The sequence below is a fragment of the Nelumbo lutea genome, chromosome 2 (assembly GCF_056320005.1).
Source record: "Nelumbo lutea isolate HS-2025 chromosome 2, American lotus-T2T, whole genome shotgun sequence".
NCBI classification, from domain to species: domain Eukaryota; kingdom Viridiplantae; phylum Streptophyta; class Magnoliopsida; order Proteales; family Nelumbonaceae; genus Nelumbo; species Nelumbo lutea.
Window position 1 is genome coordinate 113,068,481 of NC_142685.1, and position 70,425 is coordinate 113,138,905.

The following is a 70,425-nucleotide window of genomic DNA, read 5'->3' on the forward strand; positions in this document are numbered from 1 at the left end:
TTTATGCAGGCAGTGTCGTGCTAGCTTGCGGGCCATCACGAGTTGTGCCACCCTTCCTGGTGAAAATTTTGGGGGTTGGCCCAGCACGGCCCATGGCCCAAGACCATGTGGGCCCATGTCATGCCACGGGCTAGGCTAGCCCGTGGGCCGAGCCTTGGGCCAGGTCAGGTCATGTATCGAGCCAAAACTATTTATTTAAAAAAATTGACAAAAATACTTAAAATTTTAATTTTATATGAATTTTGTGTATAAAATTGCTTATATATGCAATAATTAAATAAAATAGTATAATAAAATTAAAAATATATATATTTTATTTTATTAATATATTATATACTATATACTATTATATATTATAATATATATAAAATATATATATATATATGGGTCATGCCAAGCCATGCCATAGACCGTGCTGGGCAAGGTTGTGAGTTGGGTCGTGCCAACCTACGGGCCACGGGCGGCACAGCCCACTCGGTCATGCTATGCCATGCCGGCCCATGGACCTAAAATTCCAGGCCTGGGCCGTGCCGAGCTGCAGGCGGCACGACCTGATTTACACTTCTAATAGATTTGTTGCCCACATTTTACTAGAGACAAGAACAACTTTCCCATAATAGTTTGCTATAGATTACGTTTGTTTGAGGGATGTTAAGGCCAAAAGTGTCATTTTTCACTTCCATCTAATGGAATGTGGGTTAAATTGGTTGCAAACTTATGGGATGTTTTAGTATAATACAAACTATAGGATAGGTTTTAGTAAATTCATGAACTATAAGGGCCATTTTAGTAAATTACCCTAAAAATAAACTCAAAATTATGACTTATTGAATAAGTGCTTATTTTAGTTTTTTTTTCTTTTTTTTTTTCTTCATGAGGCGATACGACTAGGGGTGGCAACGAACTGAGTTTTTCACGAGCTGCTCGAGCTCAGCTCGTGAAAAGCTCGGCTCGACTTCAACCGAGCTCGAGCCTAATTCATTGGCTCGATTATTAAATGAGCCAAACTCGAGCATACTAGATCTCCGCTCGTAAAGCTCGTGAGTCGACTCGAATATATATATAATTATAAAAAATAATATACATAATAAAAGTATTGTAATTATTAATTATTATAATTTTTAATTTTTTAATATCAAATAAAAAATATTTATATATATATATAATTTTTTATTTTTATAAAATATTTTTTCTCAAAATCGAGCTCAAGCTTATGAATTTTTTAATCGAGCCAAGCTCAAGCTCAAGGTTTTGGCTCGAACCGAGCTCGAGCTCGAGCTTGGTATTATTCAGCTCGACTTGGCTCAAATCCACCCCTACATACGACCAAGGGGTAATAAATCCCCCAAACCCATAACCTCCACACCTTAGTGTAGGTTGGATTCAATCCCAAGTTTATGCTACAACCATCTAGAGACCTTGCCAACCAGCCAGTAGGCACCTTGCAATTTATGGAAACTATTTGATAACATTGTGGTTTGCATTGGTTGTTTGTAATAAAAAATTGATTAATTAGAAGAGTTTACATCTGCGTCCCACAAGGGGACACCCCACAATATCCCACAGCTCATTCCTGTCGTGTATTGGAAACATCTCCTAATGATGACATCATCGGTTCTAGCACATCATCGGGAGATGTTCTCCAATACACGGCGGGAATGTGATGTGGGAAGTTGTGGGGCACAGATCTGAACTCCAATTAGAAAACTCAAGAGGCCTCCTCTTATTAGAAATTTGACTTCAAAGATTGGCATTGGATTTGGATTTAGGTCGTTTTTGAATGAAAATAAATATCCTTCCCATGCATTAAGCTAGGGCTATTCACGGGTCGGGTTGGGTCGGTTTACTGAGGTTTTTCCAACCGGCCTGACCTAGTCAGGTTACCTTAATTTGAAACCGAAACCGACCCGGTGTTAAGCAAAACCGACCTGGTCGATTTGAGTCGGGTTGGGTCGGTTTGGGCCGGTTTTGGTTCTAAGTTCAACCATGCCCCCCATGTGCCTGTGTGGTGCATGTTTGGGTTGTCAGTTTGAGAATTTATTCTCGCGAGAAGTGAAGACGGAAAAAAGAAGACAAATTGATAAGCATCTGGGATTAGAGATTAGTTTCACCACGAAAACTGAAATCATGAATTTTAAACATTATATCAACTTGTATGCACTGCACAAAGGATTATGAACAACCAAACAAAGTATACAATAACATGCTTCTTTAGTTAGGTCAGTTCGATTGGGTCGATTTCGGTTTTCACATAAGAAAACCGAAACCGACCCGAACCATTGGTTTATAATGTTTTACAACCCAAAACTGACCGATGCTGAAGATAACCCACCCGACTCGGATTGGGTCGGTCCGGATTGGTCGGTTTGGTCTGGTTGGGCCTTCTTATGAACAACCCTACATTAAGCTCGTGAGTGAAGGTTGTCTCTTCTTCATTGGCATATATACACGAGAAGAAAGGTGGGGAGGGGAATTTTATTATGTGAAAGATGTTTTTAGATTTTGAAGAATAATAAAGGGTAAAATAAACATTTCAATCTCTCCATCATACTTGCCGGTGATGTCCTATTGGCAAAAACTTGGAGGTAATTTAAATCATTTTTCAAACTCTAGGTGTACAATTAGTCGATTTCAGAAAAAAAAAAAAAAAAAACTAGGGGTACTTTTAAGTATTTAATCCTAATATTTATGAATGTGAAACCCACCATGAACAAGATGACCATGAGAAATAGGGCAAGCATAAGCAATTACCTTATGGTTAGATTTGTTACAAAAGTATCATAATATTTACTATGTATCATCATATTGTATAACATTTTTATTAGGCCATTTACTAAAACCCCTTTAGTTTTAGAAATTTATTAAGTATATGTTTGGCATGGATGCTGCAGTTGAAGCAGTGCTGCTTAAGTGTGGCTTGGAACACCATTTTCTCAGAAAACGATGCCTTTTTTTTTTGTTTGGAACCGTTGCTGCCAAGTAGGATGTTTCTAGGAGCAACAACCACTTTTTTGTTTGGTACCAATGCTCTAGGAAACGTTTTCTGCACTCGTACCTATTTCATCCTATGGTCCCAATTGTTGAACAAATTAAAAAAAAAAAAAACTCAGGAAATCATGAGGAAAATTACATGGAAAAAAGCCAAAAAAAAATCATACATTAATATAAATATAAATTTTAGACAAATGTAAAAATATAGAACAAAGTATGAAAATCAGCAAAATTGAATGAAATTGCATGAAAAAAAAACAGAATATATATACATATTTATTTATATATAAATATAAATTTATACAATATATATAAACATAAATATAAATATAATATATAGACAAATGTAAAAATATAGAACAAATAATGAAAATCAGCAAAATTGAATGAATTGCATGGAAAAACAGACTATATATATAAATATAAATATATTTATATTATATAAACATAAACATAAACATAAACATAAACATAAATATAAATATAAATATAAATTCTAGACAAATGTAAACATATAGAACAAAGTATGAAAATCAGCAAAATTGAATGAATTGCATGGAAAAAAAATAATATATGTACATATATAAATATATATTTATATTTATATAAAGCATATATAAACGTTAACATAAATATAAATTATAGAAAAATGTAAAAATATAAACCTTGAATTTTTATTTACTTTATCACAGGTAATTAAATTTCAGTATTATTTTCAGACCCAGCTTTATGAATCATGGTAGCTTCTATTTGACATTCTCTCATTAGATTTCAGTCTTTTATAGAGGAAGATAAGTGGGTTTTGACTTGACTCAAGTAAGCTGTTAGGATGGAGAGAGCTAGCCCTCAAACAGGTTGTTGCCTTCTGAAGTTAAAAAGCAACCAACTAAACTAAACGCCCAAACTTGAATTAATTCGTATATACTAGCATTGAAATCAAAGTCATTAAACCATTAATTTGTTGCTTCTTCTCTGCCATCATTTCTTTGTTGGATAAGGTCCATTGCTTAATTGATCAAGAGTATATGAAAGGATGAGAAGAATAGTTATCCTTCCTATCTGTGCACATGGGATTTATGTAGAGGAATCTGAATCAGGTTTTAACCTGGGAGAAGACCAGACCCACTGTTTGGATGAGCATTTGGGGTATGAAGTTTTAACAGGTCCACATCCTCTGTTCAAAACCGAGACTGGTATCTCCACTAAAACAGAGCAAACATCACACTATTCGACGAAAACAAAAAAGAACAGAAACAAAAATAAATAAATAAAACTCAGAATGCTTGAAGAATACAAACCTGGTATCTCCGACGACCCAACATACGGTGACTGAAAAAAGGAGACTACAGGTGACCTCGGTGACTACTTGCACTCGACCTCAACTCCAACGGCTGATTGCTTGCACTTCGGTGACTGGCTGTGCGGATATAAATAAGCAATAACTAAGGAGCTGTTTGATAATGGCTAAAGGTGTTAAACTTAATGACATATTACTTTGTCATTTAATAATTAAATGATTAAATAATAAAATATTCAAAGATTTTAGTAATGTACCCAGCTTCGTCTTCATCCATTGTCAAGCCCATGACCTCCTTAGGTGGCCCAAACCCTGTCGTACATTTAAACATACATTAATATTAATTTTTAGTGTAGGTTAATGAATTAAGCCAAATTCAACCCAAGTGCATCAAATTTTAGTGCAGGTTAAGCTCAAGTTGGACAGTTTGGGGCATTAGGTGAGGAGTGTAAGTGAGCCAAGCCATTAAGCTCAAGTTGGACAGTTTGGGGCATTAGGTGAGGAGTGTAAGTGAGCCAAGCCATACTCAGGAGGAGCTACTTGGGCTCATCTAGCTAAATATTTGAACTCGACTCAAAATAATCGAGTTTAAGTTGAGTAGTTGGTTGAGTCGAATTTGAGATTTACAATACCCAGTTCAAGTGGTTTACAAGCCTAATTGGGCTCGCAATAAAATATTATTTTTAATACTTTTGCATTTATAATATAAATAAACACTTATTATAATATAAATAAGGGTAAATTGTTGAAACTTCTCCTGAAGTTTGGTAATTGCAATCACCTCCAAAATACCCATGTAGTTACTTGTGACCAAAGTGTTTATTTTCCATTCTTTTATCTTCATATCAATCCTTACCCCAAACCATTCCAATCTCTTATCCAATATTGTCCAAATTTGCCTTTCATATCAATTCTTCAAAGGTAAAGCTTCAACTTTAAACACTTATTTTTTCCTTTTTTGTTGTTCATAAAGTTTGTATTGTTTTTTATAGAAACCAGCCTCGATAGTAACTATGTGGGTGTTTTAGGCATTTCATGCTTTATGTTAGAGGATTCTGACAAAGGGGGTCTAGGGGAGGTGATTACAAATACCAAACTTCTGGGAAGGTTTCAACAATTTATCCTATAAATAAATAAATAAATTTATAATTGATTTTTATAATAAATTTTTATTTTTAATATGTTTAATATTAGTTTATTTATTTTTAATAATTGATTCAAGTTGAGTCAAGATCAAGTAGCTCACAAGTATTAACTCAAATCGAGTTTCGAGTTCTAAGTTTTTGAGTGGAGCTTGAGCTTGAGCACCCTACTACTTGGTTCAACTCAACTCAATTACACCCCTACCTTAGACCCAATTCTTAGAGTTGGGCCTAGGTTGAGCCAACCTAGCCCACCCAAATTGCACCCCTAATACTGAAACAAAAAGATTTTGGATATTAAATTTCATCAATCTATTAAGTAAAGATGATTAAAATATTATATATCATGAATAAATAACTTGAAAATAACCCATTCCAAATCTAAGCTCATCACTCCATAATTAGGGTGAACCAATATTTAATCCAACTATAAATGAGTCAAATATGGTTCATTTTAATTGGATTTTGAATTTGGATTAAGGGATACCATTTTACAGCCCTAAGGCCAACTTGGAAGTGCTTATTTGAAAAATAAATGTTTGTTCTAATAAGTACTTATGAACGTTTGGTTAAAAACATTTATTTTAAACAGAGGTGGTATAGGCCTTTTAAAATGACGTGACAGGCCAAGATAGGCCAAAAAAGGAAATAAACACTTAAAATAAGTCCAAATTTTAGATTCTAAAACAAGTGCTTATTCTCATAATAACCACTTATATCAGGTTTATTTTCCAAACATTAATAAGTGTTTATTAGTGTGATCCCGACCCAATAAGCACTTGTCTTTAAGCACACCCAAACTTGGCCTAAAATTTATAAACTGAACTTGGTTTGTTGCGACTGCAATTTGATTTGCGCTGGTGCAAAAGCATATGAGTGCAAATAAGCTGAGTGCAAACTATTTGTTTTAGGTTTCACCATTTCGTATTTTCGTGTTGCTTGTTTGAACTGCAATTGAAGTAAAACTTGAAATAGTAAAATAAAACCCGTAAAAACAAAGCAAAATCTACACTTTTCCTGCACTCTACTAATGTCCATATTAGCCATCAACACAAACACGTACGCATCCACGTCAACACCACTTGTACATAATAATGGGCCTGCCACTAATTCATTCAATGCAGGGTAACTGCAAAGCAAATACTAGGCCCGGCCCGGCCCGGCCCGGCCCAGCCCATCCCATCCCAGCCTCGCGATGTTCTCATAGTCGGATAGTCATTATTACTCCTAAGAGACTAGGGTTTCGGTTAAGCATATCGTGTACATAATAGCTATATCGCATCAAATAGTCCATCAGATTTGAACGGCTTGATCCCTCGGATGAGATTTATTTTAGAACGATTACGATAGCAGATTTTAATCATCAGAGGGCTCGCGATTTCTGGATAGTTAGGAGTACATCATCAGAGGGCTGGCGACATCGCGATATTAGTTTGTCCCTCACAATATAAAAGTCGAGCTTCCGTTTTCCATCGTCTCTACTCTCTAAGCGGGCGTTTTTAGGGTTTTAGAGAACTCAAGACTCGAGAGAAGCTCCGCATCTGCACTCTGCAGCCATGGCGATCGTCGCTCAACCAGAGGTGAAACTCTTCAACAGATGGTCCTTCGATGATGTTCAGGTCTGTTCTTTTATCCTCAAGTTACTACTACTGTTGTTGGGATTGCCGTCAATGTCGCTTGCCTTTTCGTTATTTCAATCGTTGATCTGTTGTCGTGGACGACCTAATGTCTATAAGCGATGCCTACTCTGTCAACGCTAAGATTCGGCTGGATCAGGAGTTGTAGTCGTTGGGGGAAATTGGGTTTATTCCCGGAAGACTGTCTTCCAAGTTTATAGATTTGTTTATCATAAAACTAGTTTAATATTTTCAATATCTATTTCACCTTTTTCTCCAATTGCAGTTATTGATGATGATAATGCATATGTTTCATTAGATAGTATTCTTGAGTTCAGAGTTCTTTAGAAATTATGTAGTAATTATTATGCATGTGTAAGGAGTTCCGCTTTTAATGTCGTCATAAACAATCCAAAAATGTTTGCTTATTTTTTATTTTCAGGAAAGAACAAACGATTTTGTTTTTTTTTTTAACCAGCTCATGTTGTAATAGAGTCAATAAATTGGATTAGATAAAAAACGATCTTGTGATGCGTAGTCTAGGGGTGGTACTAATTTGTTTTTAGTTTTGTGGGAAGTTGGAGAAGGGTTTTACATAGCTTGGTGATAATGTTGTCAGAAGTAGAAGTAGGCTCTGGATGGCTATTTGCTTTTGATGACCCATTGGTTCTTCTTTTTCCATGATTTAATTGGAAGTTATCTTCTTTCAAGAAGACAGATGGTATGTCAATGTTTCCACTTTGATCCTTCAGTGAAGTTTCTTTGTTGGAGTATTTTGAGGGGATGCATTTTCTGTGTAGACTGAAGGGATTTGCGTGTATATGGGGTAGGCGATCCTTAATATACTCCAATGAAAATATATCTTTGTTTATATCGTACTTACCCTACTCACGATTTTACTACAAGTTTCCTAGTTTGGTAATGATCAAACACAATTCCTACAATGAATCTTTGATTGGAAATATGCATTCTTGGCTTGTCCATGCTGTGTGGTTTTGTTGTGTATCATACTATAGTATACTTGGCATATTCTTTTACTGTTCAATATAGAGAATATTGTCATATTTGCGATGACATATTGTGATCTACACCTTCAGTTGTCGCAAGTATTCTTTTCAATTGTTACAGCAATTTGTTTTGAAAAAAATCTTTGCAACAATTATAAACTTGTGGTTTCATGCAGGTTGGTGACATATCTTTGGTGGATTACATTGGTATATCTCCCAATAAGCATGCAACTTATGTCCCACACACAGCAGGGAGGTACTCTGTCAAGAGGTTCAGGAAAGCTCAATGCCCCATTGTAGAGAGATTGACCAATTCCCTGATGATGCACGGGCGGAACAATGGGAAGAAGCTCATGGCTGTCCGCATCGTCAAGCATGCTATGGAAATAATCCATCTCCTCACAGATCAAAACCCTATTCAAGTGATTGTTGATGCTATAATCAACAGGTACACAAGCAAGAAATCTCTTTGTTTCTATTAATATAGTTTTTTTTTGTTACATCTCATTGCTTTTCTTTTGGCTAATAATATAGTGGGCCAAGAGAAGATGCAACTCGTATTGGTTCTGCCGGTGTTGTGAGGCGTCAAGCTGTTGATATCTCTCCTTTGAGGCGTGTTAACCAAGCAATATACCTTCTTACAACTGGTGCCCGAGAGAGTGCTTTCAGGAACATCAAGACCATAGCTGAATGCTTGGCAGATGAACTTATAAATGCTGCCAAGGGGTCATCCAACAGGTATTGATCTTTTTTAAGCCCTGTTTGCACCCCGAACCTTATCTTAACCATACTGTGAAATCCTAGGACAAAAAAGAAACGGTGGATTTTGCTCAAATTACACGGTGTTATGTGGGTGCTCATATTGATATTTGTGATTTAAGGACTTGTTTGCTAATTTCCTTCTTTCCTTCGTAATTGTATTTCTTTTCCCCCCTTTTTGCATAAACTTTTTTTTTGTTGTGTATTGTTAATAACATTAGGCAGACAGGCCAGAAGTATCTTGTTCGTTTTTGCTTTTTTTGTTTACCTTTGTTTTGCCTATGTTTTGCAGCTATGCCATCAAGAAGAAAGATGAGATTGAACGTGTTGCCAAGGCCAACCGTTAGGAGAGAAGTTCAATGGGCGTTAACAAGGATCTATATTGGAAGAGAGTTGCCTTTTGTTTGTTTTCCTCACATCTTTCCTTTTAGCTTTCAAAGGTCAAGTTTGCTCAGTATACAGACAATGGACCATTTCCAGTTTTGTTAATTATTTTTCTTTGGTAAAATGTTGTCCTTTCCCTTTGTTTTTTTTTGGTAGAAACTATTGAACATTTAACAATTAGTTTTATCCCCCTTTGGTAAAATGTTGTCCTTTCCCTTTGTTCTCTCTCTATTATCAACTGCTACAACTACTAGAAAGCTGTAATTGATTTCCGGCGAATCAATTATTTTGATAAGGCTATTTGTTTCAAGACCATCCAAAGTTCCAACTGTCGACCTAAGCGATGCCGCCTCCTGCTTTCTTTTGTATACTGCAGCTAGCCGAAAACTGATAACCAACAGCTAAAGCCATTCTTTTCCCTGCTCAAGTTTTTCTTGGTGAATCAATTGTTCATTTTCCTGCCTATGTAGGTAATTGTTTACTTGTATTTGGTATGCGGTGTGCTTTGTCTTAACTTGTATGGAAAATTTGGGATTCCTTCATCCCTAACCTCTGATGAGGAAAATGGAGGCTTTACCTTGATTCAGCTTCTCCTGAATCATCGGTGGTGCCATAACAGACTAAGAATGAAAGTCACCATTCTAGAGAGTTGTCGGAATACATTTGGAAAACATCAGGGATATCTAACTTGGGGGGGGCGGGGAGTGCGCATAACTTTTGTTTTCACAAAGTGTAATGATAATAGTTTGTATTGTGTCAAATGATACAAAACAAATTGCAGCAACCAACTTATAGTAATGCTTTTAATCGATGTTTCTGCTCCTAGTTGGTTGATTTAATAAAAGATATGTTACTATCTTGTCAATACAAAACCAGTTTATCTATTGTCATTCTTAATTAATCTCATCATTTACCTATTTACTCGTACTCATGTTGGTCGCAAGGCATCCCTTGCAACGAGGAGTCATGGGTTCAAGCTTATATGGTTAATCACGATCCACACCTTCCAACTTAAAAGTCTTTGTAGCTTCAGTATTATGGGTTGATTTCAGCCTATCTAATTGTTATAAGCCTCAATGTTGAAAGCATGGTTTTCAAAACCGGACTGGACCGGATGGTCAGTGAATCGGTTGGGTAATTATTCAAACCATTCGAATGATTTTGACTGTTTTTAAATTTTTATTTTTTTTGTCAGAACGGGTTGGACCGTTCAAACCAGTAATAGGACCCTTATCCAGTTCGGTTTTAAAAGCCATGGTTGAAAGTATCTATGGTAAAGATAAATATCAAGCTTTGCAAGGTGAGGACCAACTTCATGCTTTTTTGAGAACTTTCATTTTTCACAGCAATTTTACATGCAACATCCAGGTGGCAAGTTTTAGAGTCCAAATATCCTACTCAGGCTGTGTTAAGTTGCGCAATAGCAAATGAGATGTCATCAAAATTCTCGAGGGTGGTTTTGATTGGTCCATGGTTTAAAGTATCGCTACTCAATACACAAATTGTGTGTATATGGAAGTTTCAGTTTTATCCAAATTATCATTATTATTTTTCTTTTAACTTTTTAGTCTGGCATTTTTGCGGTCTTACCACATCGTGCTTTAATGCTTTAAAATATTCAAATCCCCCGGTATCATCATATAAATGTATACCATATTGGTGACTCTTAGATAAGGGCAAGATTCAAAGTATCGGAAACGTTAAATGTATTGGAAAGACAATTTTAAGATACATATCAGGATACGCTTTGGATATGCATATGTATCAGAGAAAAACTAAGATATACATAGATACGCTTGAAAATAATATAAATATTTTAATGAATTATAAAAATACATCAATAACACTAAATATAAGACCTCAATTAGGTGTATATACATTAAATTAATATATTTTAACGGTTTTATGAAGAAATATATTATAGCTAATTATAATTTCATTAAAAATTCTATGCTTAACTATAATTTACAAATTATAATTCTTAAGTTTTAATGTTTTATGGGATGAGAAAAACCCAATTCTCTTATCCAACCATAAAACATGTATTGGCACAACTTCTATGTGAAAGTATAATTAATAATTATTTGTTATTTAAATAACTATTATTTATTATTCATTTTCAAAAATTATAAAAAATAAATAAACATTATATGATATATTCAAAAAATAGTTATTAAAAAAGAAATTTCAATTGTGGATATGATAGATCATCTGTAGAATTATAATATATTCAATCATTGTGATCAATGATAAAATATAGTTATTTATTTATTTTTTTTAGTTCTAAAAAAATAAAAAATAATTACTAAAATAAGAAATTTCAATTGGTCTATGGATATGATAGATCATCTGTATAATTATAATCAATTGTTATGATTAAATGATACAATATAATTAAATATTATTAATTTTTTTAATTCTAAAAATATAAAAAATAAAAAATATATATTAAAGAAGAAATTTCAATTGCTCTATGGATATGATAGATAAATCCATAGATCTAAAACATATTTAGTCTTTATAGGCAAAGAAAAAACTTATATTTTCAAATTTTTTATTATTTATATTTTCTCCAAATATCTTCATAAATTTTCCATAAATCTAATGATAACACAAAAAAAAATTGTGATTTTGAATGTAAAAAATGCAAATCAACACAAATTTAAACATTTAAGAAAAACAAAATCACAAGATATTATAAAAGATTGAAAATTTTACCTATTTTTGCCATATTTTTTCAAAATTTGAAAAATCTTTAAAAAAATTAACGATTCACACTTGTTTCTTGCAAAATTTTGCAAATTTATCACTCTATGAATGAAGTTTGGAGTTTTATAATCATTTGGGGGTGAAAGAAGGTTTTTTTTCGAGGAAAAGAAACTTGCTTTCCCCCTTTAATTTTTTTTTTCAATTTTTGATCATATCTTTTTCGTTGATATGCTATCGATACGCCCTGATACACCTCCGATACACCCAAATATGCCTCAATACACTCATGATACACCCCCGATATGCATGAAAAAAAGATGAAATATCCAATTTCCATGCATATCTTATATCGGTTTTTAAAAGCTACGATATAATACACCCCGTATTAGGCATATCATATTGTTACCTTGACCATTGATTGCTTAGACTCTCAAAAGTGAGATTAGTGTATAACATAGCATCTCAGGGTTTTTCTTGGGTCTGTATTTTGTTTTGCGACCCTGTACTATGATTGTTAGCTTTTCGTTAAATTTTACCGTTGAAATATTTTTTAATCCCCAGACTACCCTTCTAAAAAACACAGTTCATCTTCCCCTGCCTCAGATACACAAACAGCAGCGGCGGTAATCCACATTTCTCCCTTTCTTCTTCCTCTCCAAAACCCAAATGTAGCAGATTCCACATAATCTGGTATTTTTCCTATGAGGTTGTTTCGGTTGAGGTAAAGATTTGCTAGTTTTGGGAGATCACCGAGGGAAGCTGGGATTGGACCAAAGAAATGGTTGTAACCCAAATCAAGGTAGTCCAGGTTCTTGAGTTGGCCGAGGAATTAAGGGATGGGGCCGGAGAACGGAATTCGGTTGAGACGAAACAATTTGAGGTTCCGAAGTTTGGTGATGGAGTAGGGGATGGAACCGTTGAGCTGGGTGACTTCATCGAAGGAGAGGGTTTCAAGATAGGGAAGGTCACTGATGGCGGATGGAATTTGACTGGGGATGTAGGCTCGGAAGAAGGCGAGTTGGGTAACTCGGTAGGTTTGAGGGTTGCAGATGACGTAGTCCCAATCACAGCAATCGATTTCGGGATCCCAGGTGACAAGGGCGTTGGAATTGTTTATAGATTTCTTGATCCTCAGAAGGACCTTTTTATCATGCGGATTTCAATTAACAGAAGAGGAGAGGGTGAGAGATGGGAGAGAAGATGAAACTAAGAGGAGATAGAGATGGAAAGAGAGAGTACTGAACAGGTGTTGCTGCGGAGAGACGCCATCTTCAAAACTTGGTGACGATTCAGAACGAGAAATGACAACACAGAGCAAAAGAAGGTTTGAATTTATAGAATGCGTACATATGGTGCATGTGCAGCTTGTATAGAAAGTTACGTTACTGATTTAAAGAAAATGGAATATGGTTTCCCTTGGTTTCTCTGTTTGTGTGCTTGATGTCAAACACAGGATAAAAAATCATGGCTTGTTCTCCTGTGTTTTGACTACAAACTTTCTTCAGGTTCATCGTGCAAATGAAATGGGGTTTTTCTATGTTGACACTACAACATAACAGAACATTGGTTAATTGTAGCAATAAAATGAACATAAAACAATATTTGCTTTGCCTGGCATTAATCCAAGTTCAAATTTAAAAGAATATATGAGAAAAAAATACAAGGTAAATCAATTCAGAGAAAGTACTTTTCCTTTGGAATTAATATATTGTTTTCGTTTAGAGAAAATTTCAGATCAAACAAGTAAATTATTGTTTGAAATATTTTTATACCAATTTCGTTTAGAAAGTACTCTCCCAAAACCAAATCACTGCTGTCCCATCACCTACACCACGGTCTATCTCCCAATTCCAGCGAAAAGAAAAAGGAAAACAAGATGAAGTAAGGGAAAAGAAAGAACAAATGAAAGAGGAAGAAGAGAGATCGGGGGAGAGAGAGAGAAAATTGTGGATTACCGTTGCTGTTGTATCGTAAGGTTGGGAAAGATAAACAGTGTTTTTCTCTCAATTATCTATAAAGTTAAAGTTAATATGGAGATTAAAAAATATTGTAACTGCATGTTTTTATCTCATGGTCATAGTACAGGGACGCCGGACTGGGGGGTTATGATATTGGAGATCAGGACTGTGATAGTGGGTGGTTATGATATTGGAAGATCTTACGTTTTGAGAATCTCTCTAATCAAAACCATCCCATGAATTTTGTTAAATTCTCATTGGTTATTGTACAACTTAGCACGCCTTGGGGATCCAAACTGTGAAGGTCATTTATTTTTCTTGGTTTCACATAAAACCCAAAAAGGAGGCGAGCTGAAAAGAAATATACTCCTAAACTGTTACAATTTTGCCCTTATTCAAAAAGTATAAATGCAAATATGTACAGTGTAAATACATACAAAATATAAGGCTTTACACTCTACATATTTCCATTTGTACTCTTTCCAAACTGAGTCTATGGTTTTAATCAATATTTTGAAAATCGACCCAGAACTGGAACCTTTTGGCCACTGATTTCTGGGTCAGCAGTTTGACCATCTGGTCTGGATCGATAATTCAACCATAGCGGATCACTGACCAAGTCAATAGTTTTTAGCCAAAGAACAAATTAAGGGTGAAAGAGAATTGGTTTGGACGGTTTCCGGTCCGAACGGTCTGACCTTTATTAGCTATCATAATCAGCTACAGGAAAATTTACAGAGGTAGTGTTGATTACTGATACTCTTGGATGCTGGAAGGATGAAGGATCAGGATCCAACTTCACCCCTCTCAACTCTGTTCTTATATGTGCCCTGCCAAGTGCCTCAGTAGAGTTCTGGGGTATGGATCTACCAGATTAGAACACAATTATGACATGGTTGACATATGATCAAGTGTGTTATTACTTACTAGTCGTATATTTTCTACTAGTGCCTATGTTAAATACCCAAAAAACAAAAGCCCGTAGGCTGTAGAAAATGCTTGTTTTTTATGTCATTGAACTTTGAACAGCAAGCATATTTAAGTCTTGAGGGCCCATACGAACCTGACTGTTGAAACCATGAAAAAGACTGAAAAATGATTTTTGTAGGTTAGACCATGGAATGGTAGGTTCCATTCCAACTTGCAATTTCTCAGCTCCAGACCTTCCTTCAAACTGGAGCTAGACATGCATACTTCATGTTTATGTCATTGACTCAACATTTTTAACCATAAATTCAATTGAGGTAGATGGTTTTGTTGCTTCAATGACCCACTAACTAATGCGTCCAAGCATAAACAAACCAACGTTGATCTGTTGTTTGCATTGGGTTTAGGGATTGGATGGTTGCTTACCTAACCTGCCACTACTTGAATTAATGTTTTCTTATTCAGTGATAATTTTCTATGAAAATTATTTCTTGTCCTCCTTGTACAACCAAACACTACAAAGAGAAGAGGAGGAGGAAAAGATTTGATACATCATTCAACAAGTTGAACTAGTGAGATTTATCTAGTAAATGAGAGTTATCTAATGGAATGATCCATCATTCATCATTTGATAGATGGGAAGTTGTTTTAAATTTTGCAGTTAGTTTGGAAGATTTGAAGTTTGTTAATTTTATTAGTCATCAGTGACTGTAAGAGAATAAAAACCTGTTAGGAGACCCCACCTAACTCTTTAAGTTTTTAGGTTTGAACGGTTAATTGAAATGGTATTGTTTGATCAAATGGTCTAGTCTTCCATCTTCATCGCCCCCATTATACTTGATTAAATTTCAGCGCAAGGTATGAGTGGACCTGTGCATGAGGGGTGTGTTAGGAAATAAAAACCTATTTGAAACTTCACCTAATGGCTTAAGGTTTTAGGCTGAATGGTTTCTTGAGATGACATTAGAGCCTATTTGATTATGTGATCCGGTCTTTGATCCTCGTTACCCACATTAATTAAATTATAATGGGGATAACAAAGATCAAACACTAAACCACTTGGTCAAATAGGCTGGCTTGCTGGTAAAGTCTTCTGCTGGTTTTAGTGGGGATCTGGGACCAATCCTGCACTCTTCAGGGTTAGGGGTTTTCATTCGGGAGGGCTGTTAACTTTCTTTAGCTCATTAACCTAGAAATTTTTAATAATATTTTTTTTAAATGGAGGATTTAAAAAATGGATATGGTAGAATGAGTGGCAGAACAGGATTTACATGGTTGACCCCATGCAATTATAATAAGCTCAGAGCATAGGATGATGATGAATTTTTTAAACCGGAAGAGTACCCAATTTAATTTGAAATTGAAAGATGTTATAAATGAGAGAGTGTCACATGCTCTTTGCTTTTGTCCATCCTTTCAACATTGTTACTTAGTTTGTGTTTGAAAACGATGCAAATAAGTGTTAATGCAAATATGTAGAATGTAAAGTGATTCATATAAATTGTAAAATGGGGTTAGTTTTGTCCTGATAAATTTATCTTCTTACCAAACAGATTTTTAGCGATAATGGATGCAACCATGAATTCCAATAAAGCACAAAATAATACAAAATACAAGTATTTATAGTCTACTTTTTTTTTCCTATCCACTGATTGATTTTTCAAGAAGCAATTAATTCGCATTGAATAAAATAATTACAATTTCTACTGATTAGAATGCTTGGTGGATGTATTTTACTGGTTTGACAGAGAGAGAGAAAGAGAGAGGTCAACCATAGTGTACAGTTTACTCTAATCTATGATATAAAATTTCAAAGAATAAAAGGAGAAAAGGGTTCCTCTACATACCTTGTACATGAAGGGATTTACAGTGCTAGGACAAAATGGAATATCAAATTTAGGAGAAGACACTCAAAAATGGTTTCTTTCAATTTTTTTTAAGAAGTTGTGGGCACTCACAACTCACAAGTATTTTAATGCACCCCATTGATAGGTTTCTACTGCAAGGAGGCTACATGTCTTCTTATCATTGATGCAATTACACTTGTGCTGCATTTGGTTGGGGGAGGGGAAGGGAGATCACAAGAAAATCTAAAACCAAAAGATTTTTATTATAGTTTGTCAAGGAGTTGAAGGAAGGGAAGGAAAATAAAAATGAAATTAACTTTCATTACCAACTGAATGGTTGCTCAATTGGTAAGTTCTCTAGCTAGTAGTGTAGCCCTATGAAGCAAAAAATAAACAAAGAAATAAATTTTTTCTTAATTAATTAGGAAATGGGATCTTCTGAAAGCCAAAACCTTGTAATTAAACACTTAACATACATGTTAGAAAAGGTAGGGAAAGGACTTCTTTTGGTAGGGAAGGAGTCAGAGCAAAGTGCAAATGAGGTCAATTGACCTTACCACGAAGAACCTGCAGTTACATGGTCTGATCCCGAGCCTCCATATACAAAGGAATGCCAAGTGACAATCTCAGCTATTGGGTTATCAACAATAGGGGAAAGAGATAAAAAACAACAGAGACTAATGGCATATTTTGAAGTGTGGATGATAAATTGGTGGGTGTAGACTGGTTCACACCACACCACAGTCCACAACTATTTTGAATTGTGGACTGTAACACTTTTTTTATTCTATGTATTTCATATACATTTTATAAATGATATACACAGTTAATCATAAATATCTAATTTTTGCATTTTATATGATAAATATTTAAAAAAAATGCATCAATGAATTAATATTAACCAATAAATATTATTTTTTTATAAAACAAGAGTAAAATAATTAAAAAAATAAAAAATATAATTTAAATATTTAAAAATATTATTTTTTTGATAAAACATTAAAATTTTATAAAAATTAAAAATTAAGTAAAATAATTAATATTTTAGATCACACATTCGAAATGCAACTACAGGAATTTCAGAGATAAGACTGAAGGTATATCTCTATGTATCTATAATCTGTCTTAGATCACACAACCTTTGACCCCTGCTCCTTGAAGCATGGGATCAAAAATAAACCATGGAGGGGACCGGTCCACGAGTTTTTCCTGTTTATGATATATTGGGGTGTGGATGGGACTGGTTCACGCTATATTGGGGTGTGGACAGGACCGGTCCCATCCATGAGATAAACGCGATGCCGAACACTGCCTAAGAGGAAGAGAAACCAACCCCACTCTCCCAATAATAATAATAATAATAAATCCTTTATTTCTTATTTTCATTTTTCCCCTCCCATGTTTTTCGCTACCAAGCTCTGCTATTTTTTTTTTCTTTTTATAGAAAAAACTTCTAGTTTGGAGATGACTGGGTAAACCAGGAGCCCAAATGTGTTGCTTGGCTGTGTTACACTTGTTATGTAACCAATCACAAGTGAGAATGCCACTGTTCTGTACATTGGCATGTAGGTTTCATATTGGGTACGGAACACTGGCGTGTTCACTTGTGTTGGGAGTTCAGGTTGGCTCCCATACCAACCCCACAACACATTGCAACCTCACATACGCCTCACACGCACATCCTATCATGCATTCAGAACATCTCCCGTACTTATTAGTCATTATTCACGGGAGATGTTCTCAATGCATGGCGGATGTGCCTGTGAGGCACCCATTTGTGAGGAGCAGATCCCGTCACATTACAACCATACATCAAAAACATTTCCTATACTTGTATGGAATTCACATCTCTGCCCCACAAGGAGCCGCCCCACAACACATCTCCATCATGTATTGGGAACATCTCCCAATGAAAATACCAGAACTGATGATATTATCATCAGGAGATGTTTCCAATACACGGCCAGAATGTACTGTGGGGCGTTGTGGGGCGGCCCCTTGTGGAGCAGAGATGTAATCTCACTTGTATGTTGGCTCTCAACACCAACCCTTCATGGGGAGATGTTTCCAAAGTAAGACTACAATGTGTTATGGGATTTGGTGTGGGGAGTGCTCAGTGGGGACCCAATCCAAACTCACTGATTGGTTACATAACAAACAATACAAAACCACATAAGTAGTAGATCCCAAGTGGTAGTTGAAATGATCATTCAGCGCCTCCCATTGCCACTTCTATTTATAACATTGGGTCCGTCAAATATAATGCTTTGGGTCGATCAGTACTTGTTGCTTATTCATGAGAAGTCAAATTTCACATTTTCATTTTTTTTCCTTAATACCAAGGTTTTTAAAACCGACCTGGAGAACAAACCGGTCAGGGGTCTGGTTTTCGGGTCGAACGGTCTGACTATTCAATCTGAACAGTCAGCCCGTTTTAACAAAAAATAAAAAATGGTCAAAACCATTCGAATGATTAACCACCCGGGTCAGTGGTTTGCTGACCAAAATCAATGTTTTTTTTTAGCAAAAATTTGAATTTGGAGAAAAACGGAAATGATCACTTGACCGGTTTTCGGTTTTTCCAGTCCAACCATCCTATCCGGTCTGATTTTGAAAACCATGCTTCATACGGATACACAACTAGGGGTAGACCATCTCCTTCCCTTACCCTCAGCAGGACCCTTTTTTTTTGTGTGTGTGTAATGGCAACATTTCCACCTTAAATGCCAACGATCAATAGTATGCATATATTTTCTAGTGGAAGTGGCCATCTTGCATGCATGGTTTAAAGTAATACCTATGTATCAGCACTTTAACTGTATGCTTCTTTTTTTATTTTTTTATAAATTTTAGATTCAACAATAATTATATATAAATTATTTAACATAAAAAGGGTTTTATAAAAACATAGGATTGGAGTCCAAAAATACAATATGATATATCTCATATCACACATATCATGTTTGATACTTTGAACCTTATTGCATGATAAACCCCAAACATGCTATGTAGAAACAAAAATAGTACTAAATGCGGCTCCCCTATGAGAATATTAAGTAGTAATAATGAAAAGACACTTCCAAAATAGTTTGGATCTCCTCCACAGTGGGTCCTGCACAAGTTCATGAACATCTAATGGTAGGATTCCATATAAGCATAAGCATATAATCATGTGCAAATGTTGTATTTGTAAAGAATGTCAATGGACGTCGAACACCCTTTTACATTTTTCCTATTAAATATTAAAAATTAAATAAAGAAGAAAGACAAAACAGTCTGAACAGATTTACCAAAAGAGACGTGAGGGAGAGGGTTCCCGTAAATCCCATCTTTTTCCCAATTCCCTCCCTGCCTCCGGCAATACCACAATCTACTCCACTGTCTTCTACTCTGCCGGTACCACCAATTTTGGTAGTTATTACCTCTCTTCCGCCGTGTAATGCTACCGTAGGAGGAACATTTTATCCTTTGCCAAACAAATGTTGCATTGTCTCACCACCTCCCGACCTCTCCTTTTCTCAGGCCTGGTCCAATTCCGTCTAGTTGAAGACTTCTTTTTATTTTTCTCAACCGGTCTCTCATCTGGCACTAATTTCTTTACGGAGATAGAAACAAAACTCATAAATAATAATTAAATTAGACTTGTAGATCTACAATTTGGCACAATGGAAAAGAACTTGGAAGTATCAAATTGCATGTTTTTGTACAAGCATTTTGATTTGCTAGTGAGATCAATATTAAATTATTTGTTCTTTCCACAGTTACTATTGTTTCCTTTTTTTTATTTTTAAAATGCAAATTAAGATGGTTCTTTTCTCTCTTTTTTTTATGTTTGTTTAGAAATATCAAAAGGTTTATGGTGGTGGAACGGTGGTTCTAGGAAACAAAATAGAATGAGGGTTTGAATATCGTCCAATTCACCAACCATGTGTTATGCGGTTGTGAAAATTAAATGCAGAAAGTCGTAGTGGTGAATAAAACAGTGATTTTGGGAAACAAAAAGAGTTAAAATGTTCCCAATGGCAAATAATGGGAGATGCGGGGGTAATGGCAGTCTAGCAAAACACCCACTTAATAGATCTTTTAAAAGGGACTGGTTTCATGTTTCAATAGATTACATGGAGTGGTTGAATTGGAAACTGAAATCACAACATATCTCATTGGAAAGAATTTCTATGTCATGAAGAAGAGATGACCCCTGTTATCCTCCACCAAATTGGTTTCTCACGGCTGGGCTGGATGGCCAAAACTTCTTTCTTTTATGAATAATTTTCTAAAATAATTAAATAAATAAAACGAACATCTTAAGACATCCGTTAAATTGTTTGCACATGTATAATGCTCATAATGTGTGATGCTGATGTATCATGGTATGTTTGGATGTGATGCTGACATTTACTCCAAAACCAAAATCTTTCCTTCTTCAAAAAGGAAAATAAAAAAAGAAGAGAAAATTCATTGGGAAAATACAGCCTAATTTGGCTATAAAAGTAATTAAACTAGTTTTTATTCTTTTTTATTTCAGTTGAAGATTTTGTAACTACTCAAATTGTTATTTCACAATTTACAGAACTATACTCAAACACCACTATAGTTCTTCATTTGGAAAATATCAATGGCCTTGCCAATTGCCATAACACTCCAATCCAAGTAAGACCAATCTAATGCCTAAGTTATTTTGGTTTGATAGTAAACAAGAGAAAGCAGAAAGTTCAAGAGAAATTTGTAAGGTTTTTAAAACCGAATCAAACAACAAACTGTTCAAGGGTCCGGTTCCTGGGCTGAATGGTTCGATTATTTAAACCAAAAAGACAGCTCATTCTGACAAAAAATAAAAAAAATGGTCAAAACTGTTGGATGGTTCGAATGGTTCAAATGGTTCGACCACCCGGGTCAGTAGCTTGTTAATCAAATCAACATTTTTTGCCAAAAGATGATTCTAGGGTAAAACGAACCGGTTCCCAATTTTTCCAGTCCGGTTTTGAAAACCATGAAAATTTGTTAAACTCCTTAAAATCTTCTTCCTATCAACTCTCTGTTTCTCTTATTTCCTATTAAACCAAACACAACCTCAGTATAGATATTTGGATTGAACCCCATCTCATTCTCCGCAACCTACTTCAGAGGACCCTGAGCCTGAAGTCTGCAGGGTCAAGAGTGAAGACCATGAATGCAACTACCCATCAAAATGACATAAATGACCTTCACCTTATAGCTTATGGGCAGTTGAAACAAGAAGGGCAGAAATTAAAAACGTAGAAAATCAGAAGAGAAAGGTTGGTTTGGTCCGTTAAGCATATCGGACCCTCAAATACTCTACAGGGTTGGAATGTTTGGTTGGGCGGCCCTCTCTCTTGTCATACACTGTTCATCAGACCCATTCTTCTCCAATTTCCCAGGCTCAGAGACCCACACCCCACTAAAGCTACCGGTCAATCCAAACAAACAACTTTACCCGCCTATTTCAGTTGCCCATTCATCTCTTTCTTGCTCTCTCTTCCCCTCTCTCTCTCCCTCTTCCTCTCTCCCTTTCTCACTCCTCAACGTTCATGCACATGCTTCTCTCAATCTCTCATCCCAACGGAGATATTGACAATGCAGAAACCCAGAAGCTAACATTTCTTATATCCTCTTCGTGCATGGACTCTCTGTGAATTTCTTCACCTACTTGTTCTGCTTGCCGAGATGCCCATCATCCCCACCCCACACATAACCAGCATATTTCTTACTGATACTCTTTATCGATGTTCATGACGGGCGTGCTCAACGAATTGGGTTGCGATTGTTCTGGAATTTGGGATGCCGGAGGGGGAGTCTGTTCTCCGGTGAGTCTGTCTCAACTTGTGCTTTGCATTTGCATGAATAATGAATGATGAATGATGAATCCTCTTGTTGGTGTTCTTGTTCGTTTAAAAGGAAATTATTTTGCTGTTCTTCCTCTGTGAATATACAAAAATTGTCTCAAGTGAACTTCTGTAAAATATCCTGCATCAAAACAGAGAGGCTTTCAGTGATGAGAATGTTTATAGGAATTCAGTTCATCGCATCCCCTGTTTGCTAGTTTCATGTTAGTTTGTGGCCTGTTTTGAATGTTTGTTTTATAAGAGGTTAGAAGATTTGCAGAGAAACGTGGATTCATCTGAGCTGTTGTTAATGAATGTTGTATTCTCTCTCTAGATTCATGTGAACTCTTATGACAGAAGCTGAAACTCTCTCTCTCTCTCTCTAACAACTACGAGCAATTTGTCTCAAAGAATATGAAACTCAAAATCACTTTGGAGACTGAAAATGTAGTTTGAAATAGAGGGTAGAACGCTTGGTAAAGGGTGTTTTAGGGAAAATACTATTTAACACAACCAGAGAGATCACTTGCTTTCGTCCTAATTGGTTTATTAATTATAGGGACAGAAACCAAGAGAAAACCATGAGAAAATACTATTTAACACGATGATCATTTCCCCGATTTGCATTGTCCACGTGGCACAATTACATTAGTTCACTACCACCTACTTTCTGGGTCTGGGTCCCACCCTAGTTTAGGGAAAAGCTTGTATTGGGCTATAGGGCATAGGCCCTATAAAATATGCATGCACTCCAAAGAAGAAACCCAAAGCAATTATGGGTCTTCTTGTCCTAGAAACTGTAGATACTTAGGCCACGTTTAGCAGGTTAACAGAATCCATTCCTGGCCATTTCTTGCTGAATTTGGGCAAGAATTGGATGGAATAGCGATTGATTGGACCAAATGGGCCCAAAGTAAGGTCCATTCTGCCCAAAAAGGCATGCCCAAAAGTCATTCCACGCTCTTTTTGGCAAACAAAAGTCATTTCACACTTGGACAAGACTGAGGATCTGTCCTACACAGCACCCATTTGTCATAGTCTTCCAGTGTAGCCAATCATCTAGGACTATCTGGTGGTGGACCTTCATATGGGCTCATTGTTCATTCCTTGAAACCCCAAGATTTATTTGAGTGATCTCTCTCTCTTCTTCCTTTAAGCCATGTTTGTTTTGAAGGAAAATGTAGGAAAAAGAAGGAAAAGGTATGAAAACCTTTACAATCCTTATATTGGTTTCTTTGTTTTTTCCATCATTTCCCTACCTTTTCCTTCAAACCAAGCATGGCCTTAGGGGACTGATAATCCGAGGAAGAAGAAGAATACTAGAGAAGTGTTGATTTGATTGGACGCCATGGTAGTAGATATCTTCAGACCTCAGTTACAGAAAGGCCAAATGTTTTTAAAGAGTTGAGCAGGAATAGAGAAACCATTCAGCGTAGGTATCAGTGGTCCTATTCATGGTGGGCAGTAAATCTTTAGTGCAAAAGTCAGTTGCTAACTGGACAAACGGCTGTACCCAGTAACCAATGGCTTTCTAACTTCATGTGGCCACCCCGGTTTGCCGGTTTGCAGGTGGAGCGAGCCATCCAACGGTCATTTATCAGATGCTTATTGCTTGAAATCTAACAGTCAGACTGAACCGTTGACCATTGGCTATTCAAAAAATGCGGCTACCAATTTGATTTGGTGTAGATTCTATGTATCTCACTTCTGTACTTTGTACTCGTCCCCGCCATACACCCAGTATCAACCTTTAGGCACGGGCCTACCGAGGAAATTCTTTTATTTTTGTAAAAATAAGGTTTAGGTCAATCAAGTTGGCGTTCCACCTACTTCACTATCCACCACTCAAACACTCGTGCACAAGCAACCACCATCTGCCGGTCACAAGTAAATAAGACTGTTAGTTTCAAAAGGGTCAACTCTGAATCAGGTCACGCATTTCATAAATGCTCCAAAAACTTTTTTCTGTTTCCTATTGGAATTGGGTTCTGCATCTCAACCCGGTTTGAGTTGGGACCGGGTTTTTTTTGCTTACCGACCGATCCAGTTGTCCCTCCCATTACCAGTTTGCCACCTCCCCCACGGCCCCGCTTTGTTGTATATATGCTTTTATTCATGGGATTTTATTTAGGTTCAGTTTGGAAGGAGTACAAATACAAATATGTAGAGCGGAAAACCCTGTAATTTATATTATTTTGTATGTATTTGTATTGTATACATTTGTATTTGTGTTCCTTCCAAACTGAGCCTTATGGGTAAAGCAAATCTCTTATTTTCTTCATTTTGATGCAAATAGCATAATCGAAGCATTAACCAAGCTAAGGCTTTAAAGTATTGATATGATATACCCCATACCTCATATCATATCAGGTGTATTATAAACGAATCGAGGGGTGACTTATTGGTATGTTAGCTGGTTTGTTCTAGTATTGATACGAAATCGATTCTTGCAATTACCGATTTGAAAAGGGGGATTATTAGTAGTGTGTGACACTAAATACCAAAAAAAAATTCTGGTGTATTATATCATATTGGTAGGTCTCAGATACTCTAAATAAAGGGTGTTTCAGGGGTAGACATACATAAAACTGACCCCTTTGATTAATTAAAAACAAAAAAAACAAAAAAAAGTTATTAAGCATTGAAACACCTGATATGCCTAATCATACGTATCGGATTTATCAATACTTTAAACCATGATAACATTCAAGAAAAATGTTGATTTAGTAATTGTTTGTGAACGCCTGTAAAATGTTTAATACAATGCTACCATCCACCTGGTCTCAACTTTGCTTGTTTTATTTTTTAGTACAGGGTGTTAAACCCAAATTTAGAAGTCCAATATAGTTCCTAGAACTCGATGATAGCACCCCAATTTCATATATAAATTGATACAAACATTAGGGACCGCAATGACATAGGTGAAAACAAATCACACATCACATGACATGTGCTAGGATTTTTCTTTAATCTATATACAAAATTAGATTGGAGAACTGAAATAAGTTATGATATTTGTCAAAAACAACTAGCTAGGTTTTTCGTTTAGTTACTTTTCCATGCTATTTAGTATTTATATCTCAATTTAGTTATAAAATTTTTTATTTAGTTTAATTATACAACAAGTAGTGTAATACCAATCAGTTGGGATCCTGTTGTGACCGGTATCCCTCCTTGAGTTAATAAAGAGGATCAAGACTGTTTTATGGAATATTTGGAAAATGAGTGTGACAGAAATGCAAATGCTTAGAAGGATGAGTGGCAAAACTAGAAATGATAGTGTTACAAATAAAGTCATAAGAAGGAACCTAAGAATAGCTCTAATAGGTGATAAAATGAGAGAAGGTAGATTAAGATGTAGGTTATGTGCATAGATAACAACCTACACCTAGGGGTGAAATTGAGCTAAGTCAAACTGAACTTTAATTTACATGTCTTGGCTCGATTCAACTAGAATACTATTAGGCTTGAGCTTGAGTTTGATTCAAACTCTATTTCATGGTCCGATATTGGTTCGACTAAATATTTGATGAGCTTGAGTTCGGCTCCAAAGCTCAAAAATAAATATATTTTTGTATTTTTATAAATAAATATATATATATATATATATATACATGATAGATTCTTTCATCAAAAGATGATATATTTTTATAATATATAGTATACTCTTATATTTTATATAGAATATAAGAAAATGTTTTACATAAAATAATATTTTTTCATACTATTATAAATTATATATATATATATATGTTAATCAAGCCAGGCTCGTGAGCTGCTGAGCCAAACTTTTTATTGGTCAAGCTCAAGTCTGAATAACTAATTGAGATTACCTTGAATTTGAACTTGATTAGAGTCAAACTTGAATTGAGCCCAATCGAACTCAAGCACAAACTATTCAATTAGAGCTCCACTCAGTTGCAACCCTACCTACAACACTTATTAGGAGAAGTGATTTTTTATAAGTTGAATGGGTTAAAAGAGATAGGGGCAGACTGAAAAGGATTTGAGTTGAAGTAAAAAGAAATAATTTAAGCTCCATAATTTAATTGTGGATGGCAAATGAACAAGATGGGATGATGAACAGGATTCATATAGTTAGACTCCATATAGTTGGGATACGGTTTAGATGATGATGATTAGGGAGAGACCTCTTTGTACACTCAAAAAACGGTGCCTTTTTTCTGTTTGGAAACGTTCCTGCCAAGTAGTATGTTTTGTGGAGCAATAACAACGTTTTCTGTTTGGTACCAATGCTCTAGGAAGCGTTTCCAGCACTGGTACCCATTATCTAGTGCCACGTCACTGCCACCTCACGTCGATATTGGCAGCAATGAGTTGCAGCTTCAAAAACAGTTCCAAACAAACACCCATTTCCTAAAACACCATTTTTTCTGACGTGATGCTGATGTGGTGCAGTTTTCTAGAGCAACAGCAATGATGCAAAACAGACGCTTAATCCTCCCATGCATTCAAGGAGAGGATAGGCATGCCTTCATCTTCTAGATGGTATTAGAATAGTGAGGATTCCAATTCAACATCTTCCCATGTCTTCATCTTCTAAAGTAGTAGGAAAAGGGCTATATATGGTCAATGTAATTAAGAAAGCAAATTACTTCAAGCTGTAACAACTCATTCTTAATTTGTCTAATGTAGTTCTATTAGGATGTGTTCTTACTCAATCCCCTGGCTCAAAAAATAATGCTTAGAAATAATTGTAAGTTCATATCCTATCTCTAACATTCATTATTTTCTTATAGTTTTTGAAACTCAGCTATATTACTTACATGTAGGACATAATCCACATTATTTCCAAAACCACCATCCACTACTTTTTGCAGCTAGTGTTTGTTGTTCTAGTAGGCAGGTGCACTTCTTATTGAATATGTCGCCCCACCCACACACAAGAAACAAAAAAGGAACGCCCTCCAAAGTAACCATAACCTATCATTAACCCTCCCAACTTTTCTAGTCTCCAGCATATGTAGAGAACTTTGTTTTATCTCTTCTCTTAGGTTTAAGAAATTAGCATACAGATGATAGTGAGTAGTTGGCTCTCATTCCAAAATGATAACTTCATCATGTCATTCATCCATAGTTTACTTAATACAATGAATGATGTTTGAAGGTGTGGAAGTTAACTAACATTTGTTTCTCATCATAAAGGATTTAGTAAACATAATTACAATTAACAACAGCTAAATAAAAAATTTCAAATAGTTCTTAATCAAACTACAAATACTTTAGCCATATGATGAACAGATACCCTGAAACGATTTGAAACAGTACCCTTCTTTGATTGATGTGACCAAATTATAAAGGCTAGCTAGAATGCATACTTTGTCCATGTAGGAAAGTTATGGATCTCTTCTATTTCAAATTTTCTATATGCATAAAAGTGAAAATAAAATCATAAACCATAGTATTTTATTTTTTAGTCAAAATGGTAATGTTATCCTCTTAGTTAATAAACATCATTAGTTGCTTTGATTATGAATGAATTGATACATATTCAAGAGGACATTTCATGGTGTATGTTTTTTGTTGATGATATCATATTAATTGATGAAACCCGACCGAGATGGATTGGATGCAAAATAAGATTTGTGGACAAATGAGCTAGAAAGAAGAGGTTTTTAAATAAGTAGGACAAGTGTAATGTAAATTTAATATTAATAGCATTGGCCATTGTTTAATTAGTATGATGGTAAAATCTTGGGCTGATAGGTGCAAGAATGCAAGTTATAGTTTGTATGAGATGGCGATTTTGTGCCAAAATAATGTCCTAGGTTAGGTTCATATCCACTCTACCCCTTCCAAGACCCCAAATAGCTAGGACCAACATAGGGTAATGGCTCTATAGGAGTGGAAATTAGAGTCTATTAGTATTAGAGACAATTAAGGTGGAAGTTTCCTATAGCATGAGAGCAACATGGACAAAATGGAGTTGGCCCTATGTAATAGGAGAAAACCTACTCAGTCTTAAAGAAAATTTCTATAAAATTGTTATATTTTAAAAATAGAGCTTTGTTTGGAGTAAAGCATATCAGACAATCAAAAAACATGTCCAAGAAAACGATTTTAGCAAAAATGTGCAAATGTTGAGATGGAATAGTGAGAATCAAAGATAAACCCGCTTCTAGGAACTTAGGAATAGCTCTAATAAGTAAAAAAATGAGAAAAAATAGACTAAAATTGCATTCGTCATTCCTTATTTTAAGGACTTATCTCCTTTTTGCAGTTAAGATGCCCCTATGAACAAGCAAAAAGGAGATAACTCCATAAAATAAGGAATGCCAAATGCAGCCTAAGATGATTTAGTCAAGTTCAGATAAAATCTCTATAGCATCACTAAGAAGTGATATATGAGTTTTGAGAATGGGAAGAGTTGGGACATGGGATGAAAGATTTGGCAGCCCATAATTTAAAATTTTAAATGGCAGTTAACAAGTGGAGCCATGGATCATGATTCATGTAACCAATCCCATATAGCCTGGCCCATCCCCCATCGCCTTAACCCCCAACCTTGGTGGCAGCGGGATTTGATCCCAGGTCTCTGCAGCAAACAAATCAGAGATCCTACCAACTAACCCACCATCAGTTGGTTACTTAGCTGAGTTTGAGTTGAGTTGTGTAAGAGACAATTATAGAATTGTAATATATGCTTTCTAGTTTAAAATAGATTAGCTTTCCTTTTAATTTATACCCCACTTACTAGGTTTAACGGCTCCTTAATCTTATAGCTCCTCCCCTTATCATCACCCCATCTACCCTAAGTCATTATTGTTCAACCGAAGTATACAAATCTCAACATCTTGTTGTTGCATGTGACTTGAAAAAAAGTCCAATCATCTGTTCATGTTTTTGTAGAGAATCATGAAGAATTCAACTACATGACAATTATAAACGTATATAGATCTACCACCAAGTGATATCATGTCAGTTTTGTAGAAACTAGCTAGGGTGTTATTAAACTATCAAACCCTCCAATTTATTTTCATGCTAGCTCTTCCTAGTCATCAGTTACTTCTGAGTTCTGACTGATGTATATGCAGTTCTGAGTGTTATAAAGCTTTAGCATAGAATAACCCATTGGCTTGGACAATCAGTGCATACATTTGCAATATATCTGAGGTGTATTATTTGACATTTCAACTCAACGCGTCACAAGACAGACTTACTTCAACTATTTTGGGCCGGTTATACAAACCTTCACCTTTCTGCTCTATCTAGGCCTTCATATCAATCCTCACCTTCTTTTCGGCCTTCTCATTGTCCTTTTATAGCGTTTAGCTCATAAACTGGTCTTTACGTTACGACCCATTAATTAATTGTTACTACAAAATCCTAGATAATAGCCCCCAGGCCATCTATAGGCTCAAAATCCTCATGGATGAAGAGAACAACCACAATGATGATACTAAATGTGCTGATTGGTAGCATTAATTTTCGATTTCTTTTATGGGTATTTTTTCCATGGTTAATAGATTTGAAGCACAAATTCTTAGGGCTTAACTTCATTTCTTGGTTGATAAAGATCACTGGGCATGAACAAAAATTGCATGGAAAATCAAGAATTCTCCGCATGAATGGTCAAGAACAATTAATACCTTTTTTTTTGTTCCCATAACGTGGTTTCTATCTTTGGATGTATAATATTGATGCATCAAAGCTGTGCTCTTTAACTGTCAATAATCGAGTTAACCTTCTTTAATTGCTCAGTGAATATAGATCCCAGCATCAAAAGTAGTCGGCTATGTATTTCACCAAGAATAGTCTTTTTTGCTTGTTTTGAAGACTCATGCATGTAGACAGGTTCTAGAGAGCTTGGGAGGATGTTCATCTTTTTTTTTTCCCTGAAGCACAACAAAGAAATATAGCTATAAGGATAGCCATTAATTGCACTTCATAGGGTGATAGGAAATTAAAGTTATGGACCCATATATATTGCAAATTCGAAGGGGAATACTGTCTCTTTAAACCACATAATAGAAAAACAAAACTAAAGAGATACATCATACATATCATGGTAGCAAATGAATGGGAAGATACAAAATAATCATATTTGTACTTGAAAACATAATGCAACCTAAAGTTGCAAAAATGGAATACGTGGAATTTCTTTTGGATCAAACAATAACTTCATTAATGGAGGTAATACTTGCACCCAATACTCTTCTCTGAATCTAAATTATCCTGTTCTTACTATTAGTATGTTTTTTTTTCTTTGAAGGCACTATTAGTACGTTATTTTGCTTGATGAAAGCATCTATGTGCATGACATATCTATAGTAGTAGATCATCGAAATTCATTTAAATAGATCTTCTATGAACAGGGTCTTCTACCACTTAGCCAGTATCGCATTAATTGAAGTCAAAGTCACTCTGAACGTAAAATCACCAAATGATCTTCATCCTTATCCATATTGATTGGAATGAATAATCTGGTAGTGGATTAATTGATAGAACTGTATTTGCATTAGAGCTGCATAAGGTAATATCTCTACGATGCCTTGAGCTTTGTATCATTAATCATTTCATAAGATCACTCACTGAACCAGGCGATGTATTTAGATCATAAGTTGATAAAGTTGAAAAATTATCAAGCTGTTCTTCATCTCTTCGTTTCTGTGTTATTTATTGTCAAGCTGTTACCAAATCTCTGCAACTATATATGATTTGAATCCTCACAGCGAAAAAATTGTAGTTTATTTGCAAACAAGTAGATGCATTCATTCATCCAAATTTCAAAGCAGTTGTTCAATCTTCAGCTTCTTAGAAACAACAATAACAGATACAACAACATTAATACATATAATATACATAAAATAGCAATCATCAAACAGTTTGATTTGATCTTGATCTGTTCACTCTCAGAGCAGGTTCTTGCTGAGTGTAGACAACTGATTCATAGCCGCTTATCGACGTGATCTACAAACCGCTTATGCTCGTCTTGGCTAAAAGCAGCTGTGGAGGATGTGAGTGGAGATTCCCAGATTGCACCATAGCCGAAAGCCTGTGCAGAAGAGACTAGATGATCAGGAGGTGCAATCAGATGATGGTTAGGTTGCTGCTGCTGATGCTGCTGGTGTTGTTGTTGGTTCCCGAACATGTCCTCGTTTATTAATGAATTCAAGAAGGAAGAGAAGACTTCATCAGTGCAGCAATCGATATTATCCTCTCCGTGGTTGCTGCCGATTATGAAGCCATCAGAATTCTGCCAGTTTTCTTCGTCTTTGCCCACTTCCCGACTTTGGTCCTGATCCAGACTCATCTCTCTGAAGCATTCCTTACCCTTGTAAGGCGTGGTTGCACCACTGCAGAGCCGTGGTACGGGATTAGGGTTAGGGTGAGGTTGAAGTTTTGGTGCAGGAGGAGCAGCGTGGACATTCTCCTCCGAGGAATTAGGGTTAGGGTTCAATGGCTTGTGCGTCCTGGGATCTATTCCTTGGTTGATCAACTTCTTACTGAGATGAGTATTCCAGTAGTTCTTGATCTCGTTGTCCGTTCTTCCTGGGATCCTCCCAGCAATCAAAGACCATCTGCAGAGAACACCCAGAAAATTGAAACAGAGAGAACGTCAGAAGATTTACTAACTATGTGGTATATCATCATACGAAGCAAGGGAATGAGAGTGCAACGACGAAACCCTAAAACGAAGGTGGAGGTGAATACGCAAAAATTGAAAACCCTAAGAGCTGTTCTATTGGGAAAACAACTGTTACTGGAGGAATGAGACGAGATTGATCTAAAAGGGTGGTGCAAAGTGAAGTGCATAGAGAGAGAAAAGAAGAAGAAGGTGCAGGTGTAGGTGTAGGTGTAGGTAGGTCGTCGACTCGTCGTAGTACCTGTTGCCAAGGAGACGGTGCAGACGCAGGATGAGATCTTCCTCGTCAGGTGCGATCTGGCCTCGCTTAACGGAGGGTCGGAGATAATTCATCCACCGGAGCCGGCAGCTTTTGCCACAACGAAGCAGCCCCGCCCGCTTCGGCAGCGTCCTCCACCGCCCCTCGCCTTCTCTCTTTATGTAACTGGCCAAAAGCTCGTCCTCCTCCGGCGTCCACGGCCCTCTCTTCAGACCCACCTTGCTGCAACACGGCGTCTTACTCGTGCTCGACGATGCCGCCGCCGCCGCCGCCGCTGACGAACTCGGATTCCTCATCTCTTCTCTTATCTCTCTACTCTCTGTATGCCTCTTCCCTTTTTCTCATGTGGATTTGGTTTCCTTCCTTTTTATACGGCTTTCGCGAGTGCAGGTGGACGTAAATGGATGAGGAAGTGAGGTGGAGAAAACGGAGAGAAACCAGAAATGTGGGACCCACCATACGATACAGACAGTGAGTCGGTACTAGTTTACAGCGCAGAAATACAATGTTATTTCTCTCTGCACGTGCCTCTTCTTTGTGCCAAACCTGAACGATAAAAAAGGAAGGAATCACTGGAAGAAATGATAATCTGCTTTGCATCCCATCAAACTAAATAACTAATTGTGGGTTCTTCGGGTCCTACGAGAGATTCCCATCATCCAAGGGTAATGGGTTGTTCTCCCGATCCCCTCCCAGTTCAGTATCAGGATTTGATTACAAGAGATCAGCTGGACCTTTTTCGCCACTTGATTCCTGTAAAAGCCGTTGGATTGAGATCCCAACTCGATTTTGTAAGATGTGGGAGCCTGAATAGTGTTTTATGGTCGATCTGTCGTACTTAACCACGTGAGCAGCTGATCTGTCGATCGTGGTTTAGAGACAGCACGAAAGTTGTCAAAAGACAATCTGTGCTGTGAGTCAACAGCCTCCTTTCCCAGGCCATCCGATCTGTGGACTCCTGCTGACCGTTGACCAGATCTTCTCTCAGTGACTTTCAAGCAAATAGAGAATCGTTAATGGCATCAAGATCCGATCTGTGAAGACCAGCTTGCTGTATGTATGGACTATGGAGCCCAATACACAGCTTGCTGTATGTATGGACTATGGAGCCCAATACAATGTTATTTATCAAAATTATAGATGAATTTTAATTGGTCAAAACTCTTCCCATACCATATCTATTTCCCCCAAACTAATCCCTTATGCTATCCTTCCTTATCCGGAAATGTGACTGGGACCCGTTCGTAAAATGCCTGAGTAACGAGCGGTAATGATGATAATTTGACCCATCTTGGGTCGATAATAAAACAATGAACCAAAACGAAAATATGGACCTGAACCATCACTTGCCAGATGGCCCACATCCCATTTTCAGACAAGTGGGATCCACCAGTCAATAAGCCTCACAATCAAGAACTAATGGCTTTTCTGCACTTCCAAGCGCCAATTCCGTTCAACATGTGCACTTCTCCTGTAAATAATCTGGATCTGGATCCCCCGAATTTTGACGAAAACCCACCTGGTATTTAAAGGGGTAAATTGGTCAACCGGTGTTTATTTTGATACATTTAGTTGCAAATTCTTTTTTTTTTAAATAAAATTCTCAGTTTTCCTTCTCAATCAACACAACATGAGTTCGGCTGTGGTACTGGAGACACAATATCGGAAATATTAACCAATCAGGTGGTATTAATAAAAAAATAAAATGGATTTCGATATGAAAGCTGTTGGGGATATTTTTTAAATGAAAAACCCCGAAGTCATTTTTTTTGCTCATTTTAATTTTTAAGAGATCACAAGACCATTTTCCAAAAGGAAAATACAAACAGTTCATAACTTCGTATCACAAGATCAATTATAATTAATTGCAAACAAGGGGTGTTCTTTTAATATGCAAATAAATACATGAACCATCATGGCATCACTGCTCAATAAATTGGATTCATTGGCCAAGTAATTGTGCTGCACATTCCATAGCTAAACATGTTTTACAAATCTCACAAGTTGTCACAACAGGATGTTTGATTTTGTGGTAAACACTGCCACATAAGCATCACTTCGGCAGTTCTTTCATACACATGAAGAATGGCAAAAGTAGACTTTGGTTTTTACGCATGTTCATCATTTAAAGAAGTTATTTTTTAAAGCTTGCATAAACAGTTAGGCATTTTTTACTGTTACACTGATATGGTGACTAATGGGGCCTAATTGTCATAAGTGGTTATAATTATTACCTTTCTTGGTTTTACAAGCAAATAAAGTACAAACGCTGAATGAAAGAATGAAAAAACTTAAACGGAACCAAACACATACTTGGTCTTTAACCCCTTCCTTTTTAAACTCTATCCTTCATTCTGATTGTAATTCTGACCATTTTTAAAGTGAATGAATTGGATTTGTTTGGCACACTGCCAACACCCTTTTTATGAGAGAAAGAGAGAGGTCTTACTTTCTTGCATCACCATTCACCAATCATAAACCTTACTTTCTTGAACCTTACACGCATATCCTCCATTCCTTGCATCACCATTCGCCAATCATAAACTCATCCATTGAGTAAGCAATTGAAAACAAGGGAGGAAAGCCTCATACAAAACTATATATAACGAGTAATAACACAGCAAGAAGTTTCGTCAAATGGGAATGCCATAACATCTCGCCTTCTCCTTTTAAATATTCCTTCCCAGTTGCTTTGTATATGGTTTCTCATTTCTGCCTCAAATGTCATGAGCATTTCCTACCACAATGCCTCACTTCAGCTCAATAATCTTGGGCCGCTTTTTTGGCTGATCACTACCCAGAGAATCAGCCCCATCCAAATTTGGATTTTGAGAGTTGCTCGAGTATATGTTATCCTCATCATCGTTGTGGTTACCGTCAGTAGAAGGATCACTGCTATCATCTGAACCTGATTCAGATTCACTACTGCTAGCAGCTAAGTTGCATATCGACTGAGAACCACCAGCCATTGCACATTCAGCAGCTGCCACTGATTCTGGAGTTTGAAGATCAGCAACGCCAAGCATCAAATCCTGTTCAGAAGATGACACCATGACAGTCCATATAAATTAATGAACCAGTGAGGCTATCAAGCACTCAAAAAAAAAATCATTTACCATTTCAATGTATTGAGGTTCGTTCCCCGTGAGCACTTCAATATCATAGTTCGTACAGGATTTCTCCTGAAACTCAAGTAATATTTACACATGATCAGAAACTAGAGTAGAGGGATGTAATTCAGATGGGGATACTCTCCTATTATAAAATCTGTGTCTACCTGTACATCAAGCTGCAGCCTTCTATTAGCTTCTGCCATAACTCCTAAGAAATCCTTCACTTTTCCAAACACTGGAAAAAAAGAAAGGCATGTTATTACTTTGAACGGATTGCCATCACTTCCTTAAGAAAGTGGAAACACCATTATAGCATTGTAAGATCTAATATTAAGCACGATATCACTGGAGAGCAAAATCTATAATATTTAATTTAGGGGATGTTTTCCAGCATGAATCTTTTTTTTTTCCTTTTGGCTTCTAGAAACACCACAAAAAAAAAAACGAAAAATGTTTTATTGGATGCATGTTTTCATAAAACTAAGCGGAACATTGTTAGTTTGATTAAAAAAAAAAAAAAAAAGAAAAACTTCTTTTGAGAACTTTTTTGGAAAAGGAGAAAAGAATTGAATTACTATAGCTGAACAGAAACTACAATCTAAAGTAGAGATGATTGCAGCCGGGACTTGTGTTCCATATGATCCTTCCATTCTTGCTTAATCCACTCAGTGCCAGCCTAAAAACACCTTCTCCAAAGAGGCAAAGATGCTGAAGAACACCTTTTGACCCCCTCAGAGCCCAAAAATTTAGCCCACATAGAATATGAGAAGCAGCAGTTGATGAAAAGATGATAATGCGAACTCCTCAGCTGAATTACACAAGACACATTGAACAGAATCCAATGACACCCTTTTCTTCTGAGACTGGCTCTGGTTAGACACTTACCTAACACAGAACCACATCATGAATGCCACCGGTTAAAAGGCTGTTTTATGCCAGTGTTTATAAAACCACTCCCAAATAGAGTTAGCAAAAGGACAAGGGATAAAGAGGTGAAGAGCAGTCTCACCATTCAGCTTACATAAGGAGCACCAGTTTGGGGACAAGCACCACTTTGGTCTTTTTCTCTGAAGCAAGTCACAAGTGTTGATGGAACCATGGAATACTTCCCAACAGAACACACTGACTTTTGGAGAAATGGGCTGAGACCAAACCTCCTTAACAGGGAAAGAAGGAGAGGAGGAGGTGGCAACAAGAGAGTTCAAGAAGGATTTGCAAGAAAAAGAACATGATTGATTGAGGGCCCAGATTCTAGAATCTGAAACACTATCCCCCAAAACTACTGAATTCAACAAGTTAACCAAGGTAGAGACACTAGAGATTTCAGATTCTCTTAGATTTCTAATAAAACCCAAATTCCAACTCAATTTTGAAAAGGAAGAAGAAGAGCTGATAAAATCACTAATAGGTTTACCCTTGAGTCTGGAGAGAGCAAAGAGGAAAGGGAAGACCTCTGACAAGGGGGAGTCCCCAATCCAGATGTCCTCCCAGAATCTGATTTTCTGACCCAAAGCCAAATCATACCTTATATGGGGAAGAAACGAAGGAAGAATGTCGTGAATGGCCTTCCAGGGTGCAGCCAAGGTAGCTCTCTGCAGGCAGCCACATCCCAACCGTTACCTGATTGCCCATGGATACTCGAAATAACTCTAGTCCACAATTTCTCGTTTTCTCTATGGAACCTCTAAAGCTACTTACTCAACAGAGCCATTCTTCAATTTTACATTTCCGGTTCTAAAACCCCCTTCTCCTTTCAATTGCTTCACCTTCTCCCACCTAATCAGATGATCTTTTTTTCCTTTCCCCAGGCTCCCACAAAAAGTCCCTCGTTATTTTCTCAATTCTTCTTATCACAGCTTGAGGCATTCTAAAGATCGACATGTAGTAGACTGGAAGATTTGCCAAGGTGGATTTGATCAAAGTGATTCTCCCTCCCAAAGAGATATGATTCATCTTCCAACTTGCCAATCTTTTTTCACACCTTTCAAGTTCTGGGTTCCAAAACTGACCGATCAAGGGTTTCCACCAAGGGGCAATCCCAGATAACACAAAGGCAATCTCTAGTCTCACACCCCAACAATGCAGCCAAATCTCTCAACTCACTCTCTTCCAAATTGATGCCAACCACTAGACTCTTTGACCAGTTAATTCTCAAGTTGGAAATCCTTTCAAACAAATTCCAACTAATTTTAGGTTTTCCACATCTTCACTGCTCTCCCCTTCACAGAAAATCAAGGTATCATCTGCAAATTACAAATGTGAAACCAAAACTCTATCTCTCCCAACTGACCAGCCTTTGATCAATTGCGTAGAGTTAGCCTTTGAAATCAGTTTACTCAATACCTCAGCTACCAAAGTAAAAAGAAAGGGAGAGAGTGGGTCTCCTTGTCTAAGGCCTCTAGTCCCTTCAATGAAATCAACTGTAGTGCCATTCACTAAAACAGAAAAATCACTTGTTTGTAGGCATCCTTTGATCCATCTACACCATAAGTCCCCAAAGCCACACCTTCCCATTATAGTGATCAAAAAATCCCAGTCCACAAGATCATATGCTTTTTCCAGGTCCAACTTGATTGCCACTCATTTCATCTTTAACCTTTTTTGAGCCTCCACACACTCATTTGCAATTAGAATTTGATCAATGATTTGTCTATCTTGGACAAAGGCCCCTTGGTATTGGAAAATGAGAGAGGGGAGCACCTTTTTAAGCCTCAGAGAAAGGACCTTAGCAATTACCTTATAAATATTGGTCACTAAACTTATAGGTCTGAAGTATCCTAGCTGAGTGGTATCTTACTTCTTTGGGATCAAAGCTAAGAAAGTTGAGTTCAACCCTGGACTTATTACTCCCCTTCTACGGAATTCCCTGAACACTTTCATCAAGTCATTCTTAATGATCTCCTAGCAATCTTGATAGAATGACATAGTGAAACCATCAAGCCCAGGAGCCTTAGATCTGTCCATAGATAAAATGGCTTCCATAACTTCACTTTCCTCAAACCTCTTCTACAAAACAAAGTTTCCACTTGATTTTCTTCCAAGCGCCCCCCCCCCCCCTTCCAAACCTCCCAAACCTCATCTCTCAATGATTGGCCTACCAAATGATGATCTGAAATGATCAGCAAAGGTTTTAGCAATTTCTTCTTGATTTGTAATCTCAATCCCCTCCACTACTAAAGAAGAGATTGAGTTCTTCCTTTTTCTGCCATTTGCTAAAGCATGAAAGAACTTAGTATTTCCATTACCTTCTTCAATCCATCTCTCTCCTGATTTTTGCTTCCAACTAATCTCCTCTCTCAACAAGGTATCCTCTAAATCCTTTTTCAGGGTCCAACTTCTTTCTCTATCTTGACCTTCTAACATACCTTGGAGCTCTTTCCTATCAATCTCCTCAATTTTTTCTCTTAGTCTTCCGAAATTCACCCTGTTCCATTCTTTAATTTCCCCTTTCAATCTTTGCAACTTTTTCAAAAGCTTTTGCCCTTCCCATATAATTTGTGGCACTTGGGGATCCCATCATTCCTTCACCTTTGTCTTAAAATCCGGATGGGTAAGCCATATGTTCTCAAACATAAATGGAGAAGGGCCTCCTTCAATGGTTTTTTGAAACAAACAGATTGGCCAATGACCTGATGTGACTCTGGGTAATGACTTTCCCCTCAAATGCTCCAAATGTTCTTCCCAATCTGGAGATATTAGAAACTTATCCAATCTTCTCATTCTCCTAACTCTCCTTGGATAATTGATTCTGGAACGTCAAACCATGTGACTGGGAAGTCAAATTATTTTCAATCATGTCATCTTCTCTCTAGGAGGGATAAAGTGAGACTAGTTGATGGCTCATTCTCCACCATTGCTGGTCAAGGAACCATTTCCCTTCCCTTTGTCTTACTTTTGATGTTTTGCATGTTGCAAAATTACCTATCAGTTTGTTTTCTATTAGTAATATCACCTAGGGGTGAGCATAATTCAGTTAAAACCGAAAAACTGAACCGAAATTTCGGTTTCAATCTAATTGGTTCGGTTTATTCAATTTTCGATCGGGTTCGGTTTTGAAATTCGGTTATTAGATATTTCAGTTTCAGTCCTCATAGTTAATAAATTGGTTAACCGAAAAAACTGATTTATTTTTAATATTATATATTTTTATAATTTATAAATATATAAATTGCGAACCTTACGGTCCCTCCCTGTTGCATATCAGAATATATCATGTTTGCCAAGTTTCCAAAATAAGTAAGGCTCAAAAGGCAAGTAAAATAAAAAAGCCATCTCATATACTCTATTAGTGTTGGTGTGAGCTATGGAGTGTGGAATACGAATAGCCGAACGAATAGGCTAGGGCGTTGGGATGTTGACTGCAAACTGCTATCCTCTCTCTACACTATAGGCTGAGGCTACAACTCTACTGAGTACTGCATGCACTCCTTTTTCGTAAAAGACTAGTACTCTACCGGCGTTTTGGACTCTTGGGTGGGTCTTGGCTTCTTCGGTTCTTCCTCTCCTAGTCTCCTCCCATTTTGAGTCAAGAAGACTCAAAACTCAAAAGGCTTTCAAGTTTCAATTGTACTCTCTCAGAGATACAATCAAACAAAGACCCTGTTGAGTTATTGGGCCGATGTTAAGATATTAGGCCCAGCTTTGTTTTATTTTTATTTACTTTATTTAGTTAGGAAGTTATTGGGCCTTAGACCCATCAGTTTATGTTAGTTTAAGTTATGTTTTTCCATATACTTACTAGTAGCCGACCTATTGAGGATATTCTTGTATTTGTACATTCTTTTTGTAAAGCATATAAATCAAAGGAAGGGGGCGGCCAGAACTAATTTTCTTTTTGGCTATCTCTCATTCTCTTCTTCTCTTTCTTTCTAGCTGAAAACTTTCAGCATCTTCTTCTTTTCTTCACAAAGTTTATATTAAAAACAACTATCAACTTTTCTACTTGGTGTCAGAGCAAACCAAAGGTTACTTGAACTGCTCCATCATGTAGCCCTAGATCGGCCGACTGCAGGGTGAGGTGAGAGGCTGATCAAAGACCTCAGGTAAGCCCAGCTTTTGGAATTTTTTGGTGGATCTGCATTGCCTTGTAGCTGGTCTAGGGTTTTTCACCAAAATCAAGAACTAGAGAAAGGGAGAGAGTCTTGTTTTTGTAGGACTCTTCATTTTTGACCTATGAAGTGAAGCCCTAGTTTTTTAGGGTTCCTTGAAATTTTCTAAAGGGGGCGGTTCAAGTCCCACCTGTTTTGTAGGCCCCTGGAGGGAGCGCTGCTTCTTCTCTCTCTTCTCCTGCTCCCGCGAAAAGGGAATCTTGGGAGGGAGGAGCTTCTAGGGTACCAAAAGGGTGTTTGTTGTGCTTGAAGGAGATAAATACCTATTATTTCATCTCAAAGTGATTTTTTCTAACCCTCTTTTGGGAATAATGAGGGCCACGGAGTTGAAAACAAACTGGAGAGTGAGATGGGACAAGGGGGAAGAGGTGTTGGAGACCTTTTTGGGGCTGGGACCATCACTACAGTTGAGTTAGATAGTACAAACTATTTAGAATGGTCACAATCTGCAAAGATGGCCATTGGTGCTCATGGGAATTTGGGGTATGTCACTGGTGAGCTAGCTTAACTTTCTTCTATCTGCAACATGTTACTTAGCTAATTGAGACCACTCCATGAAATTGAACACACTCAACTTCTTTGTAATTGCAATGTTTTAAAATCCAGATTGGTGGCTGACCAGGTTTTCTTCCCAAGAAGAAGTGGCAACAGCAGATGAGAAAGAAGAATCTCATAATAACTTATTCAAAAAAAGATAACTATAGTTTCACCCATTAAGGTGAATAACCTATTCATTAAAAGACAAAGCAATAATCGGCTACTTCATCTGTTATTAAACAACGCCAAAGTCAGTTGAATTGATGGAAAACAGAGAATTGACTTCATGAAAGAAAAACCATCGTTGTAAATACATTGTAGTCTAGTTGGTTAGAATCTATCGAAAAAAAAGAAAGAAAAACCATTGTTAATTCTTATTAAACCTGAATGAAAATTTTTAGATAGAAAAACAAACCAGACAGCCTGACCACCTATATAATGTGTGTGCAAGTATATACTCACTTTGTGAGATAGCCATCCATATGACACCCATAAAAGCCTACATAAGAAACTAGGAAATCTTTATGCTAGGCTGAATTTATTTATTTATTTATTTATTTATTTTTGCTTTAGTTTCCATGAAGATGAAGACTTTGTAATTTCCTGTGACGTACTTTGGCATGTCCAGAGTTTCATTTATTGGAAGCTGCAGTGGTTTTCTGGGGGGGGGGAATACAACGAAGATGAGACGTTATGTTCATTTTGTTGGGTTGTTTTCATGGTTTGGGGTGCTTTATTTTCTTCTCTTGGGTGAATTCCTGTCACCTTTCTTGTATTCTCAGTTTTCTTTAAATAAAAATTTTATTTTACTTACAGAAGAAATCTTAACGCCATATCAAAGTTTGCATAGCTTATATGATTCTCTTGCTTTTACAAGTAAAAGTTCAGCAACCTGTGAGAAGGCCTGTGCTTAGATTAGTAGTTTTACTCAGAAGTACAGAAAAGTAAAACATAAGGACCTCATGCTTATCAAATGCAGGACCACAATTAATACACTTGTACACCTAAAAGAAACAAAAGTGAAAAATCCATACAATGGCAGTAGCAATCAAAGCTTACTTTGACTTTTAGGAACTGGAGCCGTCACAAGCTTCTCGCTGGTGTGTGGTTTATTGAATTTTGACAGTGAATTCTTTTTGCAAACAAGAAGTGTAGCTTCTGCAAAATCCAATCAAATACATATCAACAATTCAACTTTACTAGAGGGAAAAATAGTGAAGTCAGTGACTGGTCAAGGAAAAACAAAATGGCCACTAATTCCCACTTCTTTAATTGATAAATAATCCATCACAAATAACAGCCGACAAAAAATGGAAATTTATGAAAAATTATGTAAAAGAGAAACAGAATCAACTTGCATTGGTAAATGAAGGCAAAGAAGGTGATCACTGGCCTAAAAACTTAAAACCAGAAACCAGAGATGAGAGAGACACCTAAGGAGGAAGATTTGTTTTGCTCCAACTCTAAAAGATCTTTGCTGTTAGGCCCCATTTTATCCTTTAGCATCCCAGGCTGCTCCATCTGCAACTTATTGAATTTTGTTGCTCAATCGTTTGGCAATCAATTATGTTTCTTTGTTCCTAACTGCGATCCTTGCTGCTGCAATAACCAAAAACAGAAAACTTCATTATTAATCTTGTTTCCAAGACTTGATAAATTATACTAGACTAGGAAATGGTAATGTTGCTTTCAACATCAGCAACTACTTGTTAGAATTCAGAAGTTCCTGAAGCACTCCTTTATTACTTAGCAATGGTGTTCCAACTGGATTAAATTAAGAAATAGGCATCCGTGAAGTGTATTGCAGTATAGCAATTCAAGAAATGAAAATGCTGTAACAGGCCTCCTCATTCTTCATTTATGTGCACTGTTCTTTGAGTTGAAGCCTAATTCTAAGTGTGGATCATAGTTGTCAAGGTGACTAGGCAAGGCTAGGCGACCATGGGGCGCCCAGGCGCCTAGGCGATGGAATCTGACTTAAACTATTTTATAAGTTTAGGAACTAGGAAGGGAGTAGGTTCGGGTGTTAAAAATAATAAGTGCAGGAAGAAGAAGAAGGAGGAGGAGGGAGGAGGAGAATAGGGGCGGAGCCCCTGTTTTTTCAAAAAAAAAAAAGGCATTGAATCTGAGCTGGAAGGAGGAGGAGAAAGAGGAGTATAGGGGCCGAGCCCCTGTTTTTTCGAAGAAAAAAAGAACTGAAGCTGGGCTGGAAGAGAAGAAACCCCTGTTTTTTCGTGAAATAAAAAGAGCACTGAAGCTGGATTTAGGCGCCCACCTTGTGCTTAGCCGCCTGCCTAGTCGCCTAGGCGCCCGCCTAAGTCTCTGGGTGGTTGCCTAGTATACAAAACTATAGGTGTTTGGGCGAGGCAACACTGTAAAACCGCCTAGTCACCTTGACAACTATGGTGTGGATGCATATTTTTTGCTGGTTTGTGCAAGTACAACCTAAACTAAGCTAACATCCAACAAAAGAGATGATCCATCATCGACCATACACTTTCTTTGAGCTCTCTCTTGGAGGATAATGATACGTGCATGCATGCACTAGGCGGCAATAGCAGCAGGAGACTCGTTCAAAGTAGTTTGCAGCAGGAGACTCGGTCACGGCAGTTTAGTTAAAGTATTTTGGATAAGCCTTAGCCATTTCTGTTTCAGTAGAAAAGTCTTCATTTCTGTTTTAGTAGACAAGTCATTTCTGTTTTTTGTTGATAAGCTCCTAAGATCATGGGGCGGTAGTTCCTATCTTAATTCCTAGTTTGTAGCACAACAAGGCTATAAATATAGCCTGAAGAAAGGAATAAATTCATTAGCCTTCCTACAATCGGATTCCCTCTCTCTCTTCTCCTTATCCTACTCTGAATCTCTCTCTCCCCTTCCTGAGAACTTAAGCATATCAGTTGGTATCAGAGCCGGTTCCGACCATGGACACTCGCGGCAAAACCAATGCGGAATTCCGCAATGAGGTCAACGAAACCTTAGCCCGGCATGAGTCAAGCTTCGACCAGGTGAACATTGTCTTACAAGCAGTGTTAACCGAACTCCAAGCCTTCCGAGCCTCACAAACCACTCCCAAGACCAACCCTTTCGCTCATGAAGAGGGCTCACACCCACATACTTCCCGTTCCAGCTCTGTCCATGATCACCCTCATCAGCACGTCAAATTGTCATTCCCGAAATTTAATGGGGATGACCCAAGCAGCTGGATTTACAAGGCAGAGCAATATTTTGATTTCCAAAATATTGTATCAGACCAACAAGTGCAATTAGCTTCCTTCCATTTGGAAGGCATTGCCTTGCAATGGCACCGGTAGCTGACAAAACATCGTGGACCACTTACATGGGAAGAATTCTCCAAGGCTGTGCTACAACGATTTGGTCCAACCGACTATGAGGATCCGTCAAAAGCTTTAACTCGCCTCAAGCAAACTACAACGGTGGCAGCTTACCAAGAAGCCTTTGAACGGCTCTCCCATCGAGTTGACGGCCTACCCGAGAGTTTTCTCATTGGCTGTTTTATTGCAGGACTTCGCGATGACATTCGTATAAACATGAAGATTAAGCAGCCAAGAACCTTGATAGACACGATCGGAGTTGCTCGACTAATTGAGGAGCGGAACCAACTACAACGGAAATCGAACCAGCAAGTTCGATCCCAACCAGCCGTAGTATCCCAGAGGGGGTCACCTAACCCAATGGCAGGTGTGCTCGGGCCTCCACCAACCCAGCGCACGAACCAGGCTCCCAGCGCTCCACCAGCAACATTCCGGCGACTCACCAACCAGGAGGCGCGAGAACGTCGCGAGAAGGGATTATGTTACTACTATGATGGGAGGTTCACCGCTGGCCACCGTTGCAAACGACCGCAATTATTCATGATCGAGGATCCCGTACAGGCGGACACGGAGAATGACGAGCCAGAGGCAGCAACATTCCGGCGACTCACCAACCAGAAGGCGTGAGAACGTCACGAGAAGGGATTATGTTACTACTGTGATGAGAGGTTCACCGTTGGCCACCGTTGCGAACGACCACAATCATTCATGATCGAGGATCCCGTACAGGCGGACACGGAGAATGACGAGCCAGAGGCAGAGAACCAAGAAGCGATTCCTGAGATCTCCTTCCATGCAATTGCAGGAGCTGAGCACCCGCAAACCATACGCGTTCTAGGTAAGCTGAAAAACAAGAACGTGATGGTGCTTATTGATGGCGGCAGCACCCACAACTTCATTGATCAAGCCATAGTCTCTAAGTTCGGGTTACCAGTGAACCGAGACAGAAAATTCCAAGCTATGGTCGCCAACCGGGAAAAGATAGAATGTGTGGGGCAGTGTCGGGCTCGTACTCTCGCCATCCAAGGGCATCCCATTACTGCTGACTACTACGTTCTCCCAGTTGCGGCATGCTAGCTGGTATTAGGAGTACAATGGCTAGAAACTCTTGGACCCATTGAGATGGATTACAAACAGCTGACCTTGACGTTTAAGAAGGGAGGAGTCTCTTGCACCTTCCTGGGAGTGGGACGAGCCAGCATCGAAGCCTTGACCGACAAGGAGTGCAATGGATTACAAGGTACGGGGTTCCTTTTCCAAATAGTTCCTTCAAACTGCAGCAGCCAACCCAGTTGCTATCCACCTGAGATGGACCACATTCTAACCGAGTTTTCTCATGTACTTGAGCCGCCCACCAACCTGCCTCCTAAACGACCACATGACCATCAAATTCCGCTCCTTCCCGACAAGGGACCAGTTAGTGTGAGGCCATATCGGTACCCATATTACCAGAAGACGGAAATAGAAGAAATGGTGAAGGAGCTTCTGCAATCGGGATTGATAAGGCCAAGCAACAGCCCATTTTCATCACCGGTTTTGTTAGTGAAGAAGGCTGATGGAGCTTGGCGATTTTGCGTGGATTACCGAGCACTGAACGACATCACGGTTAAAAACAAGTACCCCATTCCTATGATTGATGAACTGTTAGATGAGCTCCATGGGACCAAATTCTACTCCAAACTAGATCTATGGTCTAGGTACCGTCAGATTAGGGTGCGAGAAGAAGACATTTCGAAAACAGCCTTCCGGATGCATGAAGGGCATTACGAGTTCTTAGTGATGCCGTTTGGCTTGGCGAATGCACCGGCAACCTTTCAAAGCCTCATGAATGACCTCTTCCGTCCATACCTCCGGAAATTTATTTTGGTCTTCTTCGACGACATTTTGGTTTATTCGAAATCATGAGAAGATCATATATCTCATCTGCGAATCGTTCTAAAAATATTGTCCTCTAACCAATTATTTGCAAAAATGTCAAAATGTCGATTTGGTGTTTCGCAGGTCGAGTACTTGGGTCATATAATTTAGGAGCAAGGCGTGTAGATTGATCCAACCAAAATACAAGCTGTTATCGAATGACCTACACCGACATCGGCAAAGGGGGTCCGTGGCTTTCTCGGTTTAGCAGGTTACTACCGGAAGTTCATCCGTAACTTCAGAAGCATAGTAGATCCCTTGACCCAACTATTGACCAAGGGGGGATTTCAATAGAACGAGACAGCAGAGCTGGCCTTCCAGCAGTTGAAGAAAGCACTCACTTCACCACCAATCCTATGTCTTACGGATTTTTCCCAACGATTTGTGATTGAATGCGATGCGAATGGAACTGGGATTGGTGCAATCCTTACCCAGTAAAACCGACCGGTGGCCTATTTTAGTGAAGCACTGAAGGGTTCGACCTTGGAACTATCCACCTATGAGAAGATGTTAGCTATTGTCAAAACCATTAAGAAATGGCGCCCATATCTGCTTGGGAAACCTTTTACAGTCTGCACCGACCAAAAAAGTCTTAAGTATTTACTCGAGCAACGGATAACTACACCAGCACAAACGCGGTGGTTGCCAAAGATACTTGGTTATGACTACGAGATCGAGTATAAGAAAGGGGTTGAATCAAGGCCAAAGATACTTGTCGCATATGGCCGAATTTCAATTTTTGTCCATCTCTATACCACATGCAGATTGGTGGCCGACGCTACAAAAAGAGGTTGAACAAGACACATTTTATGAAGAATTGATGAAGAAGCGACCCTCCCACAAGTTGCTTCAACGAGATGGAGTGTGGTTCAAGGGGGACAAAATTTATTTGAGCCCCGCCTCCACCTTGATTTCAAAGGTAATGGCGGATTGCCACTCATCCCCAGTAGGAGGACACTTTGGGTTCCATAAAACTTCCTCTCGTATCAAGCACAGTTTCCTTTGGCCTAACATGCGTCGGGCGGTGAAGGAATTCTTGCAACAGCGTGACGTGTGTCAATGCTTCAAAACAAATTGCATGAGGCCAACGGGATTGCTTCAACCGCTACCGATTCCCACTCAAATGTGGACAGATATTTCGATGGACTTTATCGAAGGGTTACCTCCTTCCAATGGGTATACGGTTATCATGGTAATTGTGGATCGGTTGACCAAATATGCCCACTTTATCCCCTTAAAACACCCATTCACCGCCACGACAGTCGCTAAGGCATTTGTCGCCAACGTTGTCCGCCTACACGAAATTCCGACATCCATTGTTAGCAACCGCGACAAGGTGTTTATCAGCTCATTTTGGCAAACACTTTTCCAAATGCATGGGACGAAGTTGTGTATGAGCTCAAGTTACCACCCCCAAACCGACGGGCAAACCAAAGTTGTTAACCGAACGTTGGAGCAATACTTACGATGCTTAGCAGGTGACCAGTCGCGGAAATGGTTAGAGTGGATTCCTTGGGCAGAGTACAGCTACAACACATCCACTCACTCTTCCACCAAGATGACACCCTTCGAAGCAGTCTACGGTATCCCACCCCCAAGTCTGCTGACCTATGTACCAGGCACTGCTCGAGTAGGGGCAGTTGATGAATACCTACGTGACTGAGACATCATCCTATGCGAGTTGCAACACAACCTTCAGGTAGCTCGAAATCGGATGAAATGTCAAGCAGACCAACACCGACGTGAAGCTTCATTCGTCGAAGGCGACTATGTGTATGTGAAGTTGCAGCCTTACCGGCAGACTTCTGTGGCGTTTTGGTGTTCTATGAAGCTCGCCCCACGGTACTTTGGGCCATACCCAATCATGGAGAAGATCGGTTCGGTGGCCTATCGATTAGCCTTAACTCCTGGCTCTCAGATCCATAATGTGCTCCATGTCAGTTTACTACGGAAGCATTTGAGACCAATCACCCCAACTTCCACCCAGCTACCCCCAATCTCAAATACTTCGGCCATCCTTCCACAACCAGAAGCTATCTTAGATCGTCGTATTATTTGCAAGGGCAAATACCGTCCAAAATCTGAAATTTTGGTCAAATGGGTAGGGGCACCAGCCAAGGACGCAACCTGGGAAAAGGAATGGCGCTTCACCAAATCATATCCTGACTTCCTTGTGGACAAGGAACCTTCAGGGGGGGAGAAAATGATACGTGCATGCATGCACTAGGCGGCAATAGCAGCAGGAGACTCAGTCACAGTAGCTTAGTTAAAGTATTTTGGATAAGCCTTAGCCATTTCTGTTTCAGTAGATAAGTCTTCATTTCTGTTTTAGTAGATAAGTCATTTCTGTTTTTTGTTGATAAGCTCCTAAGATCATGGGGCGGTAGTTCCTATCTTAATTCCTAGTTTGTAGCACAATAAGGCTATAAATATAGCCTGAAGAAAGGAATAAATTCATTAGCCTTCCTACAATCGCATTCCCTCTCTCTCTTCTCCTTATCCTACTCTGAATCTCTCTCTCCCCTTCCTGAGAACTTAAGCATATCAGATAAGTTGCTGCAATGGTATGGGAGACACTTCCATGTATTTAATAATTAATTTAAATTGTATACAGTTCGAATGAGAACAAACTTTTTTTGGGCAGAGCACACCAGTGATCTAAAGGATAACAACATCACAACATTGTAGGCCCTCATATCACTTCTTGATATATTCAAGCCCTCATGATGTATTCAACAACTTATTTAAGCTACATAACTTTTGAAGGAGAACAAAAATTTTGTGAACAGTGTACCAACGATTTAAAGGATAACAAACATTACAACATTATAAGCCATCATATCACTTCTTGGTGGATACAAGTCTTCATATAATATACAACGTAATGAAATTTGTTAGATGTTGGCACCACTGAAGTCGGACCATCCCCAATCAGCCTACTTCTAAGAATAATTATACGTGCAGCAAGCTTAGACTTAGGCATCCTCTGAGATTTAATTTCAACAAACCATGAATCTCATAACATCTAAGGAAGACTTGATGCCAGAGTACAAAAAGTAATAAACAACAGAATAATCAAAAAACTGAGAAAACATTAAGGCTTAAGCAGAAAAATCTCACAAGAAGGAAAATTTGTTAGTTCGCCATCTTCCTTCTATCATTAGTACAACATTTTATAAGCATTAATATCAGGGCCTAAACTTGTAACTCTTTTTTTACCAAATCAAGATACCCTGACCAGAGTAGGGATCTGCCAGACAGCCACACCAAAATTCTCCCAACACTGTTCAAACAGCCCACTGCAGCCACACATTGGGAACATCTGCCTTGTCATTCATGGGGAGATGTTCCTGATGTGTGACCAAATTGGCTCGTTGGGACAATGTTGGAGCGTTTGTCGGGAGCAGATCTGAACTCCCCTGACCATTATTTATTGCTTAATGCCTCACTCAACATGAAAGAGAAAGTCGTTCCATGAGAAACACCATAAAATAAACACGTCAGTGCTCCCCTGTGCTGATCTGTGAAACATCTGAGAAAAATATTATGAAATCTTGTGTTCTTGCATGGTTCGCAGTTTGGAGAGATTCCAACACTCTAGAGATAGTATCCTTTTTTCTTAGATCAATTATAGTTTACTTCATTAGATAGAAAAAATATTTAAAAATTATACAATCATAGGTCAGAGAGCATGGAAGAACCATCTCCCTCCCATACATTTTTATAAACTTCTTACTACTGTGCCCATAAAAATGTTCCCAACCCACTCCCTATCTAGCTAATCCATCAGCCATTTCATTTACAGATCTTTTCACACAATGAACCTGCAGCTGCATATTCCTTGCCAGTCACTTAAATTTCTTGATCTCATTTCCGTATCTCCATGGAACTGCATCATTGCTACATGGCCAACTAGTTATCACCTTGAATCCCCTTCAATAATTAGCTTTTGCAATTGCACCTCATTTGACATTAGTGTAAAAAAACCTGTCACTGCTTATTCTAGTAAGGCTTATCCAGTTATCCCACTAGAAAATAGAAGGGAAGGGGTTATGAGATAACACACCAACTAGAAACAAACATCAGGAGAAGCAAAAAAGATAAAATACCAGGAATTGTATATTCAAAATCCAAAGATTCCAACGTCTGCTGCCACATACAAAGTAGACCAAAATCTAGACCTCAAAGAAAATCAATGAACACTCAAAATTCAAAATTCAATGATTCCAACATCTGCTGCTGCATACAAAGTAGATCAAAACCTAGACCTGAAAGAAGATCAATGAACATTCAAAATTTATAATGAACTAAAATCCAGCCTATGATCATATTCCCCATGTCTATGCATAACCATTCAGTCTTTCTTCTTTCCTTTAAAGATTCTTCTATTTCTGTCTTCATAGATGCTCACGAACGGGAAAAGGATGCATTTGCAAACCCTTTTACCACTTATCCTTCATTCACATAACTAACCTATAAATTAATCCAGTAAACAGCCCAATATTTTCCCTGGTACCAGACAAGGAATCCACCTTTTTCTTTACAGTGCATATAATAGGACCATAGTTGTCAAGGCGGGCACCTAGGCAACAAGGTGCCCATTGAGACTCGACTTACCTAATTGCCAAGCAGTTTTGTACTTTCTATTATAAAATGCCTTATTTTTTGGCACTATAATTATAAAATAGACATTATTGAACCCTCAAAGACTTCAAAACCTGAACCAATAAGGAAAGAACTTAAAATTCTGTCTAAGGGTTCAGCCCCTGTATTTTTTGAATTTTCTTTTCCCTCTTCTTTTTCTTCTCATGAATATGTTGATTCTCTATAGGTCTGTACACAGGTCGGGTCGGTTCGATTGCATACAATTTTGCCAACCAAACCAAATATATCGGGTTGATTGTTACATCAACCGAAAGAGAACAAGAACTGAAATATAATATGATGTCTCGGTTTGTTGGTTTGATCAGTTTATACCGAACCAAGTAACTGTTTACCTTAGTCTTGATTTGATTTGGGCCCACAACCCAAGGAAATTGATCTGTTCAGACTTCAAATGTCTTCTTTAGAGTAAATAACTAAATATTTTATTCTATTTTTAATAGTTTAGACAATGAGTAGAGAGTACAGCCTATACACCCCTAAAAAACCTAATATTATTGCTTTATAATTAATTATTGTTTAATTATTAATCGCTATCTCTCTCTCTCAAAACAATATACTATTATTATTATCATTTTTAAAAGTAAATCAAGAATAAATATGAGATATAAGAGAAAACAACTAATAGGTTAGAATTTTGATAGAGAGAATAATTATGCCTAGGGACTAGGGGTCAAGTAGCTTCTCACTTTCACATTAAACAATGTGTAGGGGCCATGCCTAAGGGTCAGGCCTGCACTTGCCTCTTGCGAATTGGGAAATGGGAATTGAGACATGGGAATGGTTAAGCTAAGGTCACATGCATTATTAACATATACTCGGTTCAATTCGATTTTACTTCAGTTTACAAATTTATAAACTGCAACCGAACCACTCAGTCGGATTTTTCTTATTTCTAAACCAAAACCGGCCAGCTTATTTGAGAACCGACCACATCGGTTCAAGTTGGATTGGTTTGGGTCGGTTTGGTCGATTTTTACACTAGTGTGAACAGCCCTAATTTTCTAGATTTACATGAACTTTATACTTTTCTTATGAATAATTATTAAAGAAATATGGTTATGGTACCTAGGGAACTACCCTAGGACCTATGTTTTTTACATAAAAAATCCATCACCTAAACAACTAGGCGAAAAGGCACCCCCTGTCACCTGGCCTCACCTTGGCGCCTTGAAAACTATGAATAGGACCCAAGGTTTCTTGTTCAAAACATAATAGGAATACAACTCTTGAATTCCACTTAGGATGGGGTGCTCCACCAATATGATGATATTAAGTGGCACTGTCCAAAATAAGGATCTATAAGTTTTACCATGGTACATGGAATGATTACCAAGTATTCAAGTATCTCCATGTTTTGAGCACATCAACCTCTAGAAATCATGGCAGGGGTACACAGCCATAAATACGGTACATAGATGGTATAAAGATATGGTAAAAATAGAAGAAAAAAAAAAAGAATGAAAGAAAAAACTGAACTTTGTCTAAAAGTGCAAAATGTCAGTACTCTCTGTTTGACTTCAGCTAAGAGAATCAACACGACATTGAAATTGCCATGCAAAATACCAAGTATTGGCAAGGCTAAGATCCCGGTAGCAATTGACTCCATCATAAAGATGGCAATCTTTCTCAAGAAATGCTTTCAACACATTACAGAAAGAACAGAATCAGGAAAAAATAATAGCATCAGAAAATCCTATTGGCGCAACAACGTCTCAATTTTGAATTTGGTTCTTTCCCCATGACCAGAAGGTTCCCAAACATTAATGGGAAAGGGAGAAAAATATCCAAACAAAGGAAAGCACACAACATCCCCATCTTTGAGAAACAATCAAAAAAAATCCTCATATGTAGTATTTCAAAGGAACAGGATAAAGAAACGGGCTTCTACTTGTAGAAAACAGGAGGCAAAAAAAAAACAAATTATCAAGATCAATATAAACACTTTTTATTGGAAATAGTTACTTGAATTCAATAATAAAAAAAAGATACAAATGTCAAGCACCCCAATGATAAGGGATGCTCACCACAACAAGAAATAGCTCTTATAATGCAGCCCAAATAACTGCCCCATATTTGTCCCCCGTTTAGCTAAAGTGTCAGCCAAACCATTATTATCAATCTCCCTTGCTAAACATCTAACTTTGATGACCTATTTGCAGGTCCAAATCCTTAAGCTGCTTGTTGGCATCCACCATACCACCAAATAGAATAAATAATTTACAACAATAAAACAAACCAAAGCCTTTTTTGTAAATAATGAAATTCTACAAAGCTAGGTCGAGTGTTGCAGAAAAGTATTAAAATAAAGCAACCCAACAGCGAGATGCAGCCCCCATTACAGATAAAGAACTACAACTGAGCCAGAAACAGTTCAGACTTATGCACCCCCATTTTTGCAAAATAACCAGCCATCCCATTTGCTGGCTCCTTTCCCACTGGATATTAACTGTCATGTCTCTAATAACCATTTAATCTCTTCATTGATTCCCCACAATTCCAAATCACAGATTCCAGTTCCTTTAGCCACCCTACTACCAATTTAGAGTCACCTTCAATTAGCAATCTGTCATAGTTTAGGTCTTTAGCAATTTGTAAATTTCAAACCCTGTAAGACTGCTTGGAACTCAGCAAACAACACATCTCCAACTTCCACAGGACCTGAAAAAACAGCAAGAATGTGTCCTTCAGAGTTTCTAAAAACTCTTATACCAGCTGGCCCTAGGTTTCCTACACTGCTACCATTGAAATTTAGCTTGATAAAACCTTCTTCCTGTTAAGGTCCCGCGCGTAGGATCCCGTCACGGGTCGGTCCACGGTGTGAAAGCCCTGCTTCCCCTTGCGCCTTCCCTTGCGTGCAGACCCTATTGCGGAAACCCAATGGGTGATTTGTCCAAGAGACCACCCGAACTCTCCTTTGGGGTGATTTGTCCAAGAGACCACCCGAACTCTCCTCACTCTTTTCTTCACTGGAAAACTGAATGCTTTATTTCAATTCGTAGCTTCTTAAATAGGAGATTACAAAAGGAAATTCCTAATTAAACTCAAACTCCTAGTTACCTACTCCTAATCGTAACTCACTCTTACTTAAGATAAGATAAAGATAAGATAAGATAAAGATAAGGTAAGCTGGCGGCAAGTTGGCTTGACGTGTCCAGATAAGGGTGGGCCCATCCCTATGAGCTGTCGTGTGGGCCCCGCTCTGCTACTGTTGTCGGGAGCGTGTGCGCAGCTCATGGTGCCGCTGCCGTGCGGTGCCGGGGGTGTGCGCGGTGCGTGCTGCCGTGCAGTGCGCGCTGCTGCCTCTGCTGCTGCCGTGTGGTGCGGTGCATGCTGCGTGCTGCCAGGCGGTGTGTGCTGCTGCCTATGACAGCGCCGCAGTGTCCTGCAGGGTGGTGTGTCCATAACACTTTCAAAGGTTTCCAAGCTGCAACAGGTCTGCCCCTCACATTAGAACTTCTTGCCACAGCTTCCCAATTCCTCCAAAAATCATCAAAGGGGAATTCCGAGAATAGGGCTAGAGATTTAGGCCAATATATAACCCTATTTACTATGCATTCCAACACAACCTCCTCACTCTCTCCTTATCATTGAAAATTTTGCTAACTCTCTCTTCCCATATCATCCAGATCATAACAGCCCGAACACATCTTCACATGACTTTACCACTCCTCCTCGGCCAACTGAAGATCATTGGGTCAAAAAGGTTTCCAATCTTTAGGGGCACACTCTACTTATTACCAAAAAGACAAAATCTTTTCCCAAATACCTACAACAAAGGGGCAGGCGATTAGAAGGCGGTAACTTGCTTTGCAAATGGTACACCAATTTGGGGAGATACACAAATAAGGTCTTCTTTTTTGAAAAGCAACTAAAGTATTAGTTTTTCCATGAAAGACTTCCTAACACAAAGCCCCAACCTTGGGAGGAATGGGTTTAGACCAAATTTCTTTCACAGGACAAGGTTGAGGGTTGGGGGTTGAACATAAAGAAGAGAAGAAAGAGGCGCAAGAAAACACTCCCTTAGGATGAGGAGTCCAAATACAACCATATGGCAAAGAAAAGTCCAGAAAAAACAGAATCAAGAACTTATAGAAGTGAGGCTGCCCTATCAAACTCATAGTCTCTCAGATCTTTCCTTGGGCCCAAATTCCAACTGAAATTGACCAACAAGGAATAGGACACAAAACGACATATCGGTTCCTTTTTTAACAAAGAAAGGGAGTACAAGGAAGGAAGGAGATCTTTAAGGGAAAAGTTGCCAATTCAAAGATCCTCCCAAAAAAGAACCTTATCTCCAAAACAAACATCATTCCTAATAAGGCCTAGAAACTGAGGAAGCACTCCACGAATGGACTTCCAAAGAGAAGCCATAGTAGCCCTCGAAGATACCCCAACATCTCAAAGCCTAAAATTATGAGCAACAATTAACCAATTATAATTTTATTATATGCAAAAAGGGGTTGGAAAAAATGACCATTTATCTTTTTTCTTAAAAACTAAGGTTCACTTATATGGATCCACCACATGGAAATCTTTCTTGTTAGATGGTGCTCCCATAGTTGGGGAAGTTTTTGCATGGCTAGTGGCTGGTATTAAGAAATAGGATAATATCATATCAAATTTTCTAGTCATTATCTAGTCAGCCTTTGCATCAAGAATTTGACAGCCTAAAGACCATTTGCTTAAGGTGTGTCTTTCCGCGCGAAGATAAGTTGGAAAAAACAAAAAACAAAAAGCTCCTCCATTTGGAGCAATGGAGCTTCCCGAAGATAGCCCAAAACGGGCTTCGCACATCTTTTTGGCGCAATGTCTTTTAGCGGCTAGATCTCTTGCGAACCAAACAGAAAAAGACCACAACTCAGTCTGCCAGGCTTCTAAATAGCTGACAGACTGTGTGGAAAGACACACCAAATGGGGCCTAAACAATTTGGGCTTAAACCAAATTCAGGAATTTTTTCTATGCATGCTTCTCCATTGCTTAGTATGATGATTAAATCTCTAGATGACAAGCATCAAATCACAGATTCAAGTCTGAGAGCCTCCAGCACATGAGAAAACGTCATATGTTACGTCCATTACCAGTCCAGCCCTCCCAACACCAGAGAAGGTTAGGACCGGCATTGATAATTGAATTCATTTTATAGTTATCTCAAAGCTAAGGTGTTCCAGGGATTGATAGACCAGGCATATTCTTGGCTGACCATTCATAAGGAATTCAGGGAAGTTAGCGAGATACCAGCATAAATTTATCTTACCATAAAACAATGCTTGAAAATCAAGTCAAGTAACAAAAATTTACAAAAACAAAAAATTATATTCGTATTTCGTATCTAACCTAATATAGTTCAGTGACTCAAGCTTTTTGACTCAGTTTAGAAAGCCTTGCAGGGAGTCAACTCAATGACTAACCACGCTCATAAGCATGGCATTATTGGTTGGCCACCGGCTAGTTCAATTGGCCCTTAGTCTCATGGTTTCCTGAAACACTTTCACTTCCCTGGCAACCGAAGCAAAACTGACTCGGTTAGAACTTAGGTTAAACTTCCAGAATATTACAATCATGTCAGAAAATAACAATGAAAAAGAAGCTCTCGACTATTTCTTTCTTCTGCACCCCTTGCTCAATGCTCTAATCCCGTTCTTTTTGAAATCCTTCTCAGTCGTCCGGTATGTAACACCTCAGCAATTTTGGATTGTATGTACGAAAGGTAGGACCCATATTTTTTCAATGCTTCCAGTTTAGTTTCTTATTCTTACTCTTAGGTTGTGGTTTGAAATCTTTCAAATACAATAACACAACACAGCAGAAACTCCAAATTTAGAAGACCAGAGCATAGTGCATCGAGAACGGATCGTTTACCATGTGAATAAATGAATTAAAAAAGGGAAATGAAAAGAACATTGCTTCGTTACCTGTAGCTGTGTTAGTTGGCCGGTCTGCTACGCCGGTGGTGAACAAGAATAGGTACGCGTTGGTATTTGGTTGGAACAGCGATGGGGTGAGAGCCACTGAAAGGGAGAAGGGTGTAAGGGTGATGCTTTTATCTATGGCTGTCAACGGGTCGGGTGTGGGTCGGAACCGGCTGGAAGCGAAACCGACGCAACATTAAATGTTGAGGACCCGGACCGGAACCGGGTCCGATATGGTCTGCAATTTTGGACCCCGATCCCGAACCAATCGGTTCTCATGACAATCAGGTCTGTCGGGTCAGACCCGATTATAATAAACAAAAAAAAAATTGTTAATATATATTAAATATTCTATGTATATATAATTTATTTAATATATTAATCATTATATATATCGGGTCATATCTGAACCGGTTCAGGACTATGTAGAACCGATTCCGAATTGATAGTAATCGGGACCCTATATCAGGACTCGAAACCGACCTGTCAGTTCCAGCTCCCGATATCAGAACCGGCCCAATCGGTTTGGGCCCATCGGGCCGGGCTTGACCCATTGATAGCCCTACTACTTTATCGGATGTTTTTAGTTAGGTTGAGGCTTAGTTTCAAGGAGTAGAAATACAAAGACAAGCATAGAGTGTTAGCAGTCGAAAAATTGACAATCAATCACAACAAATAAACAATAATCTAGGGCTAGAAGTGTGATGGTCTGAATATCCAGACAAACTACAAACCTGCAAGAAACTATTAACCGCAGATTGTAGAATTTTTGCAAAATCTTCATTCTCCTTCTCGGTGCGCTTCAACAAGTCTTCCAATGTAAAAAAAAAAAAAAAAAGAAAAACCTAATTTTCTATTAATTACATCATAATAAATCCTAATACATTTTTTCTAAAAAGAAAAATAATATTTATAGACCAATAATCAAATAAATAATTTATTGGGTGCGCATATCTCGGCGCTAATAAATAATTTGATCTCCATCACACAGACAGCCCAAGAACCAAAGAAAATACAATAGAACAATTCTAAAATTATACTAGAATATAATAAAATTAATTTCAAATCAAATCACCCAAAACCTAAGAATCGATTTCTCAGAGAATTGCAAACTGCACAAATCGACCATAATAGTTTAACCGATTTCAGTCTTGTTTTAGATCTGGTTTATTTCGGTTCAAGATTAAACCTTTGGCTTTGATACCACTGAAGGAAGGTGAAATCCATCATATGGATGTCCAAACCATGCCAGATGGTCGGGCAAAATTTCAAAAATTTCTTGCAACTTTTTAAGAATTGTATTCCTAGTTTTAGAAAAAATGGCATTTTTCAATGATCGTTCTTGCACCAAAACCGGACCAGATCTGAAACCCAAAAGGAAGGGAGAAGTATACTTGACACAAATTCCACAAATGTAGCTCCCAAAGTGGTAGTTCACGCCCAAGCTGAATCCCATAACCAGCTTCCACTGAATATGGCGCAGCTTGAATTGAAGCTAGTTCAGAAACGCACTTTTCAGCAAAATTACAATCCAACACCTTGGGTCGTACAAGGGAGGTGAGCATGAATTTTCTTTGTATTTTTCTTGCAAAAAGCAGAGGTGGAACTGATCAAGATCAATCCAACAAGGGGAGATCAAACTAGGGTTTATGGGGCGGCAAGAACAGAGATAATGGTAAATTGGAGCAAATTCAATCTGCTCTTTTCTTAGCCTTAATGATCACCACTCTCCTAATCAAATTGGAGGTTCATAATCCAAATTTTTATTTGGATTTTGACTATCTAAGTGGATAAGACTTATCCTCTCATCCTAATGGCTGCTTTCGACCCATATCCAAACCATATTTGCCCAAATCACATGACTCTTTAAGTTGTCATGTGACACTCTAATTAATTCAATTAATCTTGGGCTTTATGCCCAATAAGCAAGTGACTCACGTCCCTAGGTAGTTACTTGCCCATTTAGGTTCATTTTATATGGCGTGGGACCCCAACAATGGCATCACATATGCCCACATGGGTTCGGCTCCAGCCTATGTGAAAAGGCTTGGCCGAATTCATTATCAAGCACAATGAACCCCTAAGTACATTAGTATGGACTCTTAATGAACCCAATATTTACAGTAAATGATCATTGAGTCCAGCCATCATATAAAGGCCCAAGGAGAATAGACTTAAGTGAGATATAGCCCATCAGGTAAAACAACCTTTAATGGTCTCTTACACTTAAACCTCTCAACCCATATGACCAAACACTGCCCGACAGGGAAAGACCTCTCCCCTGGCTGCAAGGTGCAGTGTTGCACTCTCTACTCGAATAGGTCATGGGAATTAAAACCTTTTTGCAAATACTTTTCTCAAAACATCATAAACATACACACACACACATATATATATATATATATAATCATATAGATATGTTTTGCAAAATAAATCTCAAACACGGTTGAAATCAATTGCTAACAGTTTTTGTTTTCAGCTGTTATTTGTGATATAAATTTCCTTACTCTTCTTCCTTTTATTCCTCTTTTCCTATGTTTGTGCTTGTATCACATGGTGTGAAGTCCTTGAATTTGTCCAATTCATTTATTCATCATCACCCTTGTAGTGTTTTGTTCATTATTCTTCTTCACCATCATGCTCATACTTTTTCGCTCATTTATGATAACGTTGTAGTAGTTGAAGTAGTGCTTCTTCTTTCTTATAAATAACTAATAAAGAATAATAATATAAAAAATATAAAATTTGCAAAAAAAAACATTTAGGCACATGTATAATATCATATATTTATCATATTAAACAATATGTAATTGTAACATATTAGATTTACTTATAGACACAAAAATACAAAAGAAAATATAAAAAAATTGAACACATCTATAATTCTACACTTATACTACTATTAAAAATATAGTTTATATTGTGGAACTTTCTTTTCACAAAAATACACATTTTGAATTTAATCCCTACCTAATTATAAGGTTTAAATTGTAAATTGAATTACTACTTTTCACTTCATTCAATTCCCTCTATTTAAATCTTCCATTTTTTAATAAATGAAGAAACTAAAAAATGATACACCAAAAAATAAAAATCCCTACAAAAAGAAGTTTGCCAAGCAGGAAGGCCTGCCAATGATACTTAAAACTTTATAGCTCAACCCAATTATCACATATTTGCATGAGGTGTTTTTTGTAATCAAATTTAGATTTTGCAATTTGCATCCGATTAATAATAAAAACAAAAAAATAAAAAATACATAAAGTTTATAAAAAAATTTAGATGTATTATTATCATCATCTAGAACTGCTACGTACAAAGCAATGGTGGAAATAAGTTTATTTCTTATATTTATTATGATAGGTTTTGGGGACAATGGTGAAAGTAAGGAAACTGTAGGGGAATTTATTTATTTATTTTTAAAATAAAACCTTATGGGAGGTTTTATGATAAATAGAACTGTAAGCCCAGTCAATGAAATATGAGGACACAGAGAAAGATTTAACAAATTGAACTTTAGTTGCAAAGTGGCAAGTAAAAAACATTAACAATATATGAGTCAAAAAGCGTTTGAAAAATTAGAAATATAGTGAGATGGTTTCGAGAGTTAGACAACTATTATAATAGAAACTCTATTTGAATTATCAAAAAACAAAAGTAAAAACTTTAATCAGAAGAGAAAATGACCATGATATTATCTAGGCATCACGAAATATACATCATCTTTCTAATAAATAAAATAAAGAAAAGTGAAAAGATGGAGAAAACAAAAAATTTTCACCATAAATGGATTTGTTTATTAAAAGCAAGACAGATGAAGATCAATTCTACTTACAGATGCCTATTGGTTTTCTTAGATTGGAACTAGATGCACTTAACAATGGAATTGGAGAAGATGGTGAAATAGAGAATAAATAATAAAATAGTACTAACGTCGTAACATCTACCACCACAACATCGTTAGAAATGAATGAAAAAACTACGAGCATGATGATGATGAAGAAGAAGAAAAAGCAATAAAACTAGATGCATTTATTAATGGAATTGGAGAAGATGGTGAGATAGAGAGAAAAAATAAAATAGTATTAGCATTGTGACCTCTACCACCACAACGTCGTTAGAAAGGAATGAAAAACTGCGAGCATGATGATGAGGAAGAAGAAGAAACAACAAAATGCTACAAGGATGATGATGATTATGAACTAGACAGATTTAGGGACTTCACAAGGACATAAGCACAAATATACGAAATGATGAATGAAAGGAAGGAGAGTAATGAAACTTATGTCGCAAATAGCAATGAGAAGGAAGACCTCCACAATTTAAATGCTTTGATCATAAGAATTAGGTTTATTAGAACATTAGGATATTACTTCTTTATAGTGGAAGACCCTTGGTCTAAATTCATTCTACATTGTTTTTTATATTATGAGTTCCTTATTAAGGTTTTATAGGTTTGCAATGCAAATCTGAACTAGATACACATATTTTGCACCTGGTCCAATTTTGCATCAGTGTGTTTGTGATCATGATTTTCCCTTTTATTTAATATAAAATCCATAATTTTTCTCATTTTTATATTTTTTAACATTGCAAAATTTGTTCCCTATATTTTGCAATGTATGTTGTAGAGTATAAAACCTTATATTTTGTATGTATTTGCATTGTACATATTTGTATTTGTACCGTTTTCAAATTGGAAGAGTTCAAATGCAAATATTTGCATCAGAACCCACCTACCTTACATTCTTTTACATATAGAGTGTCGACAAAGGTAATGTTTGGAACTAATGTTGTTTCTCCAATGCTAAGCTATTTTATGAGAAAACAATGTTGCATTGGTATGTTGGTTTTTAAAAAATGGCATTTTTTCTTTGTTTGGGATTGTTGTTGGGTCATAGATGTTTTTCAATGTCACATCAACAACCTACTATTGTTAGCACTTGTAAAAAATGAGAAAGGGCATTTTCTCACACCACACCTTTCTTCATTTATAAGGTAGGCATAGAGTAAAAATAACGTTTTATTGTTTTTTGAAAAACACATAATCAAATAGTGCACATTTCTTCAAAAAATAGATTTAATACGTGATACTTTTATTCAAAACAACACCAATTTGTCTTAATTTTGTTTTCACTTCTCATAACCAAATAAAACAAAATCAAATTTAAATCAATATACTAGAAATTACAGTATGCCTATTTATACTCCCATAAATTTACACTAATGCAAAAAAAAAATTGCATTACACTACAACCAAGTTGAGGCTAAGGTGAAATTATCATGCATGGGCTTTTCCTTGCCCACCCATAAAAGTAAAAGTAGTCACACCCTACCTTGTTACCATTAGATTATTTGAACATAGGTGGTTTCAATTTTCAAACATGTTTGCTTTATTAGTAATGTAGTAATGTTTGATCCTGATATATCCTTTTGTTATAGGTTTTGTTAGATCCAAGGTCCCAACCCATGAACAATAGTTACAACCGGCTCCTAAATCAATTAATTATTTTTTATTGGTCTTATTTTAACCACTTTTAAATAGTCTGGAAGGAGTTTATTCTAGATTCTTTAACCTTATAATAATTGTTTTATTTAGAATTTTGAAACATGAAAAACTTTGAGGGGAAGAAAAAGAAAGAAGGCATTTGAAAAAAAAAAGTGTTAAAACATTTTTTTTTTGAAGCTTTTCAAGAAAATAAAAGAAATAATTGTGAAATAAAAGCATGCCATTTTAAGTTGACTCACTAGTGGATTTTTCTACCGTACTCCCATCCACAATTTGTGGGCATGGAATGTCATTTTTCTACTACTACCCAATTCTCATAATCTAAAGAGATGATTAAACTTTCATTATAGCCTTTCAATAGTTGTAGTTAATTCTATTGAAAAAAACGAGGTATGGAGATAAGCTAGCCTTCGAAGTAAGGAGTTGAAACTTAAGAGTTATCATTGTCTTTGCCTCAGATTCATCGAGCTAATGTTTGAAGAATTTGCTTTGATACCACTTGTTGTTTGATTTATTTAACTCAAGAGGGGAGTGAATTGGGTTAAACATTTGCTGTTTTTTTTTTTTTCCTCAAGCATTAGCCCACAATGTTACAAGTCATTTCTTTTAAGCTACCTAGTCCCTAGGGTGATGTCCCTTGTAACCATACATTAATTAATGAAGTGGATGCCCCCCTTGTTACATCCATACACTATAACTCTTTTGAATGTAGATTTAATGATACAAGTACTTATCCAACATATCAATATACTAATACAATAGTTTTTGTACAAACTTAATGGACAAGTTAATGAATCCACAACACACTAAAATTATTTAAATGATTATGCACATCAATAAATAATAACAACTCTCAATATTCAATTTGTGTTGAACTAGCTAATTATAAAATGAATCTAAGTGTCAAGTGTGTTTCCAATGAATGTATTCAAGTAAAAATACGATAAATAAATATAGAAAGAATAGAGCACACAATACACCATCATTTATAGTAGTTTGGCTACATCCGCTCTACAAGCAAAAGCTTATAAATTTTAATCTAATAACCCAACTAAATTAAGGGCCCGATTGGTGCATCTTTACGTGTGGTCGTTCGGTTGTTTATAAGCTGGGAAGACCGATTTTCGGTCTATTCCCATTTGACTCACAGAAGATCTAGCTGCCAAAAGACGGAGCATCGAAATGACGCAAAAAGCTCATTTTGGGCTGATTTTGGGAAACTTCAAATGAAGCTTTCCGCATCTTTTGCGTTTTATTCTCGTGCGTAAAGACATGCATCTACCAAACGCGCTTCGCGCTGCTCAAACCTTCATGCAAAAGCCCAATGCGTCTTTTGCATGTTAGAGCTACCAAAAGATCTTCCAAAAAATATGCACCAAACGGGCCCAAAATGTGCCAATCCAACCCTTAGAGTGATTAGTTGTTATAGTGCTAGTTACACTCATCTAGTTGAAGCAATGCCAACCACACTCTCACGAATTGATACAATGTCAATCACATTCAACAAGTTGATATGGTGTTAACCACACCCCATTTGGTTAATATGGTGCTAGACACACCCCTAGTTCGTTGATATAGTGCTAATCACATATAGGCTAGTTGATGTTGTGCCAAGCCATTGGATGAGCTAACAACTCAAGGGTTAGAGGATTAGTTCCAAATATGAACGCTTACAACAAATTTGTTAATACAAACACAAACCAAAACAATTTTTTTTCACAAGAACAAGGCTTCAACAAAATTAACCAATATGGTTTCATTATTGTCATGGTTTAAAGTAACGATACTTTGAGCCTTGCTTAAAACATGTTTTTTATTATTAAAAAAAGTTGGGGGTCCGAAACACCTAGAAACAGGCATCTCGGACCGTATCATTTTCAAAAGATACGATACGATACGATACGCCCGATACGAGGCATATCATATTGATACTTTAAACCATGATTTTAAGATTCCCAAAAAACCAAAATTTGAAAAAAACAACTAAAAAAAAGGTGTTACGACCGTTTTAAGTACCGATATGCGTATCATACCGATACTTTGAAGCTTGATTATTGTATTATGATTTGTTTCAAACTTTGAGGGAACATATTCTAATTAAATTGCAAGTTTAAGAACAATATATCAAGGTTCACTTAGGTCTTTTTAAAATAAATTACCAATATGATGCATGAAATATTTTTAAATTGAGATTTTTTTTCACTATTCTCCAATGAAAAGTTCAAAAGTAATTTTTGTAAAATATTTCAACAAAGTTCAACAAACTTTTCAAGGATTTTACCAATAAAGCTCAACAATGATTTTTTTTTTTTACAAAGCTCATTTGAAAAATGTTACAAAGATTTTGCAAATCTAAGCTTTGCAATTTTTCTCAAGACTTAAAAGCTTTCTTAGGCAACAATTAAATAAATAAATATTAGGACCAAATACATACAACCTAGAAAAAAGTTCTAAATTTATTAAAAATAAAATTGCATTTAATTATACATTGAAACCCATTCAAAATGTATTTATAATGAATAGATAAGTAAATAATTTATACAAAATATAATATTTAGGACCTCTCAAAAAAAAGTAAAGCTTGAGTTGGACTTGGACTAGCAAGAATGTTAAAAGGGTTCTTTCTTCTACATTTTGTTTAACAAATCTCGTGCAATGAATATGCCCCAATCAATTCAAACAATAAAAAAGCAAAATTTAAAAAACAAGAATAAATCAAAATTTGCATTTGATTTATTTACACTCTTAGTCTCTCGCACTTTTAATACTTTTATATAAGCATTAAGGTTTAATACTTTTAGTCATTTACTTCTATTTTATTTTTCTCATAGTTTATAGAAAGAGAAACTATAATTTCTTTTACTTTAATTATATATATATATATATATATATATATATATATATATATATATATATATATATATATATATTGTATAGTTCAAGTGCTACAATGTCGTCCTAAAACTTCAGGTAGTTAAGTATTAGCAATCAAAAGTTCAGGTACCTATGTGTAATTTTCCCTGATGCTCATTTTGGAAGGAGTACAAATACAAATATGTACAATGTGCACACAAAATACAAGACTTTACACTCTACGTATTTGTATTTATACTCCTTCAAACCGAGTTTAAATAAAAATCTCTGATAAAAGCATCACCCGTTCACCACATTCTTCATAAAATTTTCCTACAGCAATAACTCTCACTCCATTGTTGTTCCAACCAAACACCAATGTGTATTTATTCTTGTTCCTCGCTGGCGTAGCAGACCGACTAACCAACACAACTGCAACTAGTGAAGCTATGTTCTTTTCATTTCCTTTTTAATTATTTTCTTCACATGGAAAACTATTATAGAAGATTTTGCAACAAAGCTCAACTAGGATTTCTTAAAAGGCTCAATTTGGAAGCAGTACAAATGCAAATATGTACAACATAAATACATACAAAATAAAACAAAATATAAGGTTTTGCACTCTACATATTTGCATTTGTACTCCTTTCAAACTCAGCCTAAAATACTTTTTTTTTTACAAGGCTTGTTTGAAAAACTTTTCAAACATTTTGCAAATCTAAGCTCAACAACTTTTCTCGTGACTTGAAAGCCTTGTTAAGCAACGGATAAATAAATAAATATTAGGACCAAATAGATGCAACATATAATTAAAAAAAGTTTTAAATTTACTAAAAAATTTAGAATTGCATTTAATTGTATCTTGAAATCCATTCAAAATCTATTTAGAATTAATAAGTAAAGAATATATAAATATATAATATTAAGATGCATTACTATAAAAATCTTATTAGGAACTCTCAAAAAATAGTAATGCTTGAGTAGTTGGACTTAGACTAGCAAGAATGTTAAAATGGCTCTTTCTGCCAAGGTTTTAAAAATTGGATTGAACACTTAACCATTTTGGGGGGCCGGTCAAATGGACAACTCATTAGGATTAAAAATAAATAATTAAAAAATGATCGAAAACCATTGTCTACGTTGACTGTTTGACAACTCAGGTTAGCAGTTCGTTGACCAAATCAATGTTTTTTTACCAAATAGCGGTTTTAGGGTGAAACAAAACTAATTTACTTGACTAGTTCATGGGTCAAAACCATGACCATGCTTTCTGCTACACTTTTTTAACAAATCTGGTGTGATGGATGGGGCCTAACCACTACAAATAATAAAAAACAAAAACAAATCAGAATTTTCACTTGATTCATTTACTCCCACACGTCTGCACCAAAGCAAATAAAATTGCATTGCAAACAAGCTAAACTTTTTAAGGTTTAATACTTTTAGTCACTTACTTCTATCTTAATTTTTTCATAAGTTCCCAACAGGCAAAACCCAAATTTCTTTTACTTTAATTAGAAAATATGTTTGGGTTTCATTCATGGGTGCTTTTAGGGTTTTGAAAACATGTTGTGGATCCACAAATAAAAATGAAATGAAAAGAAAATACGACACGAAATGAAAATAAAATATGTCACGGGTATTGAGCACGACAACTTCAACAAGAGACCCCAACTCGGGCTCACTACGAGAAGAGGAAATAGAGGAAGAAGCGGAAGGAGAAGAAGAATAGGAAGAGTCAGATGACGAGGAAGACATCTTACTGAACTCCAAAGTTTTTGACCAAGGAATTGAAGCAACATCGAGCCGAAGTCTACCTCTTGCCAAGCTCTAAGCGCGCTTCCTTCACAAACGACAAAGTAAGAATGCTCTACACCCCCTTTAATAGGGCTCCCAGTGGTCCAAATCAACGACATAGATCAAACGCCGCCTTTTAACAGCTCGGGAATATGAAATGATGCCACTGCCCTTCACATGTATGTAGCCTTGGGAAGCGAAGTGATGCTTCTACTGACCCGTATTGAAAATGGTACGAGCCTCGAGTCGACCTGTTCGCCCAGTAAACCAGTTCAACCTCGAGTTGGTTAGTCCATACAGTGCACTTAACTAGACTTGATATTCAAGTTCCTCAGCCGAGAACCAAAGAGCTCTTCCAAAGCCACATCGCGACCAAGCACTACACTCCTCAACTTCGCAAAAGGGGGAGTGGTGTTCAGGTTATGGTTGAGCTGGCCCCGGGTGCCACGTGTTACCTCTATGGCCATCTCATTTCTTCAGCCACATCGGCACCACATCATATGGATAAGTGGAATCAAGATGACAACTTTGTTAGTGATTAGGTATTATCCCGAAGACCTCGATGGACAACTTTGGAAGCCTCATCCGAACAGGATACGAATATTCGACTATAAATAGGTAACATCTGCTCAAGGTAAGGGACTTTGGACTTCCTAGCATTCGTATTGTTACTCTGCTCGGACCAACACTATTCTTTCAACTGCTCGGCCCGACCACCCATTCTCTCCTTTGACTTGAGTGTCGGAGTACCTACCAGGGGAATAACTCCTAAGGCCTCCGACTTTGTTCTTGGTTTCAAATCTTGTTGCGCGGCTTTATCCTTCCACCTCGGCTCTGCTCAATTGGCAAGATTGTCTGATTGTGACCTCGGTTCAAGAAACACCTCGGATCGAACAACATCAATCATTATTAAAATGAGTGTTTATTTAATAAGCCAATAACTTTATCATATTTTTAAACATTTATTCAATAAGCACCTATTTTATTTCCAATTATATTACTCCCCCACATCATTTTTGAAAGTGCATATACTACCTTTGTTTGAAGTAGGTGATTTTTCACCCAACACTCACGAATGCTTATTAGGATAAACACTTATTTTTTAAGCACTTACACAACAAGTATTTGTTTATCAAATAATCACTCCCATACATTGGCTTGGGTGAATTTTGAGTTTTTACCATCCAATCTAAAATGAACACAATTCAAGTAAATCATCATCATCATTTTAATTGTAAAGACAAAATATGATAATATGATGTACTAGAATTACCAGATAAGATTAGCTGAATGTAATTGCTATTTAACATGATGTGGAACTAATGACAACACCCACACTAGTTGAGCTCAACTAAGGCCATGTTTGGTAGTGCTTATATTAAAAATAAGTACTTATTGAATAAGTGCTTATTCAAATAAGCACTTGTTTGCATTTTGCATCCTACTTTTTTCAAGTACTTAATTTAAAAAATAAACACTTGTTTCATATTGGGTGTTTGTTAGTCTTTTTCTCCAATAAGCACTTAAATAAGCATTTGCGACTATTTTGTCTTTCATTTTCTTTCAAATTTTACAAAAGCACTCTTATGAAAGCACTTTTAAAATTACTTTTACGAAAGCACTTTTATACTTTTATGAAACACTTTAATAAAAGCACTTTTATAAAAGTACTTTTCCGAAAACACTTTAATAAAAGCATTTATTCAAAAATACATTTATAAAAACACTTTATGGAAGTACTTTTATGAAATAACTTTTATAAAATTAAACTACTGATAGTTTTATAAGTGGTATTTTAAATTTCAACTAGGGATCATTTTGGAAGAAAAAAAATTGAATAAGTGTGTATTGCATGTATAAGCACTAAAAAAAGCTTGAAATTTGAGCTTAAAAAATAAGTCATTATTTTTAAAATAAACACTTATTTTGGGCTTATTTCCTAAACAATGATAAGTGCTTAATGGTGTGGTCCCGACCCAAATAAGCACTCCCAAAGATGGCCTAACTTGAAATATAAAATGAGAGAGACACGATATCGATGATAATCAACTATTCTACTTGGAGTAGCGTTGGGCTAAAACCATGAAATCATGGCCTTTGATGCATTATCGTGGCCCAATTTCACTTTACTTAATTTGATTCAACATGGGGCCATGGATTTTAACCCAATGTACTCCACAAAAGCAATTGATTTTTAAGCTACTATGGTGGTGTTTGGGACTAGGGGTGGCCACGAGCCGAGCTATTCGCAAGTTGCTCGAGCTTGACTCGGTTTCAACCAAGCTTTGAGCCAAGCTCGAGCCCAATTTACAGGCTCAATTAATAAACGAGCCGAGCTCGAGCCTAATAGAGCTCGGCTTGTGAGATTTGCGAGTCGAGCTCGGATATATATATATATATATATATAACAAAATTATATAAAATAATATATATAATATAAATATTATAATTCTTAATTTTTTAAATATCAAATACTTTATATATATATTTTTTATTTTTATAAAACATTCTTTTCTAAAATCGAGCTCGAGCTTATGAGTTTTTGACTCGAGCCAAGCTCGAGCTTAATGTTCTGGCTTGAATCGAGCTTGAGCCTCATACTATTCGGCTCGACTCTGCTTGAATCCACTCCTATTTGGGACCATTGTCGTTTTTTTTGAGAAAATGGTGCTAGATGAGAGCCACACCAGATTTTGAGAAATCGACCAAAAAATGCATTGACATATGTTGTTTGGTTAGCAATGTCCCCAAAATAGTAAAAAAACATTTTATCATTTTTCCCAAAAAAGTAGTCATCTTAGAAAACACCATTTATCTTGGTTGACATTGCTATTTTCTCACAAAACTACAATGGAACCAAACAACACCATGAAAAAAACCTTTTCCTCAAGAATCACAAAAACAACAATGGAAGAAATGAAATGGTCCCAAACACCCCTACATTAATATCCTACACATATGCAACTTTTAGTATATATTTGGTATAACTTCCATTTATTCACTAAACTTTTGCATTTGATTTGTTTGCAAAATCGAGAAAATTAATAATGAAACCGTTCATTGACAATTGGGCTCAATTAGGCACCATGTTTGCATAATAGTGAATAAACATCAAACTGTTGCGGGAAGCATTAAAATGAAGCTTCCCCCAAAGGTAGGTGTGCACATAAATCAATACCAGTTTTTATGAGTCTCTATGCGTATGAATCAGCATGATGGGCTAAATGCTGAAGTGGCACCTATATGGCAGTGTTTATTAAAAAAAGGTCCATTGCTCCAAACACCACCTTAGTTTTGTGCATGATTGATCTACAATATCAACCATTGGACGGTGGTCT

General features: G+C 37.1%; 3 protein-coding genes and 1 long non-coding RNA gene across 5 annotated transcripts; 2 read left to right on the top strand and 2 right to left on the bottom strand.

Annotated features, from left to right (window-relative positions):
- Positions 1-6,659: 6,659 nt before the first annotated feature.
- Positions 6,660-9,398, top strand: LOC148872905 (small ribosomal subunit protein uS7). Its single transcript, XM_088971646.1, has 4 exons — positions 6,660-7,049; positions 8,230-8,501; positions 8,588-8,791; positions 9,105-9,398. The coding sequence occupies exons 1-4, from the start codon at positions 6,987-6,989 to the stop codon at positions 9,157-9,159; spliced, it is 594 nt and encodes a 197-aa protein (XP_088827772.1). The 5' UTR covers positions 6,660-6,986; the 3' UTR covers positions 9,160-9,398.
- A 12,578-nt stretch (positions 9,399-21,976) lies between these two features.
- LOC148872906 (uncharacterized) lies at positions 21,977-33,507 on the top strand. The gene is made up of 3 exons (XR_016107715.1): positions 21,977-22,462; positions 31,358-32,667; positions 32,737-33,507. It is a non-coding gene; the product is annotated as an uncharacterized LOC148872906 (long non-coding RNA).
- LOC148872907 (transcription repressor MYB5-like) lies at positions 31,188-32,642 on the bottom strand. The gene is made up of 2 exons (XM_088972189.1): positions 32,329-32,642; positions 31,188-32,022 (listed from the first exon to the last, which is right to left on the bottom strand). The coding sequence occupies exons 1-2, from the start codon at positions 32,640-32,642 to the stop codon at positions 31,389-31,391; spliced, it is 948 nt and encodes a 315-aa protein (XP_088828315.1). The 3' UTR covers positions 31,188-31,388.
- Positions 33,508-34,795: 1,288 nt separating the features above from the next.
- Positions 34,796-57,036, bottom strand: LOC148872908 (uncharacterized). Of its 2 annotated transcripts, none has more exons than XM_088971647.1 (6): positions 56,932-57,036; positions 42,538-42,703; positions 42,164-42,262; positions 35,624-35,694; positions 35,463-35,528; positions 34,796-35,378 (listed from the first exon to the last, which is right to left on the bottom strand). In XM_088971647.1, exons 2-6 carry the CDS (start codon positions 42,623-42,625, stop codon positions 35,097-35,099), a joined length of 606 nt encoding a protein of 201 aa, XP_088827773.1. In that variant the 5' UTR covers positions 42,626-42,703; positions 56,932-57,036; the 3' UTR covers positions 34,796-35,096. The 2 variants fall into 2 exon arrangements, with proteins under 2 accessions (XP_088827773.1, XP_088827774.1); XM_088971648.1 differs by having other exon boundaries at positions 42,538-42,700; positions 56,932-57,034.
- Positions 57,037-70,425: the final 13,389 nt, after the last annotated feature.

Coding starts and splice junctions, on each gene's coding strand:
- LOC148872907 (XM_088972189.1), bottom strand. CDS start 32,642: ATGAGGAATCCGAGTTCGTCAGCGGCGGCGGCGGCGGCGGCATCGTCG. Junction 32,023..32,328: donor CACCGTCTCCTTGGCAACAG/GTACTACGACGA, acceptor TGTTCTCTGCAG/ATGGTCTTTGATTGCTGGGA.
- LOC148872908 (XM_088971647.1), bottom strand. CDS start 42,625: ATGGAGCAGCCTGGGATGCTAAAGGATAAAATGGGGCCTAACAGCAAA. Junction 42,263..42,537: donor AAACAAATCTTCCTCCTTAG/GTGTCTCTCTCA, acceptor TGGATTTTGCAG/AAGCTACACTTCTTGTTTGC. Junction 35,695..42,163: donor TCCAGTTCCTAAAAGTCAAA/GTAAGCTTTGAT, acceptor CTTTTTTTCCAG/TGTTTGGAAAAGTGAAGGAT.
- LOC148872905 (XM_088971646.1), top strand. CDS start 6,987: ATGGCGATCGTCGCTCAACCAGAGGTGAAACTCTTCAACAGATGGTCC. Junction 8,502..8,587: donor GTTGATGCTATAATCAACAG/GTACACAAGCAA, acceptor CTAATAATATAG/TGGGCCAAGAGAAGATGCAA. Junction 8,792..9,104: donor GCCAAGGGGTCATCCAACAG/GTATTGATCTTT, acceptor TATGTTTTGCAG/CTATGCCATCAAGAAGAAAG.